General features: G+C 35.8%; 2 protein-coding genes and 1 long non-coding RNA gene across 4 annotated transcripts; 2 read left to right on the forward strand and 1 right to left on the reverse strand.

Annotated features, from left to right (window-relative positions):
* Window positions 1-16,782: 16,782 nt before the first annotated feature.
* On the reverse strand, window positions 16,783-20,210 carry LOC107781338 (uncharacterized). The gene is made up of 2 exons (XM_016602026.2): window positions 19,898-20,210; window positions 16,783-17,566 (listed from the first exon to the last, which is right to left on the reverse strand). Exons 1-2 carry the CDS (start codon window positions 20,038-20,040, stop codon window positions 16,954-16,956), a joined length of 756 nt encoding a protein of 251 aa, XP_016457512.1. The 5' UTR covers window positions 20,041-20,210; the 3' UTR covers window positions 16,783-16,953.
* A 3,604-nt stretch (window positions 20,211-23,814) lies between these two features.
* LOC142169416 (uncharacterized) lies at window positions 23,815-36,717 on the forward strand. Of its 2 annotated transcripts, none has more exons than XR_012699145.1 (3): window positions 23,815-24,030; window positions 26,565-26,645; window positions 36,429-36,717. It is a non-coding gene; the product is annotated as an uncharacterized LOC142169416 (long non-coding RNA). The 2 variants fall into 2 exon arrangements; XR_012699144.1 differs by having other exon boundaries at window positions 23,816-24,030; window positions 26,562-26,645.
* Window positions 26,677-36,183, forward strand: LOC142169415 (dehydration-responsive element-binding protein 2D-like). The gene has a single exon (XM_075230609.1). The coding sequence runs from the start codon at window positions 35,029-35,031 to the stop codon at window positions 35,677-35,679; it is 651 nt and encodes a 216-aa protein (XP_075086710.1). The 5' UTR covers window positions 26,677-35,028; the 3' UTR covers window positions 35,680-36,183.
* Window positions 36,718-72,089: the final 35,372 nt, after the last annotated feature.

Raw genomic sequence — 72,089 nt, forward strand, 5'->3', positions numbered from 1 at the left:
ATGAAGAATTTATAATATATATTGAGCATATATCCTTCAACACAAGCACATTCGGAATAGTCAATTTATGATCAATTTGGGACTTACACCAATTACATGAACACCGTGGAATTCGATTCTAAGAAGAAGGGGGTTTAGCCAACATACATCAATTGAGCTTCCTTAAACTTTTAAAACATTCCGGAATTCTTAGAAACTTCAATCTATTTTAGAAATATAACAAGTTGAACAAAAATTAGGAAGATGATCATGATTCTAGCTCATTTGAGCATATTATCAAGAACTAGGTATGCATTAAGGTTTGTAATGCCCTTTTACGAAAGATTCCATCATTCCCCAACCCATTCTCTACTATTTTTAGCTCACAACCTTCCCAGATTCTTTGATAACACATGCATACAAGATAACAACCCTCACACCCAAGAATTGTCTTTCTAATTATCCCATTTTTTGAAGATTTTCGAAATTAAGATCTAGGTCATAAACTCTTAACTTTAGGATGAAGACTTTCCTTGTTAATATTCAATAATTGAGTAAGAATTTATGGATAATAGGTTGAAGGCTACTCCCCCATTCTAAGCACTCTTTCTCACTCTAAAAGTATCAGAATTTTTGCTCAAAATGGACTATGGCATATGTTTTAACGAAGTAGGGTCGGGTTATAAAAATCCAAAAATGAAGCTCCGGAACAGGGTATGCGATCGCATATGCGACCGAAGAATGGATATGCGGTCCGTATATCGGTCGCATAATATGGTGACAAAAATTGGAAAATAAACGGCATGGGTCTGCGGTGGTTATGCGGACTGCATACTTGTTCTGTGGTCGCATAATGCGCTGCAAAACCTCCCTCTGCAAAAATTCTAAGGCTGATTATGCGATCAAAGTGTGGCCCGTGAAATGGTTGAGCAGTCGCATAACTGGCCGCGAAATTTACATAAAAAATGGCCCAAATAGCCGCTTCACTCTATGACAATTCTACGGCACACAGAGTGATTATGTGGCCGCATAATGATCCACAGAAATGCCCAGCTCTGCAAAATATTTTCCTTCAACTCCCCAACGCACTGTTCAATTCTTATATTATTATTGACTTCTACGCCTACCCTGGCATCACGGAACCGCGATTTTTAGGAAAAATTTCACGGGTCCTTACAAATGCATTATCACTATCTCATTTAGATCTTCAAACAAATCAATGTGAACACGAGGTTCAAAAGATAATTTATTTGCAAAATATTACAAATCAACTACGAGATGCATTCACTAACCTACCAAGGGTGACTAAGTCACATATTCCAGCTGCTAATTCTACTATTCAAATTTATGTCCCGGTTGGACAATCTATAAATACAAATGAGTCTAAGCCACTCTTGAAACGTGGTAGACCAATTGGTTCCAAAGATAAAAATCCTCGAAAGCGAAAATGAGCAAATGATCTAGGAGATCATAATATGAAGACAATTGCTCAAAAATAACCCTGTGACATAACAAATTATAAGACCTCATAGGAGGCCCAGGTACCTGAAAATAATAAGAATGAGGAGATCTCAATAAGTTATGTCTCTACGGGAAAAAAGGTGGAACCGAAATAATATTATTGTCGACAATAGTTTTGCTTATAATGTTATTGCTGAGACAATGCAACAAGATGAGGATCTTGAACCAAGATCTGTCGATGAATATAGATAGAGAAATGATTGGGCAAAATAGAAAGACTCTATCCAGACAGAATTAGCATCACTTGAAAAATGTGAAGTATCCAGACGTATAGTCCGAACACCTGAAGGAATAAAGCCAGTGGGATACAAATGGGTTTTTGTGCGAAAACGAAATGATAAAAATAAAGTCGTTAGATATAAAGCACGACTTGTGACACAAGGATTTTTGCAAAGACCTGACATCGATTATATGGATAAATATTCTCCTGTGGTGGATGCAATCACTTTCAGGTATCTTATAAATTTGGCAGTCCATAAAAAACTTGATATGCGTCTGATGGATGTTGTCACAACCTACTTGTATGGCATATTAAACAACGAAATGTATATGAAAATCCCTGAAGGTCTTAAAGTTCCTGAAACTAATAAAAGTTTTCGAAAAACTTATTCAATAAAGCTTCAAAAATCATTATATGGATTGAAACAATCAGGGCGAATGTGGTATAATTACCTAAGTGAGTGTTTACTGAAATAAGGGTATAAGAATGATCCAATTTGTCCTTGTGTATTTATAAGAAGGTCTGAACCTGAATTTATTATAATTGTTGTGTATGTTGATGATCTAAATATCATTGAAACTCTTGGGGAGCTTCAAAAATTAATAGAATGTTTGAAGAAGGAGTTTGAAATGAAAGATCTTGGAAAGACAAAATTTTGTCTTGGTCTACAAATTGAGCATATGAAAGATGATTTTTTGTCCATCAATCAACTTATACTGAAAAGATCCAAAAGCATTTTATATGGATAAAGCACATCCATTGATTACCCCGATGGTTGTGAGATCACATGATATAAATAAAGATCCATTTCGACCTCATGAAAATGATGGAGAGCTTCTTGGTGATGAAACTCCATATCTTAGTGCAATTGGGGCACTAATGTATCTTATAAATAATACTCGACCAGATATAACTTTTGCAGTAAGTTTATTAGCAAGATTTAGTTCCGTTCCATTAACAAGACACTGGAATGGTGTTAAGCATATTTTTAGATACCTCCGAGAGACTATTGATATGAGTTATTTTATTCTTATGAATCTGATTCACAAATGACTGGTTATACAGATGCATATTATTTGTCTGATCCATATAAAACCCGATATCAAACATGTTATCTATTTACTTGTGGAGGTACAACTATTTCATGGCGTTCAACAAAATAAACTTTAGCTGCTAAATCTTCCAATCATGCAGAGATAATAGATATTCATGAGGCTAGTCGAGAGTGTGTATGGTTGAGATCAGTGACTCAACACATTCAACAATTGTGTGGTCTTTCTTTAAAAACGAAGATTCCAACGATATTGTATGAAGATAATGCTACTTGCATAGCTCAACTAAAAGGAGGATGTATCAAAGGAGACAGAAAAAAGTACATTTCACCAAAGTTCTTTTTCACGCATGAACTTCAACAAAATGGTGGGATAGATGTTCAACAATTCCGTTTAAGTGATAATCTGGCAGATTTGTTCACAAAGGCATTGCCAACATCAACATTTGAGAAGCTGAGACATAAGATTGGAATGCATCATCTCCGAGATATCAAATAAAGTTTTTATCAGGGAGAGTATAATACGTGTTGTACTCTATTTTCCTTAACCAAGGTTTTGTCCCAATTGGGCTTTTCTGGTAAGGTTTTTAATGAGGCATCACTCAATGCGTATTACAATATATGTGTACTCTTTTTTCTTCACTAGGCTTTTTCCTACTGGGTTTTTCCTAGTAAGGTTTTAACGACGCACATTATCTTTTAAATGGACATCCAAGGGGGAGCATTATGAGATGAATGCACGTGATTGAGATGAATGCATTTGTCTGTTCATTTAACGTACTTTGTATTCATGTACTCAATTAAAAAGTGCATTAACTTATAACCTTTGAATGTATTTGCACCTTTATAAATAAGAAATTTTTGACCTATGAAAAACACCCCAAGAAGAGAAATAACAAAATCATTCTCCCTCATATATATATATATATATATATATCTTGTCTTCATTACTATATTGTTCTAGTTTGCTCTCATTTATTAATAAAACCTAATTTATTTACTTTTTAACTTCTAAAATGATAATTATTTGAGACAACTATTTTTAGAAACCACGACAGATAATTTGAGAAGGAGGGAATATATGACGTCCTACCTTCCTTTTAAGGAAATAAGAAAGGTTTACACAAATCCAATAAATATGTGATTCATATGATTGTCATGGTGGTAGGCAGGCTGATGAGGATGAGTCAAGCAAGATTAATAGGCTTTTAGGTCGGTAAGTTTCTGAAGAAGGTGTGTACATGTCACCTTACGGAAATTTTATATTGGAATGAGATCGGCGAAATTTACATCAGAATGAGAGAGGAAGGTGAAGAGTTTTATAAGGCACAATATAAGTTTATATGGTATGCGCGCTTTTGGGCTCGATGATGGTGTAGCTTAAGGGACAAATTCGTGAGGCCAATTGGCCGCAGTGAGCAACACATGTCACAAACTTGTGGTGTGACACCACATGTTTTCACATACATTATTATGATCCGGCTCACTTGTCACTCTTTTTAACAAAATATGTGATTAGAAGCATGCCACTATGGCCTTACTGAACTTTTCAAACCACGCCTATATTGTTACTCCTTACCTACATGGCTAACACAGAATAGAAAAAATGCAACTCTTACCCAAGAACCTAACATGGAGTATGAGTGAAAAAAACTCAAAATTTCTCCTCCAAAAAATGTATGTCTTCACTCTCAGGCAAATGCATTTGATTTCACCTATACCAGTAGGTTGCTTTTCGTTCATCGATTCTTAGTAGCTAGTGAGATTCAATTTGCAAATAAAACTTGTAAGGCACAGTGTCAACTATCCTATTATTTGTTAAAACCTGTCCTATTAGTTGGAACAAGTTTTCAGTTTTGGTCATTGGGATGTGGATGTGATTAGCAGTTCTTGATTTTTAACAATGTGAGAAATGAACAAGGTGATTTTATAGTATGTATTTGCTTAAGTTTGATTTTAATGTTTGACATCGTAAGTTGAGGAATTGAGGTTCTAGTCTCTACTAGAAGACTAAATTACAATATATGTCCTCTAATTAAGAAGTTGAGCTAAAGTTGGTCTCATATCCATTTTCCAAGATTTCGCAAGTGTTATCCTTAAGGTTTGGGGATAAGTGCATATATAACCAATTTTGGAGCGCCTACTAAAGTCATACCCGCATTACAATTTCTTTTGCTAATTTATCCATTTTGGAATACACTTTAGATATACGAAACTAAAGTAGTAAAAATATAAAGTTTGGCAAACTTTAGACATTATTTTGCCAGAAATGTGGCCTTGTCAAGGTTAAACTTAGATATTTTTGTGTGAATTGTGGCTTGGCTTGCCAACAGATACGTATTCAGGATTTTAATACCATGGGTGCATTATTATCTATAAGATAGATGTTTGATTCCGTTACATAAAATTCTATGGTGACAACTAGTTGACGAGTAAACTATATAAATACTATATTCGCAAAAAATATCATTCACTTTGCAATTGTCCTCGACGAGTTTTCATATTTGAAAATGGTCAATAATGCATCATTACGTACATTTTTAAATATCTCACGCTCTATATACCAACAATCATTAAATTATTTTTTAAAGGCAATGCTTAATATTGAGGAGGGTGCTACTTTGAATCCATAAGCCTTAGAGCCGAGAGAGACTGTCACGACCCAAACAGATGGGCCGAGACGGGCACCTGGTGCCTTACTCAACCGAGTACCAATGTAACGCATCATTCTTATCGTACTGTCATTGGCAAATGGGCCAAACGGCCGTCATGGACTACCATAATAAACATAAGGGAATACTCAATATAAGACGACCCAATCTTACATAAAAACTTATACATGTGACATAGGGCCTATAAGACCAAAACTATACTGAACATAGGCCGATAAGGCCGTACAATATTTCATGTATACGCCATATGTCTACAAGCCTCTAAGGATACATAGATGTCAAAAAGGTCGGGGACAAAGCCCCGCCATACCAATCAATACATGTCCTAATCATACTGACTAATAGCAACTCCGGAGCAAATTGAGCGCACCAACATCTTCCGCTGAGCTGATAGCTTACTTGGAGGACTCTCGACCTGTCTATCGGGACCTGCGGGCATGAAACGCAGCGTCCCCAGGCAAAAGGGACGTCAGTACAAATAATGTACCGAGTATGTAAGGAATGAAAATCAGTAAACAATAAACATGAGAAAAACATGGAGTAAAAGACTCGACATGTATGTCTGAACAACTCTGTGAATCAATAATACTTATAATATCATGCATATGCATATAAATGTCATACCATGCATGGTTATGTGTTCATAACATCATCAAGCTTCTGAGGGCATCCCATCATATCATCTCGGCCACTGTGGACAAATCATCAACGTATACCCCAGTTGATTAGGTGGTGGTGCGTATATAACGCCGTAACCTTTTTTCCATATCTCATATACATATATATACATATATATGCGTATATAATATCATTTGGTCATGGGTCAATGTACATGAATAAATGAATGCAATGCATGAGAAGTACATCAATAAAATCACTCGAAACATCATAAGACCATTATATCTCTGATTAATATCATGAAACAAACTTTATCAACTTACGTATTTTCTAAGACCCATGAACAAATGATAAAATAATATGACACATGGGGAATCAAGAATATAAACATCTCTAGTATTTCTATGAATAGAGTCATTTATGAAAATTGTGCATTTGCTTGTTTCGTTTATGTCGTATAGATCATGCCAAAAGAAAGAAGGGATAGTCTTAAGATACCTGAACCAATTCTCTTGACAATTGCTTTAACACCATTGATTGCAGCAACGCGTAACGGCGGATCGAAGTAGGAAAAAATCAGTATGATATTCTTGAAAAAGATTGCACCGTACTCCCTTAGAATCGCAAAATATTGTTGTTATTATGCTAAGAAGTATCGTATGAATTGAAGTAACTTAAATTACTATCATATATGATCTTGGATGAAATTTTTCTTGCTGAAACCTTCTTTGAAGTGTAGAGACTCAAAATGAATTAAAGAGATCTCTTTAATCTTTTGGGTGTGGCCCACACATTTTTGTGATGACTAGGCCACATGAATTCTCCAAATGTGCCACCTATTTCATGCAATTAAGAGTCACATATTAGGCTTTGATCAAGACTTTATGGGCTGCCACGTTGGGGCCCTTTAGTCTTTATCAAAAATTTCTTAATCACCTTGTTAATCTTCCACCAAAATCCATAATTAATCAAATATTCACATAATGAAGAATTATGTCAAATTACTTGAAATACTATTTACTTTTAACACACTTCATGCACCTTACTATCATGGTCATGGGGTACCTTGTATGACACTAGTCCATAAATACGGGGTATTGTAACTTGGATCGTATTTTATTTCATAATGACAAACTTCGATGAAAACTCATTATCTTCGACTCGCTTACCCTCTCACTTTCACGACATTACTTATCGCTTGTTTGAAATAGCATAATACATATAATTAGGGGTGGGCATATTTCGGTCAGAACCGAACAAATCGATCGAACCGAATTTTTTTATTTCGGTTTTGGTTATTCGGTTTTTTCGGTCGATTTCGGTTTAAAATTTTAAAATTTCAGTTTTTCGGTTCAGTTTTCGATTATTAATTTATTTAGTTCGGTTAACCGAAAAACCGAATTATTAGCATATAAATTCTTTAAATTATATATAGGCTAAGCCCATAGGTAATAAATTAATTCTATTAGGTCCAATTCATCAAAGATCCAACCCAATTATGTAAGTCTATCATCTTCCCAATCTTAAAGGCTTTCACTATATTAAAACTTACACAGCATATATGATAGTATACTTGGAGGATTTTACACTATGTTTGAATTTTATGATCCATAATAGTGTGCAAAGTTTTTATTTTGTTTTATTTTATTTATAAAAACAGTATTTTCAAGAAGTACGAAGTTTTGGAAAAAAATAACAAATTTGCCAGTCCTATTATTACATAGAAGGAGCCCCCAATATGATAATGTTGAAACCAAAAACCGATCTGAAAAAAAATCGAAGTGAACCAAACTTATTTCAGTTCGGTTTCGGTTACTACCTTTATAAAACTGAAAACCAAATAACCGAACCAAATCTCTTCAAACCAAACCGAACCGACCGAACACCCACCCCTACTTATAATCTCCAAATAATCTCATATCCGAACTTACGTCGATTAACTTATGACGAAATTTTAACATACAAAAATGTGGGATGTAACATCTCATTTTTGAGCTTTTGTCAATTTATTTATGGCGTAGTTTCACGTACGAAAATATGAGGTGTAACATCATTCCCCCCTCTGGAACATTCGTCTTCAAATGTTGACTGATGCACTTACCATTCTCATAACCCATAGCTCTTGCGAATACTTTAGTACTCCTCTGGCCATCTAGGCAACTATTCTGTGAATGAATCCAAAACACCAGGGCATTCCCCCCTTTAGTCCTCTTTCTCACACCACGGTTCGTGGTCGGAATTATTCCAATCTTGTAACTGTTGCTATCTTTTATCATACAACCTGTACGACTCTGACTTTGTAAGTGTACATATGCGACTCTTCTCTCATTTTTCCTCCAGCTTTTAGCCAATCCTTAAACCTCATTTTGTGAACATATACATAGCTTAATAAGATGTCCCTCTGGGCATCTATAAGTACAATGAAGTTCTTCGCTCGGTACTTTATTGAACTTACGAATATTGTTATACCTTATTTCATAGGCTCGGTTATCCATTCGTATGACTTTACTGCATCTAGGTAGGTCACACTATGCCATAACTCTTACTTCGATCTATTTTAATTGAGGTCTGCTATCGAACTCCAGGTTACTTTTGTTGTTTATCCCATATGTATAAATCTAAGTCTTTTAATGCTTCCTCATTACTGTTCATCTTAAGAATGATAGCCTAATCTCATTCCATACTTTATAACTTTTATCCATCCATCGTTGATTCACCTCAATATTGATCTACCATCTACTACTGATAACTTAAAACTTCTTACGTAATCACTAGGGCTCACGTTACATTGAGGATCATTTAAAGTGGTTTTCCTGACCCACTTGGGGGCGATACAATGTTGTATTTCCATAATCGTATTTCATAGCATCCCAATGTGATTTACCTTATGTGGGTAATTTAATCTAGTATAATTCATGAAATTCCCCTTTTTTCTTTCTTCAAATCGTTACTCAATCGAAGGCCCAAACGTCATCCTTTATCTTTCACAATTACACCCTCATTCTACCACTAGGGTAACATTCCATCTCTTCTAAATGCTATTAGTCTTAGACTCTTTTGAGTTCATTCAGGCTATAATGAGCTTTCTATAACTTAGAGAAACCATCAGCTCTCTTGTTTTCATGGGCTTAATCTTGAGGACTTATCCATTTCTCGTCACCTTCTAACTCGCCCTTTCTTATCCTTACTCTTGTCTTCCTAAAACCTTATCGTTCTACCATACTTTAGCTTGCGAATTACACATATCCATTTATACTACTCGAAATCTTCCTTCAACTTGCTTGCACCATAGATTTCCTTGTGTCATTCTGGAACATCAAGAGGGACATCACATCGTCTTAAACTTCTCTTTACTCTCTTAACTAGACCTATCGATACCTAGAAATCATCGACTGGAAGATATGTTACTGACGGCATCGCTATCATTCCTGGATATTGAATCTCCGTGCTTCTAGCCTTCTATCTGCCGTACTGACTATTCACAATCTTCTATATTTAAGTATCTCGTACGTTGTTTACCTTTGACTTAAAATCTTACATCATATATTCTATCTCTTTCATGACCTTCCTTCCACATATGTATAATTCACACCGATAACTCGAAGCTCTATTATAATACTTGCACCTTTGGTGCATACACAATCCGGTGGGAGCTTCATATTGACTTCTTATGAGGCTGGTACTCTTCTAACTGCTTTATCGTAAAGCCGTTATAGAATTTGGGTACTATATTGTCTCTCTTGTACCTCTGATATGGAGAGTGATTCTGCAATGTTCTTAATCATGATGTCTATAACTTTCTGGGTCCAATAATCAGACTCCTAATTTACTTAGTTCATTTTTAGTTTCCTCTTCCTTCTGATCAGCCTTTATGTAGGCTATCTCCCGATCTGTGGCTTCTGGTATTAGCTATTACTTTAGCCTTTCATGGACTCTATGGAATAGCCAGGATGCAATATTCTAATAATTCAATCCTTTGTCTATGACCTGGACTCAATTCTTTCCCTGAACTTATATCGGAGTCTTCTACGATTGTGTGATTGTCAACATATATGCTGCATGAATAATACTCCAAAATCTTAAGTGCATTCATAACATAACTAACCCTGGATTAGTGATCGAATAATTCCTTTCGTTCCTTCTCAACTTTCATTAAACGCAAGCTATTATTTTTCCTGGTCTTTCTGCCCCCTTGTTCCGTGCATACTCAGCTTATCTCAGTTCCCACGCATGCCGGAATTTTTGTGCAACTCGTATGGTACCTTTAACTACCCTGACTCCTTATCCGAACATTTCTCAAGTATTACAATGTCATAATTGCGGGGCTGAATTCACTATATTGGGTTTTATTATATTTATCTTGCACGACCTACTGATTTGTATGTATCCTCTTGACTAGCCATAACTAGGCTCTTCCTGAATCAACTACTAAGTACTCGTTGGCCCATTCTCATATCATACTTCCACGTAATCTTTCTTTGGTTATTTCCTTTGTCTTAACTTACGTCTCGCACTGACTCCTTATCTATTAATAACATCTCGGGTAGGAATCCTTACTTCCTCTCCTTGACGTCGTGTTTGCAAAATGTCCTGTAATCGTTAAATGTCTGTAGGATTTGAATGAGTGCAATCTCATCCATTTCTCATCTTTATCGCATTCTTCCTTTACCATTCCATAGTTACTAGAACCACTTAATTCTGGCTTAAATGCCACATCACTCTAAATTCTCCCATTTAGGGGAGTACTAAGATTTAGCGCTACGACGATATACCTATAGATGTTTTACCTCTTCATTTTTGGCGTCCTTGCCTATCATCGATGACCCTTACCCGCCATGCGGTAATCCTAATGTACCAAGGATAACAAAATTCCTTACTCGCGATGGTGACACTTAGTGCAACTGGCACATACAGTCCCTTAAGCTTAACTTTGCTCACATTGCTTACTTTAGGGAGGCGTCTTCCTGAATGACCATTCTCAAAATTTCTCATGAATCTTCTTTTGTTGTCAATTCTATTTTCGCCATAACGCAATCTGAAATTCTCATGATGTCGACCATTATCAAATTATTCAGTCTCTAATTCATATTTAGTTTATCTTGTTCACCAGCCCATACTGATTTCTATTACTCTGGGGTCTAACTTTTCCTTATGGTAATCACGTTAGAGACACGAACTTATTTCTCGAAATGAGGATATGACTTTATGGCCTATACTCATTTGTTGTCTCAAGGCCTGTCACCTCTCGTCTTTTCCTTTACTTGACTATAGACTGTGTAATGCTGTCATCTTTTTTATATACCGCTGACATCGATGTATCACATCTTACTCATAATATTTCATTAACTCTCTTCTTATTTTCCTGCTAACATTTATGTCTATCATTTTATTCTGAAAATTCCAACAAGACATTCTTTTGCTTTTAGCTCCCCTTGCTCCATCCCCTGGCTCTTCGGGTTGCCTAACATTCCTGTTCTACTAGGGACGGGAGCCATACTAAAGTAATATTTATTCCTTCAAGGCTTTCAGTGCCTATCTTTGTAGTACTCATATCTAGTTGTACTATTTTAGAATTCACCATCTGGGTGTCACAAGGAGATCTATTAGCACATTTGCAATATCCTTTGGAAATGTCAGCTAACGCTAACAATCTATCCACCATTTTGGGTTACCCCAACCCCAGCTAGATCCTGATATCTTGCCTTCTCTTATACTACTTCTGTTAGCCCCCATAGGACATAAATGAGATGGGTGTGGCCAATTGTACATACCTCTGTTATTGTTGAAGGTAACTCCAAAGGCTTATATTCCTCTGTGATAATCTTCATTGGTTAGGTAGCTCGTATCCTTTTTCATCTTGCTTCTTTTATTTGTTGTAACTTGTGTCTACCTTCCGATTCTCTTTTTTTACCGTAAGAGTTGATAGGCATTCTTGCCTTAGGGATCCTTATCAAGAAGCTTACACATCTTAGTATACGCATGATCTGCTGAATGCCTCGTATTTATTTATCATAAGCATGATGCAAAGATTGAGTTCCTATGACTCAACTCTTCCACAACTCTATGTCTTACCAACCATCTTTCTGGATGTAGGTATCGTCGTATTATGAATAAGATAGAGTTTAGGAAATTGAGTTCTTACAACTGAGCTCTACCACACGATCTAGAATAAGAAGAAAGAGTGACAGTCCTAAATGTCCTGTAGCCTTCTGCTTATAAGTGTGGTGCATAACACACCCATAAACAAGACTCTACTAGACACGGCTTGTAGACTCCCTAGGACAAAACTGCTCTGATACCACTTTTGTCACGACCCAAACCGATGGGCCGCGACGAGCACTCGGTACCTTACTCAACTGAGTACCAACGTAACGTATCATTCTTATCGTACTGTCATTGGCAAATGGGCCAAACAGGACCTCATGGACTACTGGAATAAACATAAGGGAATACTCAATATAAGACGACCCAATCTTACATAAAAACGTATATATGTGACATAGGGCCGATAAGACCGAAATTACACTGAACATAGGCCGATAAGGCCGTACAATCTTTCATATATACGATATATGTCTACAAGCCTCTAAGGATACATAGATGTCATAAAGGTCGGGGACAGAGCCCCGCCATACCAATCAACACATGTCCTAATCATACTGACCAATAGCAACTTCGGAGCAAATGGAGCGCACCAACATCTTCTGCTGAGCTGATAGCCTACTTGGTGGACTCTCGATTTGTCTATCGGGACCTGCGGGCATGAAACACAGTGTCCTCAGGCAAAAGGGACGTCAGTATAAATAATGTACCGAATATGTAAGGAATGAAAATCAGTAAACAATAGACATGAGAAAAATATGGAGTAAAAGACTCGACATGTATGTCTGAACAACTCTGTGAATCAATAATACTTATAATGTCATGCATATGCGTATAAATATCATACCATGCATGGGTATATGTGTCCATAATATTATCAAGCCTCTGAGGGCATCCCATCATATCATCTCGGCCACTGTAGGCAAATCATCAACGTATACCAGCTAATTAGGTGGTGGTGCATATATACACCGTAACCTTTTTTCCATATCCTATATACATATATATACATATATACGCATATATAACGCCGTCTGGTCATGGGTCAATGTGCATGTATAAATAAATGCAATGCATGAGAAGTACATCAATAAAATCTCTCGGAACGTCATAAGACCATTATACCTCTGATTAATATCATGAAACAAACTTTATCAACTAACATATTTTTTGAGACCCATGAACAAATGATAGAATAATATGACACATGGGGAATCAAGAACATAAGCATCTCTAGTATTTCTATGAATAGAGTCATTTATGGAAATTGTGCATTTACTCGTTTCGTTTGTGTCGTATAGATCATGCCAAAAGAAAGAAGGGATAGCTTTAACATACCTGAACCAATTCTCTTGACAATTGCTTTAACACCATTGATTGCGACAATGCGTAACGGCGGATCGAAGTAGGAAAAAATCCATATGATATTTTTGAAAAAGATTGCACCGTACTCCCTTAGAATCGCAAAATATTATTGTTATTATGCTAAGAAGTATCGTATGAATTGAAGTAACCTACGTTACTATCATAGATGATCTTGGATGAAATTTTTCTTGCTGAAACCTTCTTTGAATTGTAGAGACTCAAAATGAATTAAAGAGATCTCTTTAATCTTTTGGGTGTGGCCCACACATTTTTGTGATGACTAGGCCACATGAATTCTCCAAATGTGCCACCTATTTCATGCACTTAAGAGTCACATATTAGGCTTTGATCAAGACTTTATGGGCTGCCACGTTGGGGCCTTTAGTCTTTATCAAAAATTCCTTAATCACCTTGTTAATCTTCCACCAAAATCCATAATTAATCAAATATTCACATAATTTAGAATTATCTCAAATTACTTAAAATACTATTTACTTTTAACAGACTCTATACATCTTGCTATCATGGTCATGTGGTACCTTGTATGACACTAGTCCATAAATACGGTGTATTGTAGCTTGGACCGTATTTTATCTCAAAATGTCAAACTTCGACGAAATTCATTTTCTTTTTCGGGATTCAGTCGTGCAGTGGGACTTATTTACTTATCACTTGTTTGAAATAGCATAATACTTATAATATCCAAATAATTTCATTCCTGAACTTACCTCGATTAACTTACGACGAAATTTTAACGTACAAAAATGTGGGATGTAATATCTCATTTTCGAGCTTTTGTCAATTTATTTATGGTGTAATTTCACGTACAAAAATATGAGGTGTAATAGAGATAAGTCATAAGTACTTTATTTTTAGGGATTTCAAAGTTTTTGTACCCTAAAGAATGATTAAGATAAGACAAATAAAAGATGTAGGCAGAAGGTTTTTTTTTTAAAAAAAGGTAACAAAAAAAATCTTGTTTAGAAGGAAAGGGCGTAGGGGTCTGTTGTTAACTAAAAAGGGCATGGAAAATTAAGAATTTATTTACTTATTTACTTATAAAAGGAATTAATTAAAATAATTGTGTGTGGATCAAAACCCTAACCTGGGGGACACGAAGGAGACAAGAGGGGCACTTAGATCACTTGAGTATGGTGACCACAATTATATTTATGGACGTAATTAAAAAAAAGTAATTATATATATATTTATATAAGTACTATTTATATGTAGCCTAGGGAGGGGAGCATGGGTGCATGCACCCCAATCCCTTCCACATAAATCTGCCCCTGCTTGCCAACGCTAATTTCGGACATTTTAGCTGAAGTTGTGACCTTGACAAGGCCTGACTTCATATATTGTTTTACTTAAGTTCATGCTCATATAGATGGAATCAATTCATTTGATTCACTAATATGAAAATTACTTGTATTGGGACGTACCTTAATTACTGGCAGCAACACATGATAATTTCTTGACCCATAATCTTAATTCATTTCTTCACCTCTAAATCTCCTACTACAGACTGATTTGTAATCCTCCACTGAGAGTTAGATGTTACACCTAAGTTTCAATAATGACAATAGTGTAAATCTAACTGTATCTATTTAATTGCAGGAAATTAGGAGGACAGTATTAATTCAAAGGAAGTCTTTACGTTAAAGAAAGGAAACAAGATCAAATGCACAATGCTAAATCAAATGATGTCAAGGCCATCAAAAAGGAAACAAGATCAAGTGCAGCCGCTATAGGAAGTCGGGCCCTACTTCAAGGACTGATTTGGAATCTGGAGATTCTGAAGACCGATCGATCAAGTCAAACCACAAATCACTCTCTTAATTATGAATACGAAAAGGAAGGACGTAAATGAATCCATCCCATCTCTTATGCAGGATTCGGAGGCACTCCTTGGGTTAAATCTCTTAGAATATTTTGTGCCTCAATCAAGGGTCAAACTGCAACAGCTACTCAAAACTCTCGTATAAGAAGATTGGTAGACTCAATAATTCAATCACGCAACTTACCACTATTTTCTATGACTTCCCAGTTCTTAACACAAACACTGTATTCCTAAGTTTACTAGTGTCTCAAAAGATAGGAAATGTTAGGAAGCAAATCAAGAGTTGTGTCAAGCTTATAAAACATTGTTGCTGAAAATCGTTGGTGGTAAACGATCCATAAAACCATTGTTATTGTAACCAACTATTGAAGATCTAAGAGAACCCTTGTGACCCAAGGGAATTGGATGTAGGTACCACACCGGTACTGAACCAGTATAAAACTCACGTGTTCTCAATTTTTAAATTCCTTGCAATTTACTTTTCTTCGTCAATCAAACCTGCTGATAAGAAAAAGTTGACTAAGTCTCTTCTAAGTTGACCAATTTTTTAATTAGTTACCATTCACACCCTCTTGTACTTTCATTGGATGCATTGATAAATCTTTCAATAAACTCAAGTCAAAGATGTCTATGTAAAGGTTTTCAAAAACTGTTTATTTTTATGGCAATAGTTCAGGCAATTCTACCTTAAGTTCAACCACATTTTTGCTTAAACTTCAGTCATATACATATAGGTAACAAAATTTTGCCCAAAAGCAGTAGTTTATTCTTCGTTGACAAACACACAATTCAACATTCAAATCTAATCCAAATGAGCTTAAATTTAAAACACAAATTCTTAAATATCATTAAGAACAAACCCCAATCATCAATCCGTAAAAACAACAACAACAAATTCTACCAAATCCATTTTGCAATAATGGTAATTTGCTAATGTTTTCCAGCTTTTCCAACAACACCACTTGATTTGAACTCACTTTTCAAATTCCAAATTCAAGACTCACTTCTTCAACGTAATATAGTTCAATTGCTATAAATTTTAAAAATACTATTTTACAGCAACTAAGAAAAAGAAGCAGAGGAGAAGCATTCGTCTGAAGTTACCTATATACTAGGTACTAATTGGACCTTTGAAAAAAGTGAGTACATGTTACATGAAATGTTTACTAAGGTTTGTGAACTTCAGTCTCTTCTCTAATATACTTATGCTAACAATAGTACCTTTGTTGTATGAACGAGGAGGTAGATGCTATTGCAAAATTACTGCAAGTACACAGGCTACTAGGAATGAAACCACTAGAGTCACTGCTGTTCACACTTGAGCAAAGACGACTCACCTAAAGTTCACACTTGAGCAAAGATGATTCGCCTGCAGTTCACACTTAGCAAAGACAACTGACTTTGAAGCGGAACATGATCATAAAGTCTGGGAAAGTTCCATTTACCAACTCAAGTTACACGATAACATAATGTTCTGCCTCTTTTAAAGGAAGGAAAAGTGACATATTTATAAGTGGTCTTAGTAAACTACTCTACTAGCAGAATAGCTAGTTTACATGTTAGTAACACTTGTAGCTAGAGAAAGCTATTCTTCATCTTCCTGGTTGTCATCTGAGGCAAGAAGATGATTTAAAGCGACTTTTGCCTTCTTCGTTTCTTTTGATTTCTCGTTGGTTTCATGTTCGTCACCCTTTCTCTTGAGGGATTCATCTTTCTCAGCCTCTATTTCTCCTTCCTCAGTTGCAACAGCTTTGCCATCAGAGCCCTCTATCTTCTCCTGCGAGGATGACTGTGATTCGGATTCAACCCTGTTTTCTTCAACATTTCCAGCTTCTTTGGAAAGTGCAGTTACAGGTTGACGTAAAATGGAGGAGAGTTCTTCATTGCTTGCAAGATTAATGGGGGTTTTCCCGGCCTTGTTTTTGGTATTAACATTTGCACCTTTCTTCAGCAAATACTTGACGAGTTCCAGGTGAGATCCTTGGGCAGCATAATGAAGGGGCGTCATACCCTTGCGATTGCATGATTTGATGGACACTCCAGAACTAACCAGAAACCTAACAACCTCCAAGTGACCCTTTTGAGCGGCAAAGTGAATTGCACCCATGTCATCCATAGCAGCAGCACCCACGTCGGCTTTGTTCCTGCAGAGATAATCCACTATCTGGGCATGCCCAGACCATGCTGCTAGATGGAGCCTGAAGTCCATTTAAAAAATTCATTAACAAGGAAAAAAGATATTAGAAGTTACCGGAGCAATGACTTCACTCACTTGAGAGTGGAAAACCCCGGAAAAAAATCGGCAATTTGGGGGGTGGGGGGAGGGAGAAAAAAAGAACACACAGAGAGGGACGTCCATAACTAGCCATATTATGGTATATTGACGTCATGCGGGGGCAGAAGCTCAGGAGGAAAGATATTGAAAAGTGAAACACAAAAGGGGCTCCCTTCATATCAATTTCAGAATTTGTTCATTGATGTAGTGGTTGATTGAAATATCTAGAGAAAAAAGAAAATGACAAATGAGATAATCCACAAAGGTCTGGTAATGTAAGTGTTGATGACCGTGGTGAGAACAAAATAAGATACAGCAGGGACTTAAGGAAATAAAGCAATCTTATAAAACAACCATATGCATCCATCCTTCGCATGTACAGACAAATGAATTTACTGACCCTATTCAATTTTCACTTTCATTTATTCTAATGATAATGGGAGTATCCAAGCAAACTTGCACACACTTTGATTGTTCCATTGAATACCTACATCCTCCTACTAGTACATCTGTACATGTAGTATTCAGGTTTCAATAACGAGTCATTCAGTTTGACATTCCAATGTGCATTTCTTTTTTTTTCTTCCTATTATCTCACACGTCTTGCAAAACTTATGCAGAGGGAGACAATCAGCTCATAGCCAGCAACAAGAAATACTTGGAATTATCTATGATGCATATTCTTCGTGACTCAAAGGTAGATCTTTCAGACATGACAGCATAATAATGTGGAGAGTGGATGCTACAAAGCCAAAAAATATATAACATTAGCCACACAATAGATTTAGAACATTGGTTTACATGTAAGAGATAAACCCAAGTGTTAAGATACACCGCTTAACACTCAAACATATGTCAGAGTTTAGGTAATGAAAGCAACACAAATGAAGACCAAACCTTAGAAATTATTTACTGGAAGTCTGGAACTAGCATCCCAGTAGGTAATGAAAGCAGCATTTCGACAGGTGCAATGCCCTTGAAGTAATTCTTACAGCTAAAAGCATGGTAGGAGAGAAGAAAATGTGTAGGATGTATGAGCAGAAACTGTGAAAGCTTAAGCCCCCCCAACCCCCCGTTCAAATTTTTGGATAAGTTTGTTTGTTAAATAGCATATTTCAAACACATCAATTTAGTGTTTTAGAATGGATACTTGGATGAAACATCAATTATGGTAAAAAGGGATGTGAATCATCTCTAATACTGGTTAGAAGTATTAACTAGACTTTAAAACGATATGCAGATATCTATGAATCCTCTCAGAGTTGAATATATACATTCTGAATAACATTCACCCACCAGCTTAGACAAAACTGTGTGTCAATGATGTAGCAAAACGGAAGTCCTTTAACACAAATAAAGCAACATGTTTAAAAGGAAACAAAGTATACAGTGGGTAAATAGAATCAAAAAAGCCTCAAAAAGTAAAATACAACAACAACTGCATCCCCCAAGCAAGCTGGAGTCAGCCATATGAATCCTCACTGACCATGTCATTCTATTTAAGCTCCTCTAAGCACAAAAAAAAATGTAGCATTTTAGTATCACTTGCGGAACTGGTGGATTTACATCCTTGTTAGTTGGAAATACGAGATTTAGTTAACTCACAAACGGTTAATCAGGCAAGCAATTAGTCCCATCATATATCAAAATTTAGCTAATAATTCAGTAGTAATGAATTTATGTAGTTTTCTCATCACTTATCACCTCAGTTACCTAGAGGCCCTATATGCAGTTTAATTTTCAACTATATATAGTTCGATAGGCAAAAGATGTGCTGCTGCCACAAAGCAACATTTGCCATTTAGCTCCAAAGTACTTTCCAATATTTAACTTTCTATTTATTTATGCAGGAGCATGTAAACGACAGGTTCAACCAACCCAGCATTTTTCACATAAAGTATAGACATAAATGTGAAAATCACTAAAGTTTCAAAAAGAAAATCACATTTTGAACCCATAAACCGATTCAATGGTAAAAACTAAAAACCTAATAGTGCAGTTCTAGAAATACCCACTATCAAAAATCTTTTACTTCATATATTCGACAAATTATTTCTGAACCCTATAAATAAAATCTTAGATGTTTCAGCAACAAATTACACCCACATAGTAAATTCCCACCTTCAACTAGCAATTTTAACAAAACCACAATTGTTTAAGACTAATTTTAGCTAAACAAAGGCATGTAAATAGTAAAAATTAATTGATAGTAGTAAATTTTAAAGTTGAAGAAGTAAATGAAAAGAAAGCATACGGGGTGCGAGAGTGTTTATCTCTGGAGTTGACGGCTAAAGGATTGGTACTGCATATTGTTTGAACGGCGGTTAGGTCGCCAGATCGAGCCGCCGCATGTAATTCCTCGTTTCTGTCTGTTGATTGTTTCTTTGGGTTCCCCATTTTCTTCTTCTTCTTCTACTATGTGAAGTTTGAGAATGTTCGAATTTGGGAATTGAAGGTGAAATTTGTTACTTTTCCCTGTGCTTGGTGTTTAATATTGTGGAGTAAAGCACAATAAGAAAAGTAAGCTAACCAATTAGGTAGAGCAAATTATACTATATTGAAAATGCTTTGCATATTTTTCTTTTTTGTGTGATAAAAGGAGTTGTAATTTAGGTGTTGAAGAGAAATATTTACGAATTAATTTAGATAAGTCTATGTGAATTTTGCTAGTATAACTTTGTCTTAAAAATAATTTAATTGAGACAATTCCCTTAATAATATAGACATATATGAATCACGTTCCGAACAATGGCTATAGATTACAGTAAATTAAAATTTAGGTATACATATATATGGTTAATTATACTAAATATTCATATAAAATAATTTAGTTTCGGATATTTCCTTTGTATTTCGAAATCAAATACTAATACCCCTTATACTATGAAAATCTTACACTTACATCCCAGGTGTATCCGTAACTAAAAAGACAAACTAAATTTTAAATGAAAAGTTTCTATGTACTTTTTAAATTGAAATTTATGAAAGAAGACAGATATTTTAGTTGAAATTTATTATTTATGCCTTTAGTTAAAAAATAATTAAATATTCTTTGAAATATGTATCTTTTGAAACTCTAAAATAGGAATGAGCACAACTTAGGCGTTGAAGAGAAATATTTACAAATAAATCTTGAAAATGATGAAAAATATATATTATGAAAATATTAAATCTGTCTGTGTGAACTTTGCAAAGTATAACTTTGTCCTAAAAATAATTTATTTGAGACTATCCTCTTAATAATAGACATAGACAATAATGGACATATATGACTCATGTTCTCAATAATGGTTAAATGAGAAACAAAGACGTATGGACTACGCTATATTAAAGGGAAACTATTAGGTATGTCATTTATAAATAGCTTATTATAAAAATTGATGAATTCATAAGATATTACTAATATTAGCCAATTAACTATTGTAGCCAATGAAGGTCAAATTTTTGCTTTCTTTTTAGTGGGTCTTATTAGAGTATATTGGGTACATCTTAAGGAACTTGAATCTCACTTTTGGAATGATTTGGTGGAGTTCTGAGATGGTTTGAATTGAAAATTCAAAGTAAAAGATGAACATGAAAAAAATAATATATATCACACCATGTATTATTTGTGTATTACACATATATCATATTTGTATCAAATGTGTAACACATGTATCCATGCATACCTGTGTATGTGATACATGTGTCGCAAAATTTTTTTTTGAACTCTATTATATTTTAACTACGAATTTTGCTACCAAATCAATCCAAATCACCTCCAATCTTCCTCAAATTTTATACATTGATTCATCTATACGTTTTCAATAAATTTTAACCATATCCATTGAAAAAAAGTCCTATTTGCTTAGATTTTTGGAATCTTGTATATTATTTTTTTTGTATTTCATCAACTTGTTTGTTACCTTATCCATTAATTCCCTTTCCGTCTTGTATCTAATGTTGCTGATCACGCTTAAAATTATGGAAGGAGATCTTTGCGTGTGATTGTTGAGGAGAAAGAACTTTATTTATTTATTTTTTTTAATTTTTATACGTGTTTGACTAGTTTTGGTAAGTCTATGATTAATGGCTAGAGGTTGATAGTTAGGACTTATTTGGGATATTTATGTAAAATTTCTTATATTAAAATTTCTACACTAATATTAGTGGTATAAAAATATTTGTAGAATAAATTATTTAAAAATCGAAGCATTCTGCCATTCATTGCTTAACTAATATCCTCTTTGGCCAAGTTTCTCCAAGGTTAATTTTTTTTAAGAGTGTTTGATCAACCTTTTAGAAAAAAATACTTATGAGTAGAAGAAGAAGAAGAAGCAACTTTGGAGAAGCATAAAAAAGGTAATTTCTCTCTCGAAACACTTTTTTGAAAAGTATTTTTGAGAAAAATATACTTAGAAGCACTTTCTTACAATTTGGCTAATCACAATTGCTGCTCATAAGTCCTTTTCAAATTAATTAGACAAACACAAACTATTTATTATCAAAAGTACTTATGAGAAAAACGTTTTTGATAAAAAATACTTTTCAAAATAAGTTGATTTTAAAAGTTCGAGCAAATAGGCTATAAGTTTAGCTAACGATTATACTCACATATGAAACATTAATAACTTTAACCTAGTTAAAAAAAATATTTTTCTAATCTAACACATTAAAAACAATTGGCCAAATACATAGACAGCCCATTAAACTTGGCCCAATTTTTTATTTTGGTACCCTAACTCAATCTTGTTCTATTTTGGCCCTCCAACCTCATTTTCTTATGTTTCACTTTAACACAAAAGCTCACTAGATTCAGAGTGTGAGTTGCCTCACCCTGTAGGCGCGTGATGGAGATTTTTTTGGGCAAATTTCCTTCTCGGCTAAATACATATACAACCCATTGAACTTGGCTCAATTTTTTATTTTGGCACTCTATCTCAACCTTGTTCCATTTTGGCCCTCCAACTCTATTTCTTATGTTTCATTTTAACATGAAAGCTGACTAGTCATATAGTGTGAATTGGCTCACATGATAGGCGCGCGAGGCAGATTGTTTATGGCAAAATTCCTTCTCCAACAGTAATAAAATAATCGTTGTCCCCATTTTTAATCCCCCAACTTCCTTCCCCCATATTTCATCTTCATTATTTCCTTCCCCATTTACTGTTTATCTGAAAACCGATCAATTTCAGTCGATTTTTAAAAAAATAAATTTTGCGGGACAATAAAAGAGTTTTCTACATTTTTGCGCCAAAAAAAACGACCGAAGTTGGTCGGTTTCATAAAAAAATATTAAAAAATAAAATATTTTGAAATTAATTTTATGTTTTGTGAAACATGTATGCATGCATATCCTGAAATACCCACAAATTTCATAAACTTCTGAACCGCTAAACTTTTGAAACTGCGAACTTTCGAAACCGTAAACTTTATAATTTCTAAACCCGTAAACTTCCAAACACATAAAAGCTCCAAACTCATAATTTTGGAACTTGTAAAATTTCGAACCTATAAATCGAAAGATGAAAAAACTAAAAATTAAAAATATATAAAAAAATATATTTTTTTCCCCAGGGGAGGGGTGCAGAAAAACGAAAAAAATAAAAATTTGAAATTACAAAAAAAAAAGTAAAAAAATATTTTTTTGGGTGGGTGGGTGTGGGGGGGGGGGAGGGGGTGGATTAAACCCAGCTGACAAGGATAAAAAAACAGGTATCCAAATCTAATTGGATGGTTGTTGCACATTAGTATTTACCCGTTTGACAAGGATGAACAACATTTAATTCGATATTTATTACACCTCAGATTTGTGTATACACACACGCTATATTTTTTTGCATTGGTTTCAGTTTTTGTGTTAAAATGAAACATAATAAGTAGAGTTGGAGGGCCAAAATGGAACAAGCTTGAGATAGAGGGCCAAAATAAAAAATGAGACCAAATTGAATGGGATGTATATGTATTTGGCCAAGCAAGTATGTATACACGTTGTATTTTTACGTCGGATAAAAGTTTTTGTGTTAAAGTGAAACATAAGAAATGAGGTTGGACAACCAAAATGGAATATGATTGAGTTAGAGTGCTAAAATAAAAAATTGAGCCAAATTTAACGGGCTGTCTATATGTATTTGGCCGAAACAATTTGTTTGCTTACTTTCCAAGTCTTCTGTATTTCTTATATATTCCTTTTTCTGTTCCGAAAATCTCATTTACAAAAATATAAATTTCTTTTTCATCTCATAAAATTACTATTCCACCTAATTAGTGAAAAGTTGACCCATTTAACCGTTTCAAAACCGATCCAATTTGTATAAATGGGTCAGACATAACCCATTTAGTTATTCTACAATCATTTTAGAAGTTGTTTGCAAACAGCAACATTTCTCGAATTTCCACAGCATTATGGTGAGTTTGTGCTTCTTGTATCTTCTATAAATTTTTCTGACTTAGACAATAATTACTGCTTGTAATTCGAAGTGAAATTCTATATCTGTTTATTCAATTCATCGCGAAGTATGTTTCGCTACAGTTTTCCAAATTCCAATGTTCTTTTTCCATTTTTTTCACCGTATGTGTAGTGAGAGTTTCACCAATGTGTAATGGTGCACAGGAAATTGGTTTAATTTTCTAATTTTTGATTTTTTCGATGGTTTATAGAGTGATTCTCTAATTCCATTTGGTGAATGAATAAGAATTTTATTAGTAAAGCATACAAGAAATGCAATTCAGTTAAAAAATACCCCCCCTTTGTAAACAAAAAAAAGAGTAACTTTATACATTTTGAATTAAATAGAGCTGAAATTTGGTCCATCTTATGGTGTACTTACTTGCTTTGTGGAGATGTTACTAATGTTTTTCTTCTTCTTTTTTTTTTGTAAATTTTTTTAATTCTACAAAGGTGAGGGGAAGGGAAAATTGGGGACAGAGAGGGGATTACAAGGTGGGTAAGTCCTCCACCAATAAGGTGGAAGTTCAGTTGCCAAACAACTAAGCGCGTGTGTACTTTTTTACTAGTTGCTACTGTTTTGATTGCGTGAGTGCACGTTTTTTTTGTGGGCAATATGAAATGATTATTGATTAAAAAATAAATATTGGATTTGATTCTTCTCTGGACCAGTCCAGTTGGAGACACTATATTGTTCCTTTCCAAAGATGATGTTATGGTACCGATTAGTGCAGTGTTCAATGTAATTACAACAACAATAACAACCCAGTGGAATCCCATAAGTGGGGTTTGGTCTGAGGTAGTGTGTATGCAGACCTTACCCCTACTCCGGAGGAGTAGAGAGGTTGCTTCCAATAGACCCTCGGCTCACGATGATGGAAAGAGACAGTGGAGCAGTAACATCAAAGGAAGTCAGAAAGATAACACCAACAACGTAATAACCAAAAAATAGAAAGAAAAGCAATAACAATAAACAATAACAATGGCACAGTACTACAAACACAATAAAAGTAATAAGGACACAACAAGAGCCACTAGCATCCTGAGACAACACTTTCAAACTAGCCTTCTACAACTAGAGGCGGATCTAGGATTTTTGTAACATGGGTGCACCACTAAAGAAAGGAGAAAAAAAAAAGTATTCTGTGTGAATTGATCCCTGCTCCTCTAGGTAAATAACTCAGTACATAACTAAGTGCACCATTTAGCCTCTTTGGAGCATGGGTACCAACAGACAATATTAGATCAATTCTAGAAAATAGAGAGACCATGAGTTCACGTGCCCCATAAAATGGGCTATAAATTCACCCCCGCCTACAACCTAATCTGCAACCCTAATGAAGTAATATGGACACAACATGAGCTACTAGCAGCCTAAGACAAAACACTATCAGACTAGCCTACTACCTCCTAACCTACAACCTTAATGCCCTATCAAGGGCCATATCCTCGGAAATCTAAAGCCGCACCATGTTCTACCTGATCACCTATCTCCAATACTTCTTACGCCGCACTTTACTAGTGTTCAATGTAATTAAGATTGTGAAAAAGGAGGGAGTCGACAAGTTGGATCCTTTCGTGCTACTCAAGCTTCATTGCAAAGTTAAGCTTGTTCTCTCTGCTATGGTGAACTAATACCTTATTTGTATACTGAAGCGTCTGCTTATCTTGGAGAAAATTCTTATCTCGGGTTTAGATGAAGAAGGAAATTAGGGTTTGAAGATTTTATGAAATGAACCAGGTTTGTGTTGAAGGATGGTGAAGAATAGAGCCTTTAATTATATGTAGTTGGAGGACTTATAAAAAAGAGAGAAATAAAAAGGAGAGGTTGGAGTATTAAAATTGACTCCAAATTACATAAAGTTTTACGTTTTCACAATATGGTGATAAACGAGCCTTCTGTCTAAGTGAAATGGTAGTAAAAGCTAACAGTTTCTACTGTGTGTGATTTCTGTATAGAGAGTGAGGACGTCAATTCTTGAAGAGTTTTTTCATCTGGAAAAGAACATATTATCCAAGAATCATGTGTATCCTTTGTGTTATTATAGTAGAAAGAAGGAACCATGACAAGGGGGCGACTAACTCCCAAAATTGGTTGAGAGAAAGTAACTTGCTTCATGTTCTAGTTGGAGTAGCTCATTTGTCCCTTGGTCGGGTACTTGGAAAATATCGAACCTCTTTCCTACTTCTGTCCTTTTACCTATTGAGCATAAGAGCTCAAGTTTCTTCATATTGACTGGTTATTGCATGTCTTGACATCTGTGGAGTCTTTGTGTAAGAATATTGCTGTATATTAGGTCCATTGAGTTTCCTAGTGATGAATTGTGTGTGGACATCTTGGGAGTGTTGAAAGCTGGTGGAGTAGTTGTACTAATCATAAATTCTCAATTTGCTCCAAGTGGTAGGCAGTAAAATCTCCGTTTATGCCTTTTTGCTGTCTGTATTATGATGGGAGTGCTAACTCTTCTATTCATCTTTTAATTCTGTATAGCAGGTAAACTCCACATTTGAGCGCGAGTTGTTTTTGGCAGGATTCTTGGACACACAGTTATCTGAAGCTGACCGCTCTTTTGTGGTTAGTAATTTCACCCATGAGTCTGGTATCCTGCTTTTTTCTTTTCCTCCACATCAGCCCCCTGCGTCTTCTTAAATGAAAATCCTCTCCTTTTGTTGAGATTTGAGTGAAGTGAACCATTTTGTTTTTGCATTTTAGTGCTTTTTACAGAATAGAGAACCTTTGCTTCTCTTTGATCTTTCTTAGACTGTTATATGCCTTATGTCAGGAATTTAAGTTTGCATTGCATTATCATTATTTATGTGGATATTATAAAGTGTCATATAAGCACTTAATCTAGGTTATTTAAGTTTATTGAGTTTTCAACTACTTTATTATGATTTTTTCCTAGGGGAACTTCTTGAATATGGTCTGCTATGTTTCCTGTTTTTGCTGTCTGCTGCTTTTTTCAGTTATAAATATAGCAGGGAAAAATAAAATATATGTCACTATGTATTGTGAAACCTAAGTTTTAAGAACATCCTACTCAAACTTTGAAGCATGGATGGATCTTTAGGATTTCCCATCCTGATGTATCAGTAATGTGCTCATTAACAATAATGTCTCTATCATTAGGTATTAACCTATAGAGGAGATCAACAAATTATCCTTTAACCTCCTTAACTTTCTGTTTTCTGTCATATAAGATGGACGCGAGCCTTATAGGTAGAGGCAAAACTAATTAAGACTGAGCATACGTGGCACACAAAGTCGTTTTCTCATAATCTGATGGTCTCACAGACAGGAATTGATGAACTTTTTAAGAGTGATAAATTTTGAGACAGGTTTTTAGAGGAATTGTGAAAGCAAAGATAAAATAACCGGCTGTCTAACTTAGGAATAAATGTTCGGCTTCAAACTCTGCGACGAACTAAAGCCTGAGATTTGGAGAAGGGTAGAGGAGTCAGGAGAGGACCCATTGTCCACCGATTTTTGAACTTTGTGCCATTGGCTCCGGAGGATTTCTCGGCTATAAAAAAAAAACTTGTAGTGGACTGTTTTGTGGGCTGTTTCGTGTTGTTTTTGGGCTGTCTATTTTGCTACTGTTTAATGGAGTTTTGGAGGAGAAATGGTGTGGAGAAACACCACATAATGGCGAAATGGTGGATTAGTCATTTTTTGTAACATTTTCGGGGTGTTTGACACTACTATAACTGTCGTTTTGGGTATGACGTGATTGGGGTGTGTTGAGCTGTTGTAAGCTAAATATAACATGGATTTCGACTTGAATCCACTGTAGGAGGTAATTATATTGTGTTCTTGCATGTGCTTATGGTTATCTTGATGTTGATTAACTTTAAGTTAAATGGATAAGCTAGACATGAACTAGTGAATAAAGTTGCTAATTGAGGATAATTGGAGTTGTGGATTGTTTTCTTTGTTATAAATATATGGTATAAGGCTGGAATAATTGATGAATGACTTCATTATCATGTTAATGATACTGTTAAGTTAAATTAAGAAGTCTATAAGGGATGATATGGGTTATACATGTTTCAATCGGAGCTTGCCGCTCGTCGTGAAGTAGTTGTGACTTGTGTCTTTATATGGTGTCTTGTTATTGATAATTATGTATTGTTGAATTGCTCTGGTCATTGTTGTTGGTATATGGTATTGGAGGAGACTCTTGTTACAAGAGCTATGGAATTTGTTACAGGAATTAATGAGGATAACTGAAGGATATTTTGAGTGGTGCCTCCACTTTCTTGCCATCATTTTTCGCAGGGTGTTGGTATTGTTTGTGTAATATTCTTTGCAACAATGCTTAGCTACCGGGAGTTAATTTATATACCGTGGCTTGGCCGTGACAAGAGGCAGATGTAGCCTTTTAACTACGAGTTCACCTAAACCCAAGTTTTTGTGACACAGAGTATATATACATTATGTGGAAACCTACTCAAATTTCAATAAATATTAGATCTGAACCTATAATTTTAATATTACAATGATTTCAGTGCTAAGAATCTTAAAGGTTGAATACATCAAGTTTAAATCGTAGATCCACCTCCGCTGTGACAGTATTAAAATATATGCCATACCATATGCTGTCAAAAGGCACCTCAATTACTTTTAACCATACGCCAAAAATAAGAAAAGAAGAAAAAAAAATCAAAATTTTACTTCTGTATTCTTGTTTCGTGTTCATCACATGTGCGTAGTTTATGGATTTCAGCCAAATCTTTTCAGCATATAGTTACATGTTATTTGGGGCCCCAGGTGAAGGTTCCCTGCATTGACGTCCCCTACAACTGTTTATGTCAGAAGACATGAAGAGGACTTACACCATTACAATGATAGGCTGCCTTTTTAAGTCATGAGCTGATGTTACATGGCCCTTCATTATGCTTGATTTTGGATGCATTACTGATTACCAGAGGCAAAATCTGTCAGCCTAGTTTGTGACTTTTCAGAGCGTATGCCACTTTTGTGTATGCACTGTACAGTCGTTTCAGGCCGGCAATTGCTGTTATTTTATATGAATTCTTCGTTTGCAGTGACATCTGTATAGAACGGATTGATATGGGTGTGAGTACATTAGACGAACTCTTCAAAATACACTAACAATTAGCAAAATGAAACTTGACTTACCCATGCCGAATACTTACAGCCGTATTGACTCGTACAACATAGATTTGCAATCTTTTGGATCCGCACTCTAGCCATTTCTTTCTGGAAATTATCCACCTTGTATAAAATTGTCGAGAGCCACACCTTTGACTCCTTTGTTTAGTTTAATATTAAAGTGCCTCCAGCTCTTGTGGGCAAGAAGCTGTGTGCTCCTACCAATTTCTCTATTTACTAAAAAGAAAAAGAAAAAAAAACATGTAATTTTGTGTTTCGGGATATCTCACCGATCACAACTTATATAGTACTGTATTTACATCTTTTCATCATGTAACATTAGGCGCCTAAAAATCGCAAATCAAGAACCTTGTACAATATCATTACTATTTATGTTGCTGGAGTTTATTTTAATGGAAGTCTGAAATTGGTATTTATAAATAATTTCTTATAGTTGTGAGTTGCCGCGATGATAACGTGAATCGCCTGCTAAAATATAGTTGTTTTATGTTTGATCTATGAGTTTGTGACAACTTTTGACTTCCCTTATGTGTGGAATTGGTTGCATTACACATTTCCTATAGTACAATCTTTTGTTATTTTTCTTTCAAAATTTTTTCTAAGATTCTCGAGGCTAGAGCAAATGGAATCAAATATTAGAAATGATATAATTCGATTAGATGATCTCCATGACTCAAATGTGTTGGGAGTGTGTCACGACCCAATTTCCCTCCGTAGGATGTCGTGACGGCACCTAGTCTCTAAGACTAGGTAAACCTAACACTTACTAAATAATTAGAAGAATTCAACCATCAAATGAAAAATACGAGATAAAAATCTTATACAAATTACAATTCCCAAAACCGGTAGTACAAGTCATAAGCTCTATTGAATTTGCTAGAAAATCCCTAAATACAACAATTCAACAGTACAATGAAAATATCATAAGGTGACTCCGAGGCATGCGAACGTGACGACAGGTTTACCTTGAGTCTCCACAGCTCGACCAGCCAGCTAATAATCAACAACAACCGAGGCACCTGGATCTAAACAAAAATGTACAGAAGTGTAGTATGAGTACACCACAACGGTACCCACTAAGTATCAAGACTAACCTTGGTGGAGTAGTGATGAGGGACAATCAAGACACCTACCGGACTAAACAACCTGAACAAGTGTGTAGATGAACTAACAGAGAAATAATGTTAATATAAAGCGAAGCAGGATAAGGAATACAAGACAATATTTGCAATGATACACTAGTAACAACAATATTCAACATGAAACAGTTAGGTAATAATGTTGTAGAGTAAATAATCACAGTCTAAGTCCGGGGAACCCAAATAAAGGGGAAACCAACAACAACTCAATAAGAATAACCGCTTTCACACCAGATCTGTTCAAGCATTTTCCCAATTCATGAACCCTAATCACTTGGCATCTTGTGCCCACATTACAACTCATAATCGCACGGACGACTCATGTGCCAATAGAACAATCCTCACACAGAAGGCAAGAAGACAAGAGTACGTATAATGGTTAATGTTGTCAGGACTCACATTTTAAAACTGATATGGGTGATTTAACTACGTGCATGCTTGTGCAAGTGTTCTACCATAATTCCAATCAACAAATAAGATTAGAGTCAATGAATGGCACATAAGCAACGATCACCACAAAATGTACGGTGTAACAGAAGCAGCAATGAAATTTGAAGCAGCGACCAACACAACAAGATCACAGAGCTGAGCAAATAGTGCAACACAGAGGAAAAAAATTAATATTATGCTAAGGAAAACAACAATCAAAAACAAGTGCACAGAAAAGGGGAAATGACAACAAGAGCACTCCCGAGGTACCGCCTCGTAGTCTCAAATCGTAAAATGAATCACAACTTTCCTTATATCACCGCGGGAGCCTTTATATTTAGTTATTTGAAAATCATTTTTCCGAAATAGCATCCCACGTTTTAGCCCACCTTATCACACCGCATGGTTTCTAGTAGTCCCCCTGCTAGCCATGCGTTTCAAGCCCACCTTATCTCACCACATGCGTTTCAAACCTTATACCACCGCATGCGTATCAATAACAACAACACGGCAGAAACCTCGTGCAACACAATAACAACCATGCAGTTGTATTGTGCAAATACAATAACAACCGCACGGCAGAAACTCCGTGCAAACACATAACAATTTTCTCAACAAAATGCGTATGCCAAAATCATAACAACTCAAATAAATGACTTTCACCATCTGTGCCCACATGTCACAACATGTCCTCAAAACAATTTCAATATCACAACCACGTATAGCCCTCGGCCCAACAACACGGAATACAACAACAACAACAACAATAACACGAGAATACGACAAGTAAATCAACACAGGAACTTTATAACATAAAAAAACGGAAGAACGAACTCACAGAGAAAGAAACCACAGAGAAATAATAGTCTCGACAAGAATAGTTTAACAAGGGAGAGGTAATGTGTAACGGTGATTCCACGAAAGTGCAATTCGACAACAAGAGAGATAGCATGAATCAATGACCCCAAATAAGAATACGTCAACAATGAAAGGGGTAACAAATTTCCGTTAAGGTTAAGCAATTAGGGAATAGATAATAATGATTTCAGTTAAGGTTTCAGCAATTACGGAAAGATAACAATGATTTCAACTAAGGTTAAGCAATTACAGAAAGATAGCATGACGATAAAAGAGGCAACAACTTCAGTTAAGGCACATAAGAGTCTAATCGGCAATAAGGGTAGAACATGAAGCAATTAATTCCAATTAAGACACGTAAGGGTAAATTTAGTAAATGAGAAATTTAACATGACAAAAAAACTTTATATTTAATGGACACAAGAACCTAATAGCACTAGACGGTCAAATTTTTACAAATAAGTTCGAGCACGTACTCGTCACCTCGCGTACTCGGCCTTCACATGACAGAATTAGCAGAAAAGACTCGAATCCTAAGGGGTAGTTCCCCCCACAAAGTTAAGCAAGATACTTACCTTAGAGAAGCTAGACCGTTATTCTAAACTGATCTTCTCGCGTGAAACAATCTCCGGACAACTCAAATCTAACCAAAATAACTTCAATTCATAAATAAAACTTATATAAAACAATTCCGGATAATAAAGTTTGGATTTTTAATTAAAACTATAAAGTCAACCCAAAAGTCGCCCGCACCTCGGAACCCGATAAGATTCACAAAACCCGAACACCCATTCTGATAACAGTTCAAACATACCAAAATTAACAATTTTCGACAACAATTCGACCTCCAAATCTTCATTTTACATTTTGAAAGATTTTTACAAATTTTTCCCAAATTTCCAACTCAATTCACTAATTAAATGATGAAAATAGCAATGGATTCATGAAATATAACAAGATTCGGGTAGAGAACACTTACCCCAATGAGTTGCTTGAAAAACCACGAAAAATCTCCCAAAACCGAGGTCTCCAATTCCAAAAATGAATAAATCCTCAAAAACCCTCGACAATATAGAGTTTGCCCAGGCCTGATCGCACCTGCGACATAATTAGCCGCTTTTGCGGCATTGCTTTTGCGACAAATGAACCGCGCATGCGAAGCCCACTGACCAGCTTCCCTCTCACACCTGCGTACATTCTTCCGCTTCTGCGGAACCGCATGTGCTCATGCCCAAATCGCTTCTACGCTCCAGCTCGCCTATGCGTCCAATATTTCACTTCTGCGGAGCCGCAGATGTGCACTAATTTCCGCATATGTGAAGACTGCCAAGCCTAGTCTTTCTCGCTTCTGCGCCTTCATCTTCGCACCTGCGGACCTTCGCACCTGCGACCATCGCACCTGCACCCAGTGGTCCGCAGGTGCAACCACACCAGAACTCAGCTCAAACCAGCCTCACCCAAAAATGCTCCAACTGATCCGAAGCTCGTCCGAAACTCACCCGAGCCCCTCGGGACCCCGTCCGAATATACCAACAAGTACTATAATATACACAGACCCGCTAGAGGTCTCAAATCACATCAAACAACGTCGAAACTACAAATCGCACCACGACTCGAATCTATAAATTTTCAAATCTTCTAACTTCTAAAATTCGCGCCGAAACATATCAAATCAACCCGGAATGTCGCCGAAGTTTTTGCATGCAAGTTCCAAATGACATAACGGAGCTAATCCAACTCTCGGAATCGCATTCCGACCCCGATATCACCAAGGTCAACCCTCGGTCAAACCTCTCAACCTTCCAAAACTTCAACTTTCCAATTTTCGCCGAAATGCGCCAAATTGCCCTACGAACTTCCAGATCCAAATTCGGACATACGCCTAAGTCCGAAACCACCATACGAAGCTATTGAAACCATAAAAATTTCATTCCGGAATCGTTTGCTCAAAGGTCAAACTCCGGTCAACTCTTTTCATTTAAGCTTCAAAAATAGGAGTTGTTCTTTCAATTAAATCCCGAATCATCTGAAAATCAATCTCGACCACACACGCAAGTCATAATACACATTACAAAGCTTCTCGAGACCTTAAGCCGTCGAATGGGGTGCTAATTCCCAAAACGACCGATTGGGTCGTTACAGAATGTGAACCAATCTCACATTGATAGTTGAACTTGAAGGGAAAAAGAAGTTTAGGTGTAGAGATATTCTTAAATGGTTTCAGACCTGTTGTGAAAAAATGTGTTGCCGGTCCAAGGCGATTAGTATCACAGATGTTAAGAGTGTCTTTGTGCTGGTATGAGGTCCAATAAATTGGTATCATAGCCAATGGTTCGCTGGAGCGAGCATGAACATATGGCAGATGTGCGGACCCAGTTGGTTGGAACACTTGGACCCGTTGGAGATGCGCACGAGGAGAAGTCTGTGGGATATGATGAGCACAAAAATACTCGACAATGTGGTTGGCACATATTGAATTTCCAGATTAACCTGTCAGTTTTGGTGGCTGGCTATGTGGTTCTAGGTTTGAGGGGCCCTTCTATCTCTGATGATGGGACAAGCAGAATTTAGTTCGAGGGGAAGATTTGACAGGAATGCGAACAATGTGTCACACCATTTAAAAATATCCCTATATCTTAAATATAAGTTCTTTTTCTTTTCTACTATCAATGTGACTTTATTCACAACTCAATATATACTGTCATTTCGCTTATGAGATTTCTCTTTTAGTGTTGGGAAGGGAGACGATACACCCTTCTTCTCCCCTCACTCCGGATGGATATGGTATGAGAGCTTGTACTTATTAGAGGGAAGCTTTGACAGTAGGACATTGTTTTGTCGAAGTCACAAGACTGAGTTATTGTAGATAAACTCTTCGGAATATGTACAACTACTACAGCTGTTCAAAACACCCATCTTCTGTCTCACGCTCTTTAGTTCATGCTTATCAACATTCAATATTTCCAGGACTGACGTCAGGATTTAGTTCACCTTTCTTGTTTAATACATTCCAAATTCCATCCACTCATAATAAAAAGAAGTAACGAATTTGGAAGGTAGTATAGAAAGTGGAAAAGTTAGAAAAGAAAATTTCCTAAAACGGAAGAAAACCTAGAGAAGTATTCTCAGCTGTAAAATCCTGTCCGTTCCACCTTTGCATGGGAACAAAAAGAAAACGCATGCATAATCATCCATGATAATTGCAACTACAAACATGATAATTGATTGCTTTTGACAAGTACTAGTGAACTTCCCATGTACATAGAGACTTAGGAGAAAATAAATTCCTCCATTAAAGCTCATTTTCTGCTTCCTCGACTATAAATACTACCCCTAAACCATAATCAAACAAATCAAAGCTCATTTCTCTTCCAAATCAGTCCCATTTTCCCAAAATGTCACACTGCCCTGCAGAAAAGAAGATCATGAAAATCAGCCAAGCAGCTTCCAGAAAAGGTTGCATGCGAGGCAAAGGTGGCCCAGAAAATGCTAGCTGCACCTACAAGGGTGTTCGCCAACGTACATGGGGAAAATGGGTGGCCGAAATCCGTGAGCCCAACCGTGGCCCTCGCCTTTGGCTCGGTACTTTTGAGACTTCTCACGATGCTGCTGTGGCTTATGATGCTGTTGCGCGTAAACTTTATGGTGATAATGCCAAGCTCAATTTTCCTCATCTGAACACCAAGAACCAAGCCCCAAATTCAACTGGCTCTAGCAGCTCGACATACTGTAATGGAGTTCCAGAGACTGTGAATATGGTGAATGAATCTTTGTTCTTCAGCAATGATTCCAGAAGCAGCTGCTACTCTGCGGGGCAAGCTTCATTTCCATTACCGGACAACAGAAAAGTTGAAGATGATAACAATGATGAAGGTGTAGGATTTGGTGGAATGTGGGAAGATTTAAATGTGAACTTGCCGGAGATTGATGACTCCTCCATCTGGGCAGAGGCAAAAGCCACAACTTTATTCCAGGCAGTGAACGAACCAGGAATGTTTGCTGGCAACCTAGGCGATGGGATTGAATATCCTCCCTGGTATTCTTAAGCATTTAAAATGCACTTGTACATCTATAGGTATTAGCTAAGCTGTCACTTAGTTGTGTATTGGAAACCTAAAGGTTTGCTATCTAAGATCCTTAGTGATGTGATCTTGTTTGGTGTGTTTATAAGTATAGGGATGAACTAATGTTAGACTACTGTGTTAAGCAAATTAAGAGAAAAAAGTAGAAAACAGAAGAATATCTATATATGACTAGATCTACTATTTAGTAGTTTGCCCGTGTCTTCTTCCTCTCCTTTTCTTGGACTTTTTTAGCTCATGCACAAGCTATGATCTTTCTTAAGAGAAACTATATTAAATAACCTACATTTGTGTGAAGAAATTTAACAGTGCTCTAAACATTGGCGTTTATATCAGCACTGTTACCTAATTATGTCTGACTAAGATCAGTGTTGCTCAAGTATATCGATGTGCATTGTATTTTTAACTTCACTGTTTGTGTAACTTCATTTGTTTTGGCTAAGGCCAGTGTTTCTTTTCTCTCTTTTTAAATAGGCTGGGGATGAAGGAGGGCTTATGAATTATCACGTTGATTATGTAGTATGTACCCTGTTTCATTTTTTCTGTCTTTGCTAGAAATGTCTTCTGTATTTTATAACTGATTATTCCTTGTGAATGTGGTATCAAAGTCTTGCTCTTCCTCATTTTCCTTCTAAACTATTGATTCCTCATTTGTCATCACCTTCTCCTATTTCGTGCACAATTGTTTTCTAAATTTTTGATTGACATTTCAGACAAACTCTACTGACGGAATTGGAGAGGTGTATAACACAATCGATCTAATAGTTCTTATATACCACGCGGCTGTTATGGTCAACACTATGAATGTTGAAGGACAAGGAAGAATATATACCTTTGGAAGAGGGTAGGGAAGAAAGAATTATGTATTATGGTTTTGCCTTATTAAACCTGACAGTATATTGAGCATGAATCTATGATTATGAGATGTCTTCACTCTTACTCTTTTTCCTTTTTAACTTTGATTCCTGATTTACTACATCATCTGACTATCATTTTCTCTTATTTCTTGCACAATTGTTTTCTTTTGTATTTGTAACTGATAGTTCATAAGCGCTACTGACAGGATAGGAAAGTCTATTATGCAATCAATCTAATAGTTTTTATGTACCACGTGGATTATCAATGTTGTAGGGGAAAGAAGAATGGCTTCAAAAGAGGGTATGGAAGAAAGAAAAAATTTCATTACATGAGTGTGTTATAATTCTTATTCTTAGATTTCTATTACTATATGGTATTTCTTCTGCTTTGGGCTTTTTATTATCTTGCTGTTATCGTTTTCTTTTAAAACTGCTGTGATTTTGCTTTTCTTGAGCCAATGGTCTATCTTGTGCCTCTCTATCTGCACAAGATAGGGGTAAGATCCGCATACACATTACCCTTCCCAGACTCCACTTGTCGGATTATACTAGATATGTTATTGTTGTTGAGTTTGTATTACAAAACCAAATGTAGTACCAGAGGAAGAAACGAAAAAGCGAACATGCTGGTAGGAGGGGAAATAAGAACAACAATGACAAAGGCACATGTACAGATAAAAGAGGTTTGTAGGATATGAATCTATGGTGATATCTTATTCTTGGTTAAATTTTCCCTTGACTATTGATTCATGATTTATCATATACATCTAAGCTGTCAATTTCTTTTTCTATTTTTCACGTAATTATTAACAGTTCAGACAAACTCTACCGACAAGACAAGAAAAATCTATTACGCAATCAATCTAATAGTTTAATATACCGCGTGGCAATTATCACCATTATGAATTTTGGTTTCTAAAGGGGATAGGGAAGAAATAAGGATGTATTATGAGTTTGCCTTATAAACACTAATGGTAATACCAGAGGAAGCAATGGAAAAGACATAAGACGTGTTAATAGGAGGAAAAATAAGAACAAGGAAGAATAAGGCAAGGATAAGAAAATGATATATGTATTTGGAAGGTGAAGTTGAGAGGTGTAATAAGAAGAAAAAAATTGTACATGAAAAAGATAAAATAGGCATACATGTTAGAATCAATGATGATGAGATATCTTACTCCTTTCTTACCCCTTTGAACTATTGATTCTTGACTTGCTATATACTATCAGTTCTTTTATATTTCTTGCATATATGTTTTCTGTCTGGTGTGGCCTTAGATTCCGCTGTCCCTTTCTTCTTCACTAAGAAAGAGTCTCGACTGACCCAATATTGACTTATTACAGTTCAGACAAATTCTACCGACAACGGGAAAAAACTATTACTCAATCAATATAATAGTTTCTATACACCACATGGTCAGCGGCGGAGCCAGCCTTTCGGCCTTCGTTTCGGCGCTTTAGTCTAAACTTTATATTTATTTTAAGAAATTTATTGAATATGTAAAATTCCAAACGCATAAGCTTCATTTTCTGACTCTACCGCTACACATGGCAATACTATCATTTATCACCAATACGAATATTGAAGAACAAAGGACAGTGACTAGGTTTGGAAAGGAAGACTTGCTAAACCCAGAATTGATTCCAACCGGTTAAAGATGCAACACTAATCACTACCGGAAAATGGGCTTCCCTGAGAAGTGTTAACAGTAAAAATTTATTCCTACTGTGTAATTTACACGAAACTAATGAATGTAAAAAACGTATTTTTGATAAACATTGTATTCTTTTAAATGCTAAAGTTAAATTACTTGGTTTGATATAAAACTCGGGTGAAGATAAGAATGTCTCAGTGATAACTATGTGAAAGCATAGAAATAAACCTTCCTTTTCTGGAAAGTATTGCATATTTTACCTGTTTTATTAAATGACTGGCAGTGTTGATATCTCCCAGTGAATTACTAATTACTAATATTGATTATCTTTATATGCAGTTGAATTTTCTCTAGAAGGGATAAAAAAGAAAAAAGAAAGAAAAAAGAAAAAAGGGGTAAAGGAAACCGATTCGTCCTTATTAAAAGAAAGTTAAATACAAAATGTAACGCAAACATTTAGAAAGGAGGAAAACGTACATGAAAAATAATGAAGAAGATTATTGAACATAGAGGTTTTTTACGTGTTTTTAATTTATTTTTTATAACACCGATATGATATACGAGTAATTGTTAGATACACAAGTTAGTTATGATAGATAGAGATATTAATATACTTACGTTCAAACTTTTTCTATCATGACGTTAGGATTTACTTCATTTTTTGTTTAATACATTCCAGATTTATCTACATAGAAAAAAGAAGAAGAAAGTAACGCGTTTGGAGGGGAGTGTAGAAAGTGGAGTTAGAAAAGAAAAACTCCCCAAAATAAATCGAGAGAAATATTTTGAGCTGTAAATTACGAACATGAAATTGATTGTCTGTGATTAGTATTAGTAAACTTTCCATGTACATACACACGTAGGAGAAACTAATTCCTCCATTAAAGCTAGTTTTCTGCTTACTCAAATATAAATACTACCCCAAACCATATAGAACAACTCAAAACTCAAACTCTTTTCCAAATCAGTTTTGTTTTCCCAAAATGTTGAAGACCAAAGACGAATAGCTTTGGAAGAAGGTACGAAAGAAGATATATCATATATGAAGACTAGCCACTAGACACGTGTATTGCACTTATGTCTCACGTTAATTATATATTAGACGTTTTCGTATTAGTTGAAGAACAAAAAGCTAAAAGGAATAAAACCTCCTTTTTGAAAAAAAAAAATTATATATATTTTTCATTTTGCTACATGATCTTGGTAAAGGAAAACTTATTTAACCTCACAAAGAAAAGAGAAATCAAGAAGTAATACAAATATGTTTTAAAGAGAGAGGAGACAATACACATGAAAATAATGAGATGACTCTTTTGTTTTTATACCGGAAGAGAACCATGCATTATCCATATCTAATATCTCTTGACAAGTATTAGTGAACTTTCTTTGTATATAAAAACATATTAGAAACTAGTTTCCTCTATAAATCTCATTGTCTGCTTCCTCAACTACAAATACTACCTCTACACCATATTGAACAATTGAAAACTCAATTCTTTTCCAAATCAGTCTTATTTTCCCAAAATATCACACTGCTCTTCATGGGAACAAAGAAGGAAAAATAAATTAACGAATTTAATGATAGTGTAGAAAGTGAAAAAGTTAGAAAAGAAAAATTCTTTAAAAAGAAGAAAACTTAAAGAATATTCTGAGATGTAAATTGCTACCTTTGCATGGGAACATAAAATAAATATACACGCATAAGTGCTAATGTAAAACTAAATAGAAACATGATCTTTGATTGTTCTTATAGTAATAAAAAGAGGAATTAGCTATGAACTTCGTTGCTAATATATTTCTCAATCGCTCGTAGCTAACATAATTTTTAAAAATCTCTTGCTAGTCCGTCGCTAACTAGGATTAGCAACGAATTTTACTGTTTAATTAGCTGTAGAATTTATCCGTCGCTAATCCGGTTTTTAGTATTGCTAGCAAATACTAGTGAACTTCTCATGGGATAGACACACGTATCAGAGACCAACTTCCTACGTTAAAGCTCTTTTTACTTTCAAACTGTTGGTTTCTCATGTATATGTCATTATTATCTCTTATTCTTGCCAATTTTTTTTATGTATTTATAATTAACAGTTCAGATAAACTATAGTGACAGAACTAGAAAAATTTATATATTTATATACCACATCGCCATTATCATCATTATAATTGCCGAAGGCCAAAAAAGTAGCTTCATAAGAGGGTAGGAAAGAAGATTTATCTTATATAAATGCTAGTCATTCAACATGTACATTGCACGTATATGTCACGTTAGTTATATCGAATTTTATATCAAGAATAAAAATTGAAGAATTTTTTTTAAAGGAATAAAACTTCCTTTTTTCGAAATATAGCATTTTCTTTTGGAGGAAATTATTGCATTTACTTCATCTTTTTTGTTTAATACATTCTCGATTCATCCACTCTGAAGAAAAAAAAAAGTAACAAATTGGAGGGTAGTGTAGAAAGTGAAAAAGTCAGAAAAGAAAAATTCCTAAAAAGACGAAAATCTAAATAAGTATTATGAGTTGTAAAACCTTGTCCGTTCTTAGCCACCTTTGCATAAAGACAACAAGAAAACGCATGCATAAGCATTAAAGCATTCGTTTTAGTTGTAACTACAAATATGGATACATAACTCTAGATTGCTTTAGATAAAGTTTAGTAAACTTCCCATATATATACATCGACACATAGGAATACCAGCCACCTATCTTGGAACTTCCAATTTCAATCGAAGTATATAAATTCATAAATAGATTAATATGTATAGTCACTTCGGTGGTGCTCGACCTTTCTCAAAAGTATCTAGAAATTAAATTCATGTATTGAAACTTATGTGTACTTTCTCAACTACAAATGCTACCTCTAAACCATATTAAATAACTCAAAACTTAATTCTCTTTCAAATCAGCCCTACTCTCTCAAAATTTCACACTGCTATACGGAAAAGAAAACAAAGAAATCACTCAAGCAACTTCAAAAAAAAGGTTAAAAGCGAGACAAAAATGCCCCTGAAAATGCTAGTTGCACCTACAAGGGCATTATGAAAGCTAAAGTCTAAAGACAAATAACTTTGGGAAAAAGTAAAAAAGAAAGATATATCGTATATAAAGAGTAGTCATTGGACACGTACGTTGCACGTGGTCTCACAACAGTTTATTAAAAATTTCATATTAAGAACAATAATTGAAGTACAAAAAGTTAAAAGGAATAGTACCATCGCTTTTTGGAAAATATTACATATTTTTTTCCGTTTTCCTACATGAATTTGATAATGTAATTTATCTTACTAAACTACTAATACTAATAACTATTCTAGCAGTTAAATTTTCTATTGCAAGGACTAATAGAAATTGGTGAACGAAAATCTATTTGACATCACAAAGGAAAGACAATTTAAGAAATAACACAAATATTTTTTTTAAAAAAAAGACACGTGCATTGCACTTTTGTCACACGTCAATTATTATAAATACTTATCTCCCTTGACTTTTTTTCACACTGGCATAAGGATTTACCCTTTTTTTGTGTGTAATACATTACTGATTCATCCACTCAGAAGAAAAAGAAAATAACGAGTTTGGAGGATGGTATAGAAAGTGGAATAGTTAGAAAAGAAATATTTCTAAAAGGAAGAAAACCTAAAAACTATTCTGAGCTGTAAAACCCTGTCCGTTCTTCGCCATCTTTAGACGGGAACAAAAAGAAAATACATGTATAAGCATTCATGTTAATTGCAATTATAAACATGATCATTGATTGCTTTTAGTTATAGAAAAATATTATTTTGTGTGTTAATTTATATTTAATTAAAGATGTTATTCTTTACAACTTGCAAATGAATATAATTTTTTTTTGTCATATACCATCATGAGGGATAAATTTGTTTTCTTATTAACATATTTTAATCCGTTTTTAGGCATTTTTGTTATTCATTTTTTATAACTTCGATATGATATATGAACAATTGTTAGATACACAATTTAGTTATGATAGATAGAGATATTAATAAGATATATTTATAATAATTATTAGTTGGACACGTGCATTGCACGTTTATCGCACGTCAATTACTACGAATACTAAATTCATCTTTTTCTTCCACTGACATCAGAATTTACTTTTTTTTTTTAATACATTCCAGATTCATCCACTTAGAAGAAAAAGTAAGTAACAAAAGAACTCCCAAAAAAATAAAAATCGAAAGAAGTATTCTAAGAAGTAAATTACAAACATGAAATTGATTCTCTATGACTAGTATTAGTAAACTTCCCATGTACGTATGAGAAACCAAATTCCTCCATTAACGCTCATTTTTCACTTACTCAACTATAAATACTACCCTAAATCATATAGAACAACTCAAAACTCAAACTCTTTTTCAAATCAGTTTCATTTTTCCAAAATGTCACATTGCTCTAGAAAAGGTTGTCTGTGAGGTAAAGGTGGCTCTGAAAATGCTAGTTGCACCTACAGGAGCTTTGTGGATGCTGAAGGCCAAAGATGAATAGCTTTGGAAGAGGGTACGAAAAAAGATATATTATGTATAAAGGCTATCCACTGGACACTGGTGTTGCACGTATATCTCACGTTAATTATATATTACACATTTTGTGTGTAATTGAAGAATAAAAAAGTTAAAAGGAATAGAACCTTCCATTTTGCGCTACATGATCTTGGTAAAGGAAAACCTATTTGTCCTCACAAAGGAAAGACAAATCAAGAAGTAACACATATTTTTTTTAAAAGAGAGGAGACAACACACATGAAAAATAATGAGAGAACTTTTTGGTTTTATGCTGAAAATAAATCATGAATTATCCATACCTATTATCTCTTGACAAGTATCAGTGAAATTTCTCTGTATATAAAAACATATTAGAAACTAGCTTCCTCTATAAAGCTCATTGTCCGCTTCAATTCCTAAACTACAAATACTATCCCTATACCATATTGAACAACTGAAAACTCAATGTTTTTCCACATCAATGTTATTTTCCCAAAATATCTCACTGCTCTGCATGGGAACAAAGAAAGAAAAATAAATTAACGAACTTGAATGATAGTGTAGAAAGTGAAAAAGTTAGAAAAGAAAATTCCTAAAAGGGAAGAAAACCTAAAGATATTCTGAGATGTAAATCGCTACCTTTACATGGGAACAAAAAATATATACATGCATAAGCGCTAATGTAAAAACCAAATAAAAACATGATCTTTGATTGCTCTACTATAAACTTCATCGCTAATCTATTTCTATATCGCTCGTACATAACAAAAATTTTAATAACCTATCGCTAATCCATGGGAAACTAGGATTAGCAATGAATTTTATCCATCGCTATTCCTGTTTTTAGTAGCGTAAGCAAGTACTAGTGAACTTGTCATGTGAAAGACACGTATCTGAGACCAGCTTCCTAGCTCTTTTTCCTTTTAAACTATTGGTTTCTCATGTATATGTCATTGTTATCTCCTATTCTTGCCCAATTCTTTTATGTATTTCAAATTGACAGTTCAGATCAACTATAGTGACAGAACTAGAAAAGTCTATAACGCAATCAATCTATTAATTCTTATATACTTATATACCACATGGCCATTATCATCATTATAAATGCTGAAGGCCAAAGAAGTGGCTTCGTAAGAGGGTAGGAAAGGAGATTTATCTTACATAAAAGCGAGTCATTTGGCACGTACGTTGCACGTACTTCTCACGTTAATTATATCAAATGTTATATCAAGAATAAAAATTGAAGAAAAAATCTTAAAGGAATAAAACTTCTTTCTTTTGGAAATAATGCATTACCTTCCTTTTTTTGGGCGAAAAATATTGTGTTTACTTCATCTTTTTTGTTTAATACATTCTAGATTCATTCAATCAAAAGAAAAGAAAAAAAATTGAAGGATAGTGTAGAAAGTGAAAAGGTTAGAATAGAAAAATTCCTAAAAAAGAAGCAAATCTAAATAAGTATTATGAGCTGTAAAACATTGTTCTTTTTTAACCACCTTTGCAGGAAAACACAAGAAAACACATGCATAATGTGATGACTGATCTCGCCCAAGTCACATCTCTATTCGGGGTTGTGAAACGGTAGATTGCAATAATAATATCCAATAAGGAGTCGGGATCGAATCCACAGGAAGCTGAGATGGGACTAGTGGTATATATTTGAATAAAGCACGTGAAGTATCTTGATTGCACTTCCACAAATATGGTTTTGTTTTTACTTCTAGAATTACGTTAAGGATTACAATTCTAAAGATATAAAACTAGAGAATATTATTTTTGGATGGTTTTCAAATATATAAAAAGTCCTAGGGGTATAACCTTCACCTAGGTGTTTGCCTAACGGGTTGTAAACTTTAAATCTTGTTTTGTTGGTCGGGGTGTATTATAGCAACCAACACTCAAATACCCACTCAATACCTCTCGGTAAGAGAGTGATTTTGCCCAATTTGGCTTTCTCAAGTCCAAATGGGTATTGAACAAAATAGTTGATAAAATACTCAAGCCGGGTTTTACTATCTCTAGGCTCAACCCTTTAATTGGGACTATCAATCTCTTAATTTTATCCCAAATTCTTGTTAGCCACGTTTTCCTAGACTAAGTCTCATTTTATCAAGTAGAGACCAAGTTAAATAGACATAAACTAATATTTGCAACCATTAATTCTACAATTAAAGGCAAGAACCACTACAACAAATTCGATTATCAATGACAAATTATTTTGTCACCTAAAATTTATATTTCGTCACAAAAAACTTTTTTTGACGAAAATATTTTTGTCAATCATTCGTCCTTAAATGCACGTCACTAAAGGTATACAAAGACAACTTAGAGATTTGTCACTAAATAAAGTTATATTAACTACGAAATTAATTTTTGTCCCCAAATGTATAGTATTTGTGACAAACTTATTTGTCAAAAAAATTATTAAAAAGTGTAGTTGATAGTATATTTTCGTCACTAAAGAAGTCATCAATACCGACGAAACTACCTTGTCACTAACTATTTAGTTTAATTAGTGACAACATTAATTGTCTCTAAAGTTATATGTATTTCGTAGTAGAACAAATTTAACTCCGTCACTAAAAACTACCTATTATATACAAAAAGATATTTCGACCCTAAATATAAAAATTAGTGACAAATTTGCTTTAATAAAATTGGCTTACAATTTTGTAGCTAAAACTATCATCTCATCGCTAAAAACATTGCTATTACTGACAAAATAAAATTGTCACTATAAATTATCATGATAAATAACAAATAAAATTATCATAAAATACAAAGTTACTTTGTAGTCAATAAAGCAGTTCTGAGAAATAGAAATATATAAGAACCTTTCATTGCTAAAAAGTCAAACAATATAAAGTATTCTAATATACATTATAATACATTTTCTATGTATATATACATGACCCAAAAAATAACATAAAAGATCTCCAAACTATTCATTTGCCTTCAAACTCCTCCTAGTATGTGGTTGACTTCATTTCCTATTGTTGGAGAACTGTATCCTTCATATATTAAAAAAAATAGCAAAGGATCAAAAGAGAGAAAGAAATTAGAAAATTCTAATAATAATCCAATTATAATTTATCAAAACAATCAAATGCAGAAGTAAAAGATAGCACATACAATGGCAACCAGATGTTGGTAAGAAATTCAACAAGACCTTAAGACTTGACAAATATAATTTCCTGTAACCATCAAAGATTAGCATTAGTATGAGATAATTCTAATAAGGCTACTTAATGAGTTTACTTAATGCTTATATAGTGGTGTTAATAATCTAAGCTTGCTGACAACAAGAACATCTAATTATTTTAAAGATAAGATGTAGCTCTTACATAGTTGAAATTGAGATATGCCAAAATTTCACAATGGTGATAATGCTTAAACATCAACAAAGAGAGGATTGGCGTATCAATAATCCAAAAACATCCTCTTTATCAATCACATAATACAGAGACACAAGTTCTCAATTGTGTAACAATCAAGCATTCATTATATTGAAACCATATAAAATTTGCTCTATTTTAAACTTATCATATTTTTCAAAATAACTCATTACATTTCCAATAGTATCAGAATTTGTGACATGAAATACTAGATAGGAAATTTTTGGGAACTAATCAGACCATAAATTTAGTAACCATGACATATAACTTATATGATCTTTTACACAGACAAATTGAGAAATACCCTGGAGCAATAATTGAACTTCCTAGAGGAACCAAATTCAAGAAAAATATTCTCTATCTGAATACCTAAGCATTGTGAAGTGGGAACATACCTTGATTGAAGTTAGAGAAAAGAACTCCTCATTAGCGTAATGCTGCATCCAATTGAATTGTAGATGCTGCTTTATTCAGTAATTTAAGGAACTACACGAAAGCAGGATAACGATAACAACACTAAGGGAATATAAAATACAAAGGAAAAGAGTTAACAATCTAACAGTCACACTAGGGTGCAACAATAGATTTGCTGAAAAAGATGCATGTTAGAGTAAGGAAAAAAAATTCAAGTGGTAGCACTAATACAGAATGTTGATACCCTTGCATGTCCCTCTATGGAGTAATGAAGAGTTCACCATTAACAAATTCAAATTCGAAGAAAATACACCGGCCATCCTTGTTCATAGTGGTTGGAAGTTCTCTCCAAACTACTAGGTCAAGGGTTCAAGGTTGGTTGACAATCTCAAAAAACTTATAAAAGAAACGATTATGCAGACAGAAGGCAATGATAGTAAAGAAAATTATCTCTTCATTAGAAAAATATATCAATAGCCAGTTAGGACATACCAAGTCCACTTATTCAAGTAAAAAATTTAAATGTAGAAAGGTCAGATTAGCACATTTGTCTAATAGTTAATTCCACCAGTTTAACTCCTCACTAAGAATAGACTAGAACTTATTCTGAGCCTCAGCATGTCCCATCATTTTAGCATGCATCCAACTTCCATTATATAAGGAAAAAAGGAGATAGGTGCACAGTCAAAAGGTGTTCCCCAATCATCTTTTTCTACCGAGTGAATACCAAAAAGAAATAGCCTCTAAAACTAACACAGTGAAGTCCAGGATCCCAAATGGGTGCATATAAAAATTTCAGTTGCAGCACATGCGTTCTAGTTTTTAGAATAGCCATGGTACTTATTTGACGTGTTTGTTGAAAAAATTGAACTTTAGCCTCTCTACCACAACATGTTAGTTCAGCTTAACTATTCTTCACCCCACTCTGCCCACCCCCTAAAAAAGAACGAAATTGTATATGACATAATTGATATTAAGTTGCCAATCCAAAAGAGAAGCAAAAGTGTTCATGTTATATACAATTATTACTGTCTCAACCATATCCCAAGTCGTACAGGATTACTGAAAAAGATATTTATATGCAACGAGCTTATGGACAAACGCACAAAAACTCTAAAGATATAAGGTCATTCAATTAAAGTGACATTAAGAGTCTAACCTCAATATTAGGCCCTCATCCCTGCACATAAAATTTAACAAATTGCTAATATGTTCAATGAAAAAGAAAAAGTTTAACGAATAAGTAAAAATAAGGCTTCGACAATGCAAAGTAAATCACATAAACAAGGAATGAAAGGCTTTTCATTCTAGTGCTATAACAACAAAGTTCTGTTAAGCTGAGATTTGGTAAAACATACAACACCTATAAGTTAGATGCATACCTGTCCCTAGATAAATAATTACAATGAAAAGAAAACATAATATGGTCTAATAGACAAACTCCAAATCAAAAAGCATTTCAATAAACCTAAGAAGTTAGAAAACCAAACAATGAGACAATGCATATGGGAAGTGCAGATACATTTCCTCGAAATCCTCCACATAAATTGAGCCCCAACCTACAATTATTTCAGTACCTTTTAAGCTGATACACAAATAGCAAATAATATATTCTAGTAATTGTATTTTCTATTTCAACTGAAAAATTCTCGGATTTAACAATAAGTCATGAAGTTATTCCGCCAGTGATAAAGCATTCGAGTTGTGAAAGCATAAGAATCCATTTGTACCCAAAATTTAGCAAATCTAATAAATTTTTACATGAAAATCAAATTAAACCCTAACCTTGAGACAAGAGGAGAATAAGCTTACCATTTCAAACCCTAATTTTGGGTTGAGGGAAGGCCGGAGGATCATTCAGATCTCAAACTTTGGAACTCTGGCTGAAGCGTCTGGTAAACTTTGGGAAGGGTTTACCTTATCAAAAAAAATATTTGGGAAGGGTTTGGAACAAAAAAGGGGGAAGTGTTCGACCAAAAACCAAAAGAAAGAGAGGGAAGTCCTCCCGCTTTACTTTTGCACAAAATTGGGAAATTTTAATCAGCAAATTATTTTTAAATCACAAAGGCACTTTATGGTTGAAACAAAAATAATATTGTTGCCAGTAATATAATTTAGTAATATAACTCAAGGACACTTTATAGATTACCTGAATAGTATTAATTAAAATATTTAATTCAAGAGTTTAAATTATTAGTGAGATTCAATTAAGTACAAACTTTTTATTTTACTGTTGATTTACTTTTTTTACCTCTGGAAGTTCAATATATTGTTCTATATTTAATTTAAATGCATAAAAATTTATGTCTTAATTCATGTAAATTAATCACAATTAAATTAGTATATTGACTATTTTAAATTTGTGTGATTTTGAAAGTTTGATTACGTTAAAATAATATATCGAAAAATAAAATTTATCATAAATTTTTCTTTTTAATGATGTTAAATATTTCCTCCCGTTAAATTCTTCGATGATAAAGTTATAACTTTTGTACTTCGTAATTTTTATTATATGATTTCATTGTTCATTTATTTGTTTACTGTATAACTTATACTTAATATTATATATTTAATTTAACATCATCGACTTTACATAATTCTATATATTTTATGATCAATTCATATACTATGAATTTATTCATTTTTTTCAAATTTATTCTTAAGTTAAAATTAAATTATCATTTTCATAACACAATATCTAAGAATTCATATTCTAGTATGCTTTGCTTAATGAGTAGCATAAAAAAGTTCAAATTTAACTTTCTTCAAACTTACGTACTCTCGGATATAGTACAATGTGATTAAATGATAAATCCCGAAAATGTATTCCCTAATATGTGAAAACAAATAGAGAAGAGAAGATTGGGCTCAATTCAGCGTTGATTAAATTGAAATAGAGTTCGATAGGGCTCAACTCAACTTGGTATTATAAAAGCTGACTCGCTCGATACTAAAATAGGCTATGTTGGGATCGGCTCGATGTTAAGGCCTCAAATAACCAAATTAAGAAGGAAATGAGTAAATTACTCTAAGAACCTAGATCTATAACATGACACAAGTCTGATACACTTCGTATATTTTTAAATTAAACTACTATTAGAGCTTGCGCTGTCACGACCCGAAATTCCCACCTTCGGATCATGATGGAGCCTAATATTTTACTTGCTAGGCAAGTCAACGTTAGAATGATATTAACCAATTTTTAAACAATCTTTAAATTTATTAATAACAAAGAAATAAATGCGGAAGTAAGGTCTGAAATATAGTGATTAATCCATAAAAAATAACGGTGTCTAAATATGTCACGACCATAAAACCTAACCTGTCATGATGGCGCCTATCGTGGAACTAGGCAAGCCGACTCATTTCCAAACAAAACCGATATTTTCATTTCCAAGATAATTTCGATATTATTTAACATAAAACCTTCATTTAAGGAGTTCAAATCAAAGAAAAATAAAAGTACGGAAAAGAAAAGCCCGACATTGGGGTGTCACTAGTCACGAGTATCTAATACAATCTGTCTAACAATATCAAGGCTAACTCAGCCTGAAAATAGCTAAATACCACTAGAGGAAGATAAGAGGGAGAAGAGCAGGGGCTGCGATCGCCAAACAGCTACCTTGCTATCTCCAAGAAAATCTGCAACCAGAACACTCAATAACCACTACCGTGTCCAGCTACACCTGAATCTGCACATAAGGTGCAGGGAGTAACGTGAGTACGCCAACTCAGTAAGTAACAATAATATTTGATAAAGAATAAGAGAGAAACAATTATTATAATAATTAATTTATGATTAAAAATAATTTATGATTTTTCAAGTAAGCATGCAAACAATTAATTTGACGACGTATAGACACTCGTTACCTCGCCTATACGTCGTTCACATGCAATTCATATAACAAATAATTTAAGGGTTCTATTCCCTCAAGTCAAGGTTAACCACGATACTTACCTCGCTTTGCAGATTCCAATCAATTATTAAACCACAACTTTTCCTTTTAAATTTTCCTCCGAAAGCTTCAAATCTATTCACAAATAATTCGATACATTCAATACGAATCATAGGAATTAATTCCATACGAATTTACAAATTTTCCGAATAAAAATCTGAAATTCATTAAAATATTCGGCAGTGGGACCCATGTCTCAAATCCTGGAAAAACGCACGAAATCCGAACACCCATTTCGATACGAGTTCAACCATACCAAATTTGTCCAATTCAGATATTAAATGGACCTTCAAATCTTAAATTTTTGTTTTTGGAAGAATTTATAAAAATCTAATTTTTCTTCCATAAATTCACGGATTCATGATATAAATGAGTATGAAATCATGAAATATAATCAATATAGGATAAGGAACACTTACCCCAATGTTTTCCCGTAAAAATCGCTCAAAAATGGGAAGGAATTGAAAATGGGTCGAAACCCCATTTCCAGAACTTAAGTTCTGTTTCTGGGATTTTTACCCTTCGCGTTCGCGAAGGTACTCTCGCGAACGCGAAGTACAATTTGTGTTGTCCAATTTTTACTCTTCGCGAACGCGATGCTTGCCTGGCTTGGCCTTCGCGAGCGCGAAGGCTAATTTTTCCTGGCCAGTCTCTTTCCCTTCGCGAACGCGAGGCTTCTATCGCAAAGGCGAAGCTTTGAACCTCAAGCCTTCGCGAACGCGGTCGCTATGTCGCGAACGCGAAGCACAAAACGTGCTAGCCCCAATTTGCTCTTCGCGTTCGCGAGAGTACATTCGCGAACGCGAAGAAGAACATACTAGAAGCCTGAAATATGCAGAAAACCAGATTTCCTAAGTACGAAAACATCTCGTAGCCTATCCGAAACTCACCCGAGCCCTCGGGGCTCCAAATCAAACATGCACACAAGTCCTAAAATATCATACGAACTTGTTCGCGCGATCAAATCGCCAAAATAATGCCTAGATCTACGAATCGGACACCAACTCAAAGGAAGTTTTCAAGAAAACTTTAAAACTTATACTTTTTACAACCGGACGTCCGAATCACGTCAAATCAACTCCGATTCTCACCAAATTCTGCAGACACGTCATAAATATTATAGTGGACCTATATCGGGCTCCGGGACAAAAATACGAACCCGAGGTCAATAAATCCAACATAAGTAATTTCTTAGAAATCATTAAGCTTTCATGCTATTAATTTTTCATCAAAATTCCATATCTCGGGCTAGGGATCTCGGAATTCGATTCCGGGAATACGCCCAAGTCCCAAATCATGATACGAACCTACCGGAATTGTTAAAACACTGATCCGGGTCCGTTTACTCAAAATGTTGACCAAAGTCAACTTAGTTGAGTTTTAAAACTCTATATCCCATTTTAATTATTTTTCAGATGAAAAGTTTTTCAAAAAATTTTACGGATTGAGCACACAAGTCGAGGAATGATAAATGGTGCTTTTCGAGGTTTTAGAATACAGAATTACTTATTAAATTTAAAGATGATATTTTGGGTCATCACAATATTTTTAATAAATTACCAGTTTAATACAATACAATTCATATAATTTTGTATTGTTCTTAAAATTTAACTTGACTTTATTTTGTATGACCTTCTTAAATTATATTGATATTTAAATTTATCAATAATATTTTTGAGTATTATGTATTTACTTAATTTTATCAAATAAATTTAAAATGTAAATAGAATCACATTATATCTATTCTCCTCTTTTATACATTAGTTTTTGTTCTATAATATCTTAATTTGCTTTCATTTAGTGTTTATATATAATACAAATATTATTATATTATTTTTCTAAATAATGGTGTAATTAGTTCAAAGGTTCAACAGAGAAATTCTTTTTTTAAATGTCATAAATCTACTAATTATTATAATTATAATTATTTTTGTATTATTTTCAAAAAGAAATTAAATTGAATTCTTCTTCCCGTTTGTATTTAATATGAAAGTTCAACGTTTTTATTAAAATTACTACATAATAAGTTAATTATATCTTTATATATTTTATTTATTTCTTAAAATTATTGTTTATGTTTTTGTCTTTAGTTTTACCTATTATAATATTTTTAGTTACATGATCTTATCCATATAGCATGACCATATGAATTACTATTATTCAAAAACTTTCTCATCTCAAAACATAATTTATTCTTATCATTTTGTATATCTCTAAATTGAAGTTATTTATTTATATATTTTTTCTTTTTTTATAATAGTTTTCCTTCAAAATATTCAAATATTTAATTATTTTTAATTCAAATAAAAAAAGAGTAACTAATTATTAACTAACCTAACTAATTTTGTCCTAAAATTTGACACTTGTTGAATTTTTGTTGTTACACGTGGTATCATCACATTGATTTGCTTCTCATATTCTACATTGAAAATTTTAAACAATAAAATCATGTTAATAATATGAATTACCTATATAATATACCTAACAATTGCTCATCTCTAGTAAAGTAATTTTGAAATAATTTGAAGCTATACAATAAAAAGGTAAAGTAAAAGAAAAATGAAAAAATTATATATATTAATTAACGTAGGCTCGTTAGATATTTGGAAATATCAAATATAAAATTGAATTTGATACCATAATATCTACTACAAAGTTTAAGTCGTCGCTATATAAATATTGTATATTTTATGACAAAACTTTGTTGTCACTAAGTTACGGTTTGATTAGAGACAATAAAATTATTGTCACTAATTATTTATACTTTTAGTGACAAAAAGTAAGGTCACAAAAAAGTATACAATTTTATGGCTAAAGTTTACACCATTTAGTTACAAATTTTGAACCGTCGCTATTTGGCAATACATTTTTAGTGACGAAACCTTTTCGTATCCAAAGTTCAGCTAATTATAAGACAAATAAATTTTCGCCACAAATTGTATGCAACATTGGTGACGAAACTAATTTGTCACGAATAATTTTACTTTTGTGGCTGATACTACACAAAAAATGGCGCCAACTTATTTTTTGGTGGGAAACTTTTGTGGACGCAATTTTCACCACGAAATTTTATATTTCGTCACAAAAAGTAAATGGCACATGTATTTAAAGATGAAATATAATTTATGTCGCAAAAAGTAAACAATCGGTGACGAATTTTGTATCGTAGCTAATAATTTTGTAGCTAAATACCACTTTTGTTGTAGTGAACAAGGCTAAATAATAAACACCCAACCATAAACAAGCGATAAATCAAACACCCACTAGGTTCACACACTAGGGTTGGGTCACAACCCTAACTAAAAATCTAGCTACTCATAATGGGTATAGAGGAAAATAGAGAAGAAAAGATGATAAAACTCATATTGCAAGATTAAAAGATAAAAATCCAATGTTAAATCACCAAAGTAAGCTAAAGTTGCCTAAAGGAGTAAAGAAAAACGGCTACAGTACTTTCAATATTCAAAACTTGACCTAATTTCGTGAAAGTAGTCTATTTATACAAAACTAAAATTTTCAGACAAAATTGCCCTTTCGGAGGTTCTGCGGCAGCACACTTATATGTGTGATCCGCACTTCTCTTCAGATCTTGACAGGAGTAGACTATGAGGCCGCACAATTCTGAATTGCGGCCGCATCTCTCATGTTCTGCGGTCCGCACAATTCTGGGTGCGGCCGCACTTGGCTCTTCAGCGGACGGCACATTTCCTAAAGTGCGGTCGCATAGCTGTTTCTGCGGCCGCACAATTATTGTGCGGTCCGCATTTCTTCCTGAGCTTGAAATGAAGCTTCTAAACTTTGGCTCTTACGTAGCTTCTGTGGTCGCACAATAATTATGCGGTCCGCACTTTGCACTAGGGCTCTATTGATTTTCCTTCACATTCTGCGGTCGCAGATAGAAATTTGCGATCCGCACTTGATCTTATGTGCTTAATTTTTGTCCTTATTCAGATCACTCCTCCTTGAGTTGGATTTCATCATAGTGGCTCATTTTCCAATACTCCTGCAAGTAAGCATATTTCATTAGTTTTCGGGAATACCTTTAAATATTTTTGAACTAAAGAGAAGCCAAAAGGCGCAAATAAGTAGTCCAAATCCCCACTTATCAACTCCCCCAAACTTAAGCTCTTGCTTGTCCTCAAGCAAATAAGGCAATTCCCACCTCCACAAGAAAAGAGCTATTCCAGCTAATCTAAGGTGAAGCAAACACACATCAATTGGGACCTACAATTACCGAAAATACTTATGAATTATCAACAAACAATGATTTGAAGTTTTAAGCACAAATAGTTCTAATGTGATACTTGGGCATCAAGAGTTGACTTACTCATCAAGAAAATTCGTACTTTCATATAGGTTACTGTGGATTCCAAACTCCTCCTCCTATATTCTCTGTTAGCTTATCTCACTTAAGAATGAAGCACTCAATTCAAGGATTTGTGAAACGTTCGCTCATCTCTCTCAAAAGAATGTCACAATCACCACCAATGTAAGCTCACTCGTCTTGAAATCACGTAGGGATTTTTCGGCATGTAATGAAGGCTTTTGGACTAAGTTAGGAAATGTTAGAGTAGAACGGGTTCATCTTTCCTTAAGCAATCCATTTTCTTTTTTTGGCTCATGCTTTGCCGACTCTTTGAGTCATTTTCTTTTTCCCTAGGGGAACTAGAGAGACTTAACATCACTCTTTCTTGGTCATGATATTCGTTTTCTCCTTCTTTGTTTTCTCCATGCTTTGCATTTTTGCTTTTCTTTGAAGTCCTTCAACTCTTCAACTCATTCACTTTCTTTTTGCAATTTTTTTCTTTTTTTCTTTTTCTTTGCCTTTCCTTTTCTTCTTTTGTACCTTGATACCACTTTTAAATTTCTCGTCTCTCCCCCAAACTTATGGTTTAGACAACTGTTTCTCAAGAGTTTTAAGGAAAGATCGGGTGCCAAGAGAGGATCACTACAAAATGGGTAAAGGCTTGTAACATGGTTATCAAATGAGAAAGTTTTTAGGCTCAAAAGGGTTGACTAGGGATAACAACATTGGTGGGTCATAGAAAATTTCGAAACAGGTTAAGGAGAGCCTACAATCACTTCTCAAGCCAAGCAAAACTTAGAATTTTTCCTAGAAACACATCCGGGGCAAGTTCTAGACCATTCACACGGGTACTTGGACTTGCAACAAAATATCGCACCTCTCACACAGCTGGATTATTCAAGAGGATAGAGTCGAGGGCCCACAACAACCATATTCAAGATTAAAAATTACTAATGGTTCAACTAAACCACTCGATGATTGCTTAAGTCAACACAAGAGTCAAAAGGTCACTAACTAGAGCTATTTCTTTCCAAGAATTGTTTTTTAATCATAAGCATGTAATAAATGTGTTGGTACCAAGTGAAGCATGCTTGACTCTTCTAGTTTGACTCAATTAGGTCCTCTTATTCATCATTACTACTGTTCTTACCTAAACATAAAAAAACAGACCCAATCCCTTAAGAAAGTTATCACACCATCCATCGTTGGGAAGAGCCACCTGGTTCACACAAAAACCACCTTTGAAAAGAACCGTGGCATTAAGAAAACCAAAGGCTTATTGATCACTTAAACATGAAAAGAAATAACTAAATTAAAAAAAAACTATTAAAGTAAATAAGAAGCTATTAGACTAAACATTGACTACTGAGAAAACAAAATAAAGAAGCTATGAAGTAAACTGCTGAAAGTATAAATGAATATACAAACTAAGAAAGGGAAAGAGAATATATATCTCAATAGAGAGAGAAGAATATATACATAATGAAAGTAAAAATAAAAAGAGAATGTTATCAGTTATTACAGGCCAATGTCAAATGTCAAATCAAAATAGACTCCACCCCCTGAATAAAAATAAGCATTGTCCTTAATGTGTAACAAAATAAAAACAAGGAAGGGAAAGAGTAGAGAGGACTCCTTATGTGGTCTCAGTGTCCATAGTAGCATCACCTCCCTTTGGCCTCTCCAACTGGATCTCATCATCCTATGCTCGGGGCGTAGCTGGATTGGTGAACATCTGTAGCACCTTCTCAGCAGTGTGGGCAGCAAGGTCTGGCTCCTCAGACTGGCCAGTTGGTACCACTGGTGCTGCTGGTACTGATGGATCTGTCTCCATCAGTAAGTCAAATGGAAGATCTCCAGCGGCTACTATCTTGGTCACCTCTCGTCTCAATTTTTCAACCGATTTCCTCGAAGCCTGAGATTTCCTCATCTTCTTCACCTGCTTCCCAAGCTCCTCAATTGCTCCCCCATGTGCCACCAAGGTGTCCATGATGGTCTTTTGATTCTCCAATATTTTCTTCAAAGTTTCCTCCACTGACGGAGGAATCTGGGGTGCCCTGGTAGAAGTCTGAGCTGCAACAGCACTGGATAGGTCAGACAGCTTTGCAGTAGTTGTCTACATCTAGTTGTTGAGATTTGCTAGTGTTTGGGAGACTCGCAACACAGAGAGTAGATAAGTGGAGGAGGAAGTAACTAATATTGATGGCCCTGAAGATGGAGGTGGAGGTATGGAAGCTGTATCGGTGGAAGGCTCGGTTGTTGTGGAAGGCATGGCTACTATAGAAGGCATGGCAGGTGAATTTGCAACTATCATTGAAGGCTCATCAGACTGACCTGCGGTAGTAGTCGACTTACCCTTGTTCTTCGGGTTCCTTGGGTCCTTCAAAGAGTACCAGGAGAAGGGCTTCTTAGCCCTATTCTTCGTAACAAAGCTCTTGGGCTCCACCCCCGCATCCGTGAGATACTTCGTGATAGTGTTAGGGTACGAATAGGAGCTTTTACCCTAACTGACAACCAGATACATGTTGGCTGACATGATGGCACCCACATTGATTGGCTACCCGGCTATGATGGAAGCAACTAGGACTTCCCGAGAGATTGGGAGATTGTTTTCATTTCGGCTTGGGTCTATGCAACTGCACATAAATGTTTGCCACCCTTTTGCTTCAAAGTTGAGGGTGTTCTGCTGAATGGGAACCCGTGATGTGATCTATGGTGGTTGTAGTCCTGGAGCTGCTAGTATCTCATCTATCCAAGGGCGAGCTGCATCACCCATTGTGAACTTCTCTAAATACTGCATCGGTTCCATATCCTCGAGCCCCAAATAAATGTTCAGGGTGCTCTGATCAAATCTTACTTTTAAGTTCCTCACCTTAGTCCTATTCTTGATGTGCATAACATTGGCGTAGAACTCCCGGACTAAGTGCTCCTTGGAATTCACCACCCTTTTAGTGAACCGTGTCCACCATTTTCTCTCCCGAAACTATTTTGCCACATTTGGATTGTACCTATCCAAGTATTTCAAATGAAATTGACGCTCAAGTGTGAGCGATCTCTGAGGCCACTACTCTCGGAACCTATGTAATGTAGTTAGGCTCACAAACCTATCTTCTTCTTCTATGTACTGCAACGCTGGAATCACTTCCTCCCCCGGCCATCATCCGAAATAGCATTATCATCAACAACGGTGACTGGTGCGGTGGGTGAATGAGTGGATGAGGGTGCAGAACCCTGACTGTCATAATCTGAACCCTCAGAAGTACTTGTTGAGGTGGAAGGCTCATTTCGAAACTGGTATCTCCCTGGAAATTATTGTGGCTGAGATTGGCCATCAGGTCGTTCTTCCACAGAATGGTCCTCTGATACTTCCCCAGGCGGGATGTATGGACTTGACTCAGAGGGCTCTGCAGCCCTACCTCGCCTTACAGTTGCCTTTTAGATATTACTTTTTGCACGGAGAGTGGTAGGGTACCCCTGCCTTGGCCTCGGAAGGGTTCACCCATCCCCCTGGATGTATCACCTTGTCCCCGTGATCTAACCATTGTCTGCAATACATAGCAACAGGAATCAGTTATAGTTCAAATCCAAAGTATTAGACAGTTGTAGACAAATAGTATGCAGGTAAGGGAAAGTGCGGTCCACACATTTTTGGGTGCGGCCGCAGATGGGCTTGTGCAGACCGCACAATTTTGGAAGTGCGGCCGCACTGATGGTTCTGTGGTCCGCACAATTTTAAGTGCGACCGCATAATGGAACTGCGGTCTGCACAATTTTGAGTGCGACCGCACAATTGCAAGTTCCAAAATGATAACTCTCTGATGTCAGAATTGATCGATCTACGGTCGCACACACTTTTCTGCGGGCACGGTTAAATTTCAGCGGACCGCACCATTTTGAGTGGGGTCCACACAATCATTGCATAATATTTTCCCTAGCCTAATGATCGGCGGGCCGCACAATTCTTTGTGCGGCCGCACAATTAAAAAACAAACGGCAGTCGCTTAGGGTTTTTCAATTCATGCACAATTTAGACATGGTATTGGCAATTTTGACATGATACATAGTTTATCCATCCCCCAATTAGCAAATAGAAAGTTACCCATACAATTTTAAGGTCACATGATGATGAATTTTGACATTAGGGCTAAACATAACTAAACTAATTATGAACAAAATTAAGCAAATTGAAAACTTTAATGATGAATTGAACATACTAGTAATGTAGTGATTCAAGGAAGAATCAAAAATGATGAAATGAGAGTGAGATGCTTGAATCAATTGAGTGTACTGTGCTTGCCCTAGTGTCAAATGTTCAGAGTTTGTAAAGTTTGAACAGTGGTGAGGAGGAACTATTTATAGTTGGCCGGTTAGGGCAAGGACCCAAGAGCTGAGTACGGCCGCACAATTTTGTATGTGGTTCGCACTCCTTTACCTGTTACAAATTACCCTTTTGATGATCTGCGGTCTAAACATTTTTTAGTGTGGCCGCAGAATATTTTACGGCTGCACTTTGGCCATTTCTCTGGCATGCACAACTTTAGAGAGTTTACAATTTCTGATATCCAGTTGTGCATCCACAACAAGAATTGTGCGGCTACAGATCCCTTTCTCCTGTGGCCTCCAAAATTTTGCGGTCCACACTTTTTTCACACTTAGCCATTTTTCCCGAGCACAGTTCCTGCATAGCACACTTATTCCTACAACACACTTCAAAACCAGTTAGCATAAAACAAGACCTATATAAAGAATAAGAAAAAGGAAAAGTAAAATAAACATGGGTTGCCTTCCAAGAAGCACCTGATTTAACGTCGCGGCACGACGCAGATTACCATCAATCACTTGAAATGAATCACTGCCACTACGTGGCCATAACCAACTTTTCCCATCACCCGGTGACCATTGACTTTAAACACTTCATTATTTTTATTCTTCAAGTCCAATGCACCAAAGGGTGTCACACTCACAACTTCAAATGGTCCACTCCATTTAGACTTCAACTTTCCCGGAAACATTCATAACCGAGAATTGAACAATAACACAAGATCACTTTCTTTAAACTCCTTGTTCCGAATGTACTTGTCATGGAGGTACTTCATCTTCTCCTTGTATAAGGATGAATTTGTATATGCATGGTACCGAAATTCATCTAGCTCATTCAATTGTGCCACCCTTAAGTTGGAGGCGACATCCCACTCAAGATTTAGCTTCTTCAAAGCCCACATGGCCTTGTGCTCAAGTTCCACCGGAAGGTGACAAGCTTTCCCAAACATTAACCGGTATGGAGAAATCTCAATCGGTGTTTTGTAAGCCGTCCTATAAGCCCATAAAGCATCATCAAGTTTCTTTGACCAATTTGCCCGGTTGGCATTCACTGTTTTTGACAAAATACTCTTGATATCCCAGTTGGAGACTTCCACTTGTCTGCTTGCTTGAGGGTAATAGGGGGTCGTGACTTTGTGAGTGACACCATACTTTCTAAGCAAGGTATCAAATGCTTTGTTGCAAAAATGCGAACCCCCATCACTTATAATGGCCCACGGAGTACCAAACCTTGTGAAAATGGTCTTTTTAAAAAATGCCACCACACTTCTAGCTTCGTTGTTGGGTAGAGCAATGGCATCAACCCATTTGGACACATAATCCACAGCTACCAAAATATAGGTTTTACCACAAGAGCTTACAAACAGTCCCATGAAATCAATACCTCATACATCAAAAATATCAATTTCCAATATGGTAGTGAGGGGAATCTCATTTTTCTTTGAAATCCCACCGGCCCTTTGACATTCATCACAACGCTTGACTAGATCACTTGCGTCCTTGTAGAGAGTAGGCTAATTGAATCCACAACTCAACACTTTGGTCGTCGTTCTTTCTCTCCCGTGGTGACCACCGTATGGTAAAGAATGACAAGCCCCAAGAATTTTAACTTATTCCTCCTCCAGCACTCATCTTCTAATCACACCATCGGTACAAATCCGAAAGAGGTACGGTTCATCCCAATAATAGTCTAGGCAATCCCATTTGAGCTTCTTCATTTGGTTTGAAGATAACTCATCCGGTACAATACCACTCATAAGATAATTTGCTAAATCAGTGAACCATGGCATCTCGGTAATTGAAATGGCTATAAGTTTCTCGTTGGGGAAGGAGTCATCGATTTCAAAGCCGTCATGTGGCCTCCCCTCATCCTCCAAGCGAGACAAGTGATCCACCACTTGGTTTTCACTGCCTTTACGGTCTAGGATGTCTAAATCTAACTCTTGCAATAAAAGCACCCATCTCATTAACCGAGCATTTGAATCTTTCATGCTCATAAAGTACCAAAGTGTCGCATGATCCGTGTGGACAATCACCTTTGTACCCATCAAGTACGGGCGAAACTTTTCCATAGAAAAAATAAAAGCAATGAGCTCTTTTTCGGTCACAGTGTAATTGACTTGGGCATTATTCATGGTCTTACTAGCATAGTAGACCGGATGAAAGATCTTGTTGACACGTTGCCCCAAAATTGCTCCAACCACCACATCACTAGTATCACACATGAACTCAAAAGGAATGCTCCAATTCAGGGTGGTGATAATGGGAGTAGTTATCAACTTGAACTTGAGCAATTCGAATGCTCTCATGCAATCATCATTGAAGTGAAATTTAACATTTTTCTACAAAAGCTTGCACAAGGGGTTCACCACCTTGGAAAAATCCTTTATGAAACGCCGGTAGAACCCCGCGTGACCCAAAAAACTCCTCACTCCCTTCATGGATGTTGGATGTGGAAGTTTAGAAATCACCTCTATTTTTGCCTTGTCGACCTCAATGCCATTCTTTGAAATTTTGTGGCCAAGGACAATGCCTTCCTCAACCATGAAATGACATTTCTCCCAATTCAACACCAAGTTCGTCTCTTCACATTTTGCCAAGACCTTATCCAAATATTTCAAGCAATCATCAAAAGAATTTCTGACCACCGAAAAGTCATCCATGAAGACTTCAAGGAAATCCTCCACCATTTCCGTGAATATAGCCATCATACACCTTTGAAAAGTCGTTGGTGCATTACCAAATGACATCCGCTAGAATGCGAAAATACCATAAGGACATGTGAAAGTAGTCTTCTCTTGATCCTCCAAAGAAATAAGAATTTGATTGTAGCCTGAATACCCATCAAGGAAACAATAGAAATCACGGCCGTCCAACCTATCAAACATTTGATCAAGAAAGCGTAATGGGAAATGGTTTTTCCTTGTGACTTTATTTAGCTTCCGATAGTCCATACACACTCTCCACCCAGTCACCGTTCTTGTTGGAATCAACATCTTCTTATCATTGGTGACCAAAGTTATTCCCCTCTTCTTTGGAACACATTGCACCAGAGAAGTCCACGAGCTGTCAGAAATGGGGTAGACAGCCCCGATATCCAACCACTTTATGATCTCCTTTTTGACCACATCTTGCATTGCTTCATTTAGTCTTCTTTAATGTTCAATGGAGGGTTTGGCATCTTCTTCCAAAATAATATTGTGCGTTCAAAATATGGGGCTTATTCTCCGAATATCTGTCAACGTCCATCCAATAGCTTTCTTCCTTTTTTGTAGCACTACCAATGTGGAGTCTACCTGCATGTTAGTCAAACAAGAGGAGAGAATAACCGGTAAATTAGAACAAGGGCCAAGGAATTCATACCTAAGATACATAGGCAATGGATTTAACTCCAAAGTGGGAGGCTCCTCGATTGAGGGCTTTGTTGGAGGAGTCTTCCGATTTTCAAGATCCAAGTTCATAAGTGTATGACCCTATTCCTTGCAATGAGTTCACGTATTCCACATAGCCATCCGTCTCGTCACCATCAAGGTTAAGAAAAATGGCCTCCAAAGTATCATCAACATTCATCGTGGCACTAGTATCATCAATAATCACATCGGTCACTAAGTCCACAAACGAACACACTTCATTATTATACTGCCTCATAGATTTGCACACATGGAAAATGACTTATTCATCACCCACCCAGAAAGTGAGTTCAACGACTTCCACATCAACAAGATCCTTCCTCGTAGTAAGGAAAGGTCTACCCAGAATAATAGGCACCTCATAGTCCACTTTATAATCAAGAATCACAAAATCCGCCAGGATAATGAATTTATCAACACAAATCATCACGAATCAATTATACCCAACGGTCTCTTTGTGGTACGATCCACCATTTATAATCTCATAGATGTGGGTCTTGGTTGCCCAATTCCCAAAGTCTTGAAAACCGAATAGGGCATAAAATTGATACTTGCCCCATAAGAACAAAGAGATTTAGCAAAGTTGGCACTTCCAATGGTACAAGGGATAGTGAAAGCACCGAGATCTTCCAATTTAGGAGCCATTGAGTGCACAATTGCACTCACTTGATGAGTCATATTTCTAGTTTCATAATTCATTGACCGCTTCTTTATCACCATGTCCTTCATGAACTTTTCATAACCGGGCATTTCCTCCAAAGCCTCAACCAATGGTACATTAATAGATAGACTTTTCATCATATCAATGAACTTTTTGAATTGATTCTCGCCATTTTGCTTGGCAAGACTTTGAGGATATGGAGGAGGATGCCTTGGCATTGGTGCCTTAACCTTTGGCAATACCGGTTTCGGTGTGTCAACAATGTGCTCCCTAGATGGGTTCACTTCCTCTTGAGTCTTTTCCACATTTTCATCAATATCAATTTTTACTTCATCATTTGCTTTTACCACATTGTTCGAGATCTCATATTCTTGTACCACTTGCTCATCATCCACAATTTTCCTTTAACTTGAGGTTGGTGCATCCCCACATTTTCCACTTCTTGTAGTAACATCCATGGCATGTACCATGTTGTTCCCACCCTTTTGTTTCACCACCGTGTCACTTGGTAGTGTCCCCTTAAAATGAGTGTTTAAAGTTTGCGAGATTTTCCCTAATTGAACTTCCAAATTGCGAATTGAAGTGTTGTGAGAGGATAGTTGGGCATCAAAGTCGACATTCTTATTCATTATTTGTTTGAGCATGTTCTCAATTCGTCCCATCTCACTGTTGGAAGAGCTTGGACCATGGGAAGGATAAGGAGGTGGGTTGCTCGGTTGTTGATACATCGGGGGGCTTTGAAAGCCCGACCCCCGATTTACTTGGTTATTGTTATATCCCCCTTGGTTGTTGCCTCCCCAATATCCTTGACTATTGCCATTCCAATTGCCTTGGTTATTTTGACCATTCCAATTTCCTTGATTGTTTTGATTATTTTGATTGTTCCAATTCCCTTGGTTGTTTTGATTTTTCCAATTCCTTCGATTACTATGAGGTCACCATTGTTGTTGATTTGGGCTTGAGAGTTGTTTCTTTGCCCTTGAAAGTTGTTCACATATTGTACTTCCTCATCTTGGTCATTGTAAGATTCATCTTGATCAAACCCACTTTCTTCTTGCACATAATGTGCTGCATGGTTTTGTACTTGAGGACCCTTTTGTCTTCTCCTGTTTACCATCATATTAACTCCATCCATTGCATTGACTTGCTTAGGACCTTGCACTTGTTGAAGTTGAGCCTTGGATAATTGATTCATTGTGGTGGTCAATTCGGTAATTGGTTGCCCATGACCATATAATTCTTTATGTAGGTGAATCACATTTGGATCACCTTGAGAAACATTTGCTCTACTTTGCCATGCCGATGAAGCATTCGCCATTTCATCAATGATCTCACACGCTTACATATATGGAATTGTCATGAAATTTCCACCGGCAAGTTGGTTGACCATGCATTGATTGGTAGTATTGATCCCCCTGTAGAAAGTTTGTTGAATCATAGCCTCCGTCATGTCATTGTTTGGGCACTTTTTCACCATAGTTTGGTACCTTTCCTATATTTCATGCAATAGTTTATTCGGTTCTTGTTTGATTGCTAGTATCTCGTATCTAAGAGTAACCATATGCCCGGGAGAAAAGAACTTGGAAATACATTTCTCCGCCAATTCATCCCACGTATGGATGGAATGGTTTGGCTACCTTTCTAACAAATCCAAGGCTTTCCCCCATAGATAGAAACGAAATAGCCTTAACATTAAAGTATCCTTGGAGATGTTTGTCTGTTTACTCCCCCAGCAAATGTCCACAAACACTTTTAAGTATTTGTACGCATTTTGATTCGGATCCCCGGTGAAAAATCCTCGTTGCTCTAGCAATGTGAGCATAACGTTTGTGATTTGAAAGTTGCCCGCCCTAATGCGGGACGGGACTATGGCACTTGCATATCCTTCATTCGAAAAAATTCCTAAAAATGAAGCAAATCTAAATAAGTATTATGAGTTGTAAAACCTTATTCGTTTTTAGCCACCATTGCATGAAAACAACAAGAAAACACATGCATAATCTGATGACTGATCTCGTCCAGGTGACACCTCTATTCGGGGTTGTGAAATGGTAGATTGCAATAATAATACCCAACAAGGAGTCGGGATCGAATCCATAGGGAGCTGAGATAGGATTATTGGTATATATTTGGATAAAGCATGTGAAGTATCTTGGTTGCACTTCCACAAATATGATTTTGTTTTTACTTCTAGAATTACGTTAAGGATTACAATTCTAAAGATATAAAACTAGATAATATTGTTTTTGGATGGTTTACAAATATATAAAAAATCCTAGGGGTATGACCTTCACCTAGGTATTTGCCTAACGGGTTGTAAACTTTAAAGCTTGTTTTGTTGGTCGGGGTGTATTATAGCAATCAACACTCCAATACCCACTCAATACCTCTCGGTAAGAGAGTGATTTTGCCCAATTTGGCTTTATCAAGTCCAAATGGGTATTGAACAAAACAGTTGATAAAATGCTCAAGTCGAGTTTTACTATCTCTAGGTTCAACACTTTAATAGGGACTCTCAATCTCTTGATTTTATCCCAAATTCTTGTTAGCCAAGTTTTTCTAGACTAAATCTCTCTTTCTTAAGTAGAGACCAAGTCAAATAGGCATAAACTAATGTTTGCAACCATTAATTCTACAATTAAAAGCAAGAACAAGTCTAAATGATAAACACCCAACCATAAACAAGCCATAAATCAAACACTCATTAGGTTCACACACTAAGGTTGAGTCACAACCCAAGCTAAAAATCTAGCTACTCATAAGGGGTATAGAGGAAAATAGAGAAGAAAAGATGATAAAAATCATATTGCAAGATTAAAAGATAAAAATCCAATGTTAAATCACCAAAGTAAGCTAAAGTTTCCTGAAGGGGTAAAGAAAAACGGCTATAGTACTTTCAATGTTCAAAACTTGACCTAATTTCGTGAAAGTAGTCTATTTATATAAAGCTGGAAATTTTAGACAAGATTGCCCTTTCGGAGGTTCTGTGGCCGCACAATTATATGTTCGGTCCGCACTTCTCTTCAGATCTTGACAGGAGTTGACTTTGTGGCCGCACAATTCTTGATTGCGGCTGCATCTCTCATGTTCTGTCAGCCGCACAATTCTGGGTGCGGACGCACTGGGCACTTCTGCGGACTGCACATTTCCTAAGTGCGGTCGCATAGGTGTTTCTACGACCGCACAATTATTGTGCGGTCCGCATTTCTTCTTGAGCTGAAAATGAAACTCTATGAACTTTGGCTCTTACGTAGCTTCTGTGGCCGCACAATAATCGTGTGGTCTGCACTTTGCACTAGGTCTTTGTTGATTTTCCTTCACATTATGCGGCCACAGATAGAAATATGCGGTCCGCACTTGAGCTTTTGTGCCTGATTTTTATCCTTGTCCAGATCACTCCTCCTTGAGTTGGATTTTATTATAGTGGCTCATTTTTCAATACTCCTACAGGTAAGCATATTTCATCAATTTTTGGAAATACAATTAGACACTTTTGGACTAAAACGAAAGCTAAAAGGCGCTAATAAGTAGTCAAAATTCCTATTTAGCAATGACCCAAAAGGTCATCTTTAAATTTAATAATTATTTTTGTGTTCTAAAACCTCAAATAGAATCTTTTAGTATTTCTCGACTTGCGTGCACATTCCGTATTTTTTTTCCGAAAACTTTTTATGTGAAAAATTAATTAAAATATGAAATAGAGCTTTAAAACTAAATTGAGTTGACTTCGGTCAATGTTTTGAGCAAACGGACCCGGATCAGTTTTTTAATAGTTCTGATAGGTCCGTATCGTAATTTGGGACTTAGGCGTATGCCCGGAATCGAATTCGGAGGTCCCTAGCTCAAATTATCGCCATTTAACGGAAACTAGAAATCTAAAGGCTAAAAATTTATAAAGATTGACAGTGAATTTTACCTAATCGATATCAGACTCGGATTGAGATTTCGAGAGTTGGAATAGCTCCATTATGTAATTTGGGACTTACCTGCAAAATTTGAGATTATTCCGGATTGAATTGACATGTATCGGCGTGAGTTATAGAATTGAAAGTTTCATAAACTCACAAGTCTGAATCGAGGTAAAAATTATAGTTTCGACGTTGTTTGACATAATTTGAGACCTCGAGTAGGTCCGTATTATGTTATGGGACTAGTTGGTATATTTGAACGGACCCCCGAGTAACTTGGGTGAGTTTCGGGGTGAGGTTTGAACGAGTTTGGGCATTTCGGGTACTCTGACGATGTTCTGAAACAGTTGAAGTGCGGAGGGCACATTTTGGAGTGCGGATGTGCGGCTGCAAACTCCCAAAGTGTGGAGACAGTGATAATTGTACGGACCGCAGTTGAAATTTTGCGGTCCGCAGAATTCCTCTCGCGGACGTAGAAAGGAGATTATGCAGGTCCAATGGTCCGACTTTAGAAGCTTATATCTTTTAATTTACAAGGAATTTCGAGATGATTCAAAATTAAAGGTTGTATCCCTTTATGTCTAGTTTCCAAAAAGGTATACCATTAATCATTTGAACATTTGTAGAGAACGTTACGGTCAATTTACTGAAACCTGGTAGTGTAGAGCTGCTGAAGTGCGGCCACACAATTTGGATTGCGGCCGAATAACGTGGGATGTGCGGACCGCACAAAACAATGTGTAATTAGCACATTGGGAGATCAGAAGTGATACCATATAAACGTGGGTTTCATCTTATTTTTTATTTTTGGACCTAGAGAGTTCGGTTTGTGGCGATTTTGCGTGGTTTTTTCAAGAAATTCATCGAGGTAAGTGATTCTAACTCGGATTTGGTTAATGTACATGAATATATTATTGTCTTCATCATTCAATTAGTATTTTGAGATGGTAATTTGGGAAAAATTATAGAAACTTCATAAACTATAATTTTAGGATTCGAAGGGCAATCCAATGTCGGAATTCGATAATTTTTGTATGGTTGAACTCATATAGGAACGGGTGTTCGGATTTCATGATTTTTCGTCGGGTTTTGAAAAGTGGATCCCACGTTGACTTTTGGTTGACTTTTTCGAAAATGACTTAAATTAAGTCTCTTTCGAATTGTGAATAATTTCTAAAGCTCAAATTGAATTGTTGGGAAATAAATTGCTAGGTTTGATTGGTTTGGATAATAATTCGAAAGGAAACGTTGTGGTCGAGTGATCATTTGAAAATGCGGAACAAGGTAAGTGTTGTGGTTAACCTTGACTTGAGGGAATAGAACCCTTGAATTATTTAATACGTGAATTTCATGTGTAACAATGTATAGGCAAGGTGACGAGTGCTTATACGTCGTCAAATTGATTGTATGCCTATTTATCCGGAAATCATAAATTATTTTCTTTATCATGAGTGAATTATTATATTAATTATTTCTCTCATATTCCTCGCCAAATATTAAGTTTTGAATTCATATTATAATTGCTACATGTTTATTTGACTTATGTGACTTAATTGCTACTTGACATTTAGTATATTAGATATTAAATTGCATATTTTCTCCCTGATTTTCACAATTAATTGCTACTTTTCATTACTTGTTTGCTAAATAATTTATAAATATTGTATGCTTTGTTGCCTATTAATTTCTTATTGAATGTGGTATTTATTTGAGTATTTTTATTATATTTAAGAGTCGTTAAATTATATTATTAGAGCGGGTTGCACGCCATAACGGAGATAAAAATAAATATATTGGGGGAGCGGGTTGCACGCCGCAACGGATTATATTTTAATTTTATATTGTCGGAGCGGGTTGCACGCCGCAACAGAATTTAATTGAAGGATTATATTGGGGCAACGGGTTGCACGCCGCAACAGAATGAGAGAAGAAATAATTGGTTGTGACTGCTAAAATAATTTCAGTTATTGATATGATTTACCGGTCTTACTTCTATTCCTGTTATTATTATTATTATTATTATTATTATTATTATTATTATTATTATTATTATTATTATTATTATTATTATTATTATTATTATTATTATTATTATTATTATTATTATTATTATTATTATTACTATTATTATTATTATTATTATTATTAATGTAAGTGACCTGCCTTATCATCGTCACTACTTCGTCGAGGTTAGGCCCGACACTTACAGAGTACATGCGGTCGGGTGTACTCATACTACACTCTGCACTTCTTGTGCAGATTGTGGAGTTGGTCCCAGCGGCGTACTGTAGATTTCGCTTGGATTCAGCTATCAGTGGAGACTTGAGGTATAGCTGCACGGCGTTCGCAGCTTTGAAGTCCCCTTCTACTTTATTTTAGTTGTGTGCTTTCTTTCAGACAACTTTATTTTTATTTAGACTCTTGTTTGTATTATTCTAGAAGTTCATGCACTTGTGACTCCAGTTCTGGGTTGGTATTTAGACAGCGATATTATTTTGGATTATTCCCTTTAGTTCAGAAATTTTTTTCCAGTTGTTTGGTTTCTTTATTAATTAATTAAAATAGATTCTAAAAAATAGTTTAAATTATTCTAATGTTGGCTTGCCTAGCAAGTAAAATGTTAGGCGCCATCACAGTCCCGGAGGTAGGAATTTCGGGTCGTGACAAGTTGGTATCATAGAACTAGGTTACTTAGGTTTCACAGGTCACGAGCAAGCTTAGTAGAGTCTGAAGGATCGGTACGGAGACGTCTGTACTTATCTTCCAGAGGCTATGAAATTTAGGAACAATATCACTTCTTTCTTATTCTGTCATGTGATTTTATTCTATCATCGAATCACTTCTTACTCTCTCACATATGGCGAGAACACGTAATACATCTAACGATGGACAGGGACCAGATCCTCCGGTGGAAACTATGACCAGGGGTAGAGGCCGAGGTAGAGCTCGGTTTAGAGCTCGAGTAGCAACACCTGTTATAGAACCTCATGTGGATTTGGGAGCGGAGGTTTGAGCTCAGACGTTGACTGTTGGACTAGTTCAGGTCCCGGAAGGATTCATGGCTACTCCAGCACTTCAGGATGCTCTAGTCCGTTTGGTGAGCCTTATGGATGGCGTGGCCAAAAATGGTACATTTCCAGTGGCACCAGCCGTCTCACAGGCTGGGGGAGGAGCACAAACTCCCACTACTCCCGCTCCAGAGTAGATGGCTCCACAGAATCAGGCTCCAACAGTTTCGCCAGTTGGGGTAATTCAGCCAGTTGTTGCGGCACAGGCCGGTGATAGGCCCGCCATGTCTTCTGAGGCCTTATTGAAATTGGACAAGTTTACTAAGCTCTTTCCAGTTCACTTCAGTGGTACACCTTTTGAGGACATGACGGGTTACGCCAAGAGGTGGTGGAGAGATTATATATTAACTAGACTAGCTGGGTCACTTGCACTTACTTGGGACTAGTTCTCACATCTATTTCTGGAGAAGTTTATTCCTATTACATTGAAAGAGCAATACCACAGGCGGTTTGAGCATCTCCAGTAGGGTAGTATGATTGTTACCCAGTATGAGACCTAATTTGTGGACTTAGCACGTCATGCCATCGTCTTGCTTCCTACTAAAAAAGAGAGAGTGAGGAGATTCATCGATGGACTTACTTATACTATCAGGCTTCAGATGGCCAAGGAGACAAAGAGTAATATTTCCTTCCAGACAGTCGTGAACTTTGCTAGACGGATCGAGTTAGTTCGTGCTCAAGAGAGAGGGACAGTTTTAGATAAGAGGCCCCGTCATTCCGATAATTTCAGAGGCGCATCATCTAGAGGCAAGGGTCCTTATGGTAGGGGCCATCCTCCCATGCCATTTTATTCAGCACTTCAGGCATCTCACGGTGCTTCAAGGAGTCATGGTCCTACTATGACTTACTCTAGGCAGCCAGCATTTAATGCCTATTCAGTTCCTATCAGTGCACCACCACTCCAGAGTCACTACAACGGTTATCCGGCCCGTTCGGGTCAATTTCAGCTTCAGCTTCAGCAACCACGGTAGCAGGATGGGTGTTATGAGTGTAGGAACATTGGTCACATCAGGAGGTATTGCCTTAAGTTGTTGAGTAATAAATCTCATTAGGATTCTCGTGCCATCATACTGGCACCAGTTGCTCCACCACCAGCCCGACCAGCTAGGGGTATGGGTCGGACTTTTAGAGGTGGAGGTCAGACTGCTAGAGGTGGAAGTCAGACAATTAGAGGTGGAGGCCAGCCAATTATGGCCTATCCTAGAGGTATAGTTCATACTAGTGGGGGCCAACCCCGATTTTATGCTTTTCTAGCTAGGCCTGAGGCCGAGTCATCCAATGACGTGATCATAGGTATTGTCCCAGTTTGCCATAGAGATGCTTCAATTCTATTTGATCCAGGATCTACTTATTCCTATGTGTCCTCCTACTTTGCTTCATATTTGGGTGTGCCTCGTGATTCTTTGAGTGTTATGTGTGTCCATACCATTGGGAGATTCTGTTGTGGTAGATCATGTCTATCGTTCATGTGTAGTTACTATTGGGAGTCTTGAGACTAGCGTGGATCTTATACTTCTTGATATGGTGGATTTTTATGTCATATTGGGTATGGATTGGTTGTCACCTTATCATGTTATATTGGATTGTCACGCCAAAACGGTGACCTTAGCCATGCCGGGGTTACCTCGAATAGAGTGGAAAGTGACTCCTGGCCATTCCACCAGCAGGGTTATCTCTTACGTAAAATCACGGTGTATGGTCGAAAAGGAGTGTCTAGATTATTTGGTCTATATTCGCGATCCCAGCGCGGGAGTTCCTTCTATGGATTCAGTTCCAGTTGTCTGTGAGTTTCCAGATGTATTTCCTGCAGATTTGCCAGGGATACCGCCCAACAGAGATATAGACTTCTGTATCGCACCTAACCCACTTTTATTCTACCATATCGTATGGCTCCGCCGGAGCTAAAGGAATTGAAGGAGA

The sequence above is a fragment of the Nicotiana tabacum genome, chromosome 15, assembly GCF_000715075.1.
Source record: "Nicotiana tabacum cultivar K326 chromosome 15, ASM71507v2, whole genome shotgun sequence".
NCBI classification, from domain to species: domain Eukaryota; kingdom Viridiplantae; phylum Streptophyta; class Magnoliopsida; order Solanales; family Solanaceae; genus Nicotiana; species Nicotiana tabacum.

What these genes read in the sequence shown, in the direction of transcription:
- LOC142169415 (XM_075230609.1), top strand. Translation starts at nt 35,029, where the DNA reads ATGTCACACTGCCCTGCAGAAAAGAAGATCATGAAAATCAGCCAAGCA.
- LOC107781338 (XM_016602026.2), bottom strand. Translation starts at nt 20,040, where the DNA reads ATGGGGAACCCAAAGAAACAATCAACAGACAGAAACGAGGAATTACAT. An exon ending in GATAAACACTCTCGCACCCC is followed by an intron (nt 17,567 to 19,897) that starts GTATGCTTTCTT and finishes AATGGACTTCAG; the next exon opens with GCTCCATCTAGCAGCATGGT.